Below are 70,195 nucleotides of genomic sequence, written 5' to 3' on the forward strand. Positions count from 1 at the left end.
TCCGTCCAGAGTCGGGAGACGACCCTCAGCCAGCAGGATCAGTGCAGGACGGTCACATGGCGGTGACTTTGTCTTCTGTGCCGTCCATCACCAGGTTGTCGTAAGCGTTTGTGTCCTCTTTGCTCCTGAAACACAAACTTTGTCTTCAAAACTCAAATCACAGTCAGTGTTGGGAAAAAAATGAAATAAAAATACATATATATATATATATAATAATAATACACACATTTATATATATATATATATATATATATATATATCTTATCTTATCTATGTATTTTTTGTAGTTTTTACCTGACCATGTCCAGAGTCGTCTCGTAGGTGTTTTCGTTGGTCATTTCTCTCACCGACTCCATGCTGCTCTTCTTCCTGCAAACAGGTAAAAAAAATTTTAATTTTGTCTGTAAATTAGATTTTAGAAACACTAAAGACATGATTTAAAATAGAGAATATAAAATACAAAAAATATAGAAAAGGAAAATACATATATGTGTGTAGATGTTAGGACATTTCTTGGAATTATTGTGTTTCTAAGATTTCAGGACATTTCTCAGATTTCAGGATGTTAGGGTCTGAGCTAGGACCTCTGTCAGGTGGTTCTCCGGTTTTCGAAATGAGGGACAGACAGGAGGACAAATAACTGTAAGAATATGGTTGTAGTTTTTACCTGACCGTGTCCAGAGTCGTCTCGTAGGTGTTTTCGTTGGTCATGACGAGCTCATCTTCTCTCACCGACTCCACGCTGCTCTTCCTGCAAACAGGTAAAAAAATATTTAATTTGTCTTTAAATTATTAGAAAATAAAGAATTTATGAGCAATGCTAAGATTTTAGAAGCACCTCAAAAACAACATTTACACCAAAAACAAAATCTATGAAGTAAAATATCCATAGAGAATAAATAATACAAAAAAATAAAGAAAAGGAAAATATAGATATAAAGAATATGACCTGAATTTAATATAAATTTAAAGCTAAATTAAAAAACGTGACGAGGGCGCTGAGCAAATTAACAAGAAATGGCCACAAAAACAGCAAGAAATCAGTGAAAAGTTACCAGAAAATTACCTGAAAATAAAAGTAAAAAAAAAAAAAAAACAAATCAAATACATGAAAATGATTTCAAGAGTGCTAAAAATGTTCTATTTCTTCTTTTCTGAAAATATCAAAATCCATGTGTATATTTTCTGTATTTTGTATTTATAGTAAACGTAGATATTAAAGCTGTCCTCTGACAGACGGACCTGCGGGACTCGTCACACCACGATTTCTTCACCAGGAGGGCGACGAAGGTGAGGAAGAGGAAGGCGACGACGGCGATGATGCCGGTGAGCCACTGAGGCAGCAGACGCTCCGGCTGAGTCTGAGCTGCAACACAAACACACACACACACACACACACGGTCAGAGGTCAGAGGTCAGAGGTCGTCCAGAGTCGGTTTGAACCTCTGCGCCGTTTTTTCAAATGTTTGTTTTCCATAAAAACTATTTTTCAGATTTCAAAATAAAGCAGCGAATGCTTCACATGCTATGAAGTAAAAATTACAGTGAAGTGAAAAGTCTCAGATTCCGTCTGAAACGTAGCGAAATATTAGTATCATGAAACAAACACTCAGATCACACAGATTATACAGGTGTACCGGTGTGACAGCGGGTCAGCCGCATTGTTCCGGCTCGTACCTGCCTGGGCCGTCACCGCGCGCCGACGCTCAGCAACAAACAGGAAATCAGCGCACAGAGTTTCCTCATGGCTGCTGCTCCGCTCTGACAGAAAAAAGACAAAACGTGGAGAAAAAGTGAAGCTTCAGACGTCGAGTTAAAACCTGAAACTGTCAGCAGAGTCTCCGGTTAATGTTTAACCCCGAGTCACAGTACAGGCTGTGACTCACAGGAAAAGCTTTTATCTCTGTGTTTACAGCCTCACACACACACACACACACACACACACACACTTTAAATCAACACACGAAGGTTTCTTTACTTTGTTTTGAGGAGTCGACTCAGATCCGTTTCTGCCAGTTTCACTCAGTAAGAACGAGAATTTTTTTTAAGTTTGCGTTTGATGATTCAGTAAAATACGTCTGATCTGTGTCCTCTGACTGACCAAACACCAGACTGCAGAGGGAGGAGCTCTGAGGTTATTAAAGTGTTATTTTATTCATTGCAGCATTTAAGCTTTTGAAGCAATAACAAGATATTGTTAAAGATTTTCCCCTGAATCGTGTCTGCAGGATGAAACAGCTCCACCAAAAAAGTAGGACATCTTTATGTTGCCTGAGAGACAATATTCAGGGGAAAATCTTTAACAATATCTTGTTATTGCTTCAAAAGCTTAAATGCTGCAATAAATAAAATAACACTTTAATAACCTCAGAGCTCCTCCCTCTGCAGTCTGGTGTTTGGTCAGTCAGAGGACACAGATCAGACGTATTTTACTGAATCATCAAACGCAAACTTAAAAAAAATTTAAAAATTAGGAGACATTTTAAAGAAATAATTCACTGAAAATCCGTCACACGCCTGCTGAGGTCTGAAGGAGCGCCGGTCTGCAGCAGAGTCAGAGAGTATTTTTGGCATAATGTGGCAAGATGACATCAGTGTTGTTACACCTTCAGCTGCTGCAGTTTCATTCGATAAGCAGAAAAAAGTATTCTGGTAAAAATATGAGGATTACAGAAACCTAAAAATGCTTTTTTTTTTAAGTCATAAAAATATGAAACAGGACGTTTACTGCGTATAAGGCGATGTTCAGACGAGAACGGCCCGACTAAAAACACAGTCTTTCCTTTGTGTTTTTAAAAAGATCCACGTTCACATGATAACATTGTGAGAGCGATCCTCGTGCACACGCATCTGCAAAAATATCTGAAAACGCTGCAGTCTGCACGCCGGGCCAGTAGGTGGCGGTGTAACTTTGAAATGAAACACCACAGAAGAAGACCACGCGAAGACGATGGCAAAGACACGAGAACAAAGCCCCCAAGACGTGCGCCAGGCTCTGATGCAGATTTACGCAGTGACCAGAAGTCGAATTACATCGTCAGAGTCGCACACGTGATGCACACGGGACCAGAAAGACTTCTCCCGTTGACTTCCATCAGGAAAGAGACGTCCGTTTTTTGTGAGAGTCAGGATGACTCAATTCACGATCTAACTTTAATCAGTTCAGTTCGTTAACATTTGAAAAGTCTAAAGGAGCGTCAGGTTTTTGTATTTTATACCCCCATCAAGCTAGCAAAGCGCCAAACCAAGTCAGTCGCTCCGCCGGCGGAAGTTTCCGGCTCGGCGCAGTCGGCTGCACTCTGCCGCCCTCAGTCTCTAGTGCGAAAGCCTCATGGGCGTGTAGATCTGGGTATTTTATACTCGCAAAAAGAGCTTTTTTCAGCTTCATGCACCAATGAGCAGCTCTCGTAGGAATGAACGGGGCCCCGCCTCCAACGCTGTATCCAGACTTCCATTAATACATTTACGGGATCTGCACATCATGTTTTCAAAAGATTACACTCTGTTGTCGAGTAAACGAAAGACCGAACCACAACAAAAGTTTCATGCAGGAACTGTCACCGTGGAAACGGGCCCTGAGTCCCGATAGAGCTGAATTTATTTATTTTCTAGCTGTGAAAACTGATTTTTCCTGGTTGTGTTTTGAAACCCCCTGCTGCAGAGCGCTGTGGAGGTCCTGGGGCCCCCCGTGTGTCCCCTCTGTGGGCCCCCGCTGTGGGCCCCTACAGTATGCAGCAGGTGGAGGAGGGTTTGGTTCTGAGCATGCTCATGACATTGAGGTTGAACTGGGCCGGGTTGTAGTCCTGCACGTCGGAGCCAGAGCTCTGCGGGCCCTCCTGGTTCCTCTTGTCCCTGGAGGTGACCCGGTACTGCGCCTTGACGTTCCTCAGAGGGTTGTAGTCCGGACTGATGTGCTCCGGACAGCGAAACACCTCCCTGATGACGCAGCCCTGCTGGGACAACGCCACGAAGCCGTTCCTGTAGGTCACCATGCGGACGACGGGGGAGTAGACGTACTGAACGTACAGCAGGTTTCCTGTCAGAGAGACGACACGAGTTTGATCCTGGACCGTTAATAGTCCTGCACGGCCGTCTGCAGGAACATTTCAGAGATCTGCTCATCAAACCAGAAAATTGTTGAAAATACAAACGCTAGTTTATGGTAGCAGAGAGAGCGAGAGACACATTTCAACATTGTTTTGGAATAAATTCTGTTTTTCCGACATTATTTGGAGACGTGTCCACCAGTCCACCAGTGAGAGACGCACCTGTCACGACGTCCCAGACTTTGATGGTTCTGTCTTGAGATCCAGTGAAGACGAACTGGTCGCTGTCAGAGAACGCAGCCGAGAGGACGCCCTCGAAGAAAAAGCCCTGAACATGAAGAGAACAGCAGATCGAAGTCAGACTGGAGACACGAAGAGACATCATGTCGGTCTACGTGCTGATAAACAGGACCGGATTTAGAAAACTGACCTCATGATTCAAATTGATCGCCTTTTGAATGATCCAACATGGAGTCATAAAATCCTCAAACTGATCTTTTAAAATTTGCCTTTTTCTGTGGAAGTGTGAGTTAAAGCTCTCGCTCAGAGGTGTGACTTTTTTGATTTAAAATAAATATAAAATACGTCATTTTAAAGCTGTATGTCCCACATGTATGTCACAGAGGGCGTAAACATGGACATTTATCCATAGCTTTTTTAAAATCTAATTTTACAAATATGCTACGTTTGTGGAATTTTGACAAGCTATTGCCTTTTTCCCGTGTTTTTGAAAGAAATCGTACCAGTTTTGTTCAAAGGTTAAAACATGTCCTCTGGTGTTTGACTGCAGATGTACAGTCGCTCTGACCTTGTACTCCATGGTGTGGTCCAGGACCAGCGGGCTGAGGGCCCACAGCCTCTGGACGGCGTCCTCAGAGCCCACCAGGGCGTGAGTCCCCCAGTTACTGGCTGTCACACAGGTGACTCTGCTGCGGTGCGGCTCCAGAGCAGAGCTGCCGCCGCCGCCGAAGTCGTGGAGCTTCACCTCCCCGCAGCTCGTCCCGTACAGCAGCCGGCGGTCGGACAGCAGGGCCATGGAGGACAGCGGGGCGTGGAGGAGGGACAGGGGGACCGCCTCCAGGGGCCCCTCTACCGTGGGGAAGCTGTCTCTGCTGCTGATCTCAAACAGACACACAGAGTCCTCGTAGGCCACCGCCACGTGCTTCTCCTGGGAGCTGACGGCGAGGCAGAGCACCCGGCTGAGGCTCTCCGGCGGCGGGATGCAGAGCGTCTCCTGGGGCAGTGCCAGCGGGTAGATGAGGACGGTGCCGGAGGTCAGACCGCAGAGCAGCAGCCGTTTGTGCTGAGCCAGCTCCAGACAGCAGACCTCAGCAGAGACCGCCAGATGCTCCGAGAGACAACCTGCAGGGAGGTCGGAGGAGGCGTCACCGCAGGATGAAGGTGCTGCTACATATGCATCAACATTTCTCCTTCTCTGTGGGAATTATGCTGCCTTCATGTGCTCCTCAGAAACATCCTAGTTAACATATTTATGCTGCGTTCATTGTCAAGTCAGGAACATTTAGCTTATAGAGCCCAACCCGACCTTTAGTTTAAGACAGCTGTCACACAGATGTTTTTACTTTAATGCAGAGCAACACAGAGCGCAGCCTTCGTCTCCTCTGCTCCACTCAGCGGTCTGTCTCTCCTCTGAGCCCCGCCCACCGCCAAACACCACCCACCACAGATGAAAATGCAGTATGAGACTTTGTTTATGTCATTTACTGAAGTTATGAGAGCTCGTTTCATTTCAGCTCAGTGAGAGTCTCACGTTTTGCTTTCCATGAAAACGCCAGTGTTTCTCCGTCCTGCTCGGAGGAGAGAGGAGGAGAGGAGTTCACAGCGTACAGCCACAATAACCACTGCGAAGTGAAACCAAAGCTCTGCGAACAAAAAGCCAACGTGGTTCATTTATTACATGTCAGAAGTTGATAATTCCGTGTTGGATTTTCTGACTTCGGATCTAAAAACACTCTAGTGCATCTGCTCTGGAAAACATGGATGCCTGCAGGAAACTCTGAGCGAGCCTCTGAACATCAGAAGTATGGACTGAGGACCTGTATGAGCCACCACAGCAGCAGACACCCCGTCTCACATGGAAAACTTTTTGGTGATTTTTAGATCTTACGATCGGCTGCATGCAGATTCACTGATGCAGGAAGCTAACAGAGACAGGAGGAGTCGGCTACAGGCTCACAGAGACTTCAATCAAACACAGATCAACTGGATGGAAATGCCACTACGAAGTTGTTAAAACACGTTTTCACGACGAGCTCAATGAAGCGCAGCTTTAACGTATCAGTGAGTTACGAACACGTGAACAGCTGAACATCTGACCTGTGTTGTTGTTCCAGCTGATGACTTCCGTCTGGCTCTGCTGTCGGACGTAGAAAACCCGGTCTGCGTCTTTAGTGAGGGCAACATGGGCGCAGCCAGCGGGGACGTGGGCGACGGGTCTGTGGCGGGTGTCGTATTTCAGGCTCCACACATGGACGCAGGCGGCAGCCGTTGAGGCAGAAACCACGAAGCCGCGATACAGACGGACAGACGTGACGGGAGAGTCTGAACCACGCAGAGAGTCCAACAACGAGCCTGTGGTCACCGACCAGATCTGACAACAGGAAGTTCAGACAGGAAACACAGGAACACGTAAATACTGATGCCGTGACCGTCACAGCTGATTCAACAACAACGGATTCAAGATTTTAAACTGAGAGGTTCATAAACCCACAGACTCTCTGGGCTGCGACCATGAAGCAGCTGGAAGGTTTTTACCGCCAACCACATCAATGTTTACCGTCGACGTTTACTGAACGTCAGCAGTCAGTCTGTCGGCGGTCGGTCTGTCACTCTTGGCGTCGGCGGTCGGTCTGTCACTTGTGCTGTCGGCGGTCGGTCTGTCAGTCGTGGTGTCGGCGGTCGGTCTGTCAGTCGTGGTGTCGGCGGTCGGTCTGTCACTTGTGCTGTCGGCGGTCGGTCTGTCAGTCGTGGCGTCGGCGGTCGGTCTGTCACTTGTGCTGTCGGCGGTAGGTCTGTCAGTCGTGGCGTCGGCGGTCAGTCTGTCACTCGTGCTGTCGGCGGTCGGTCTGTCAGTCGTGGCGTCGGCGGTCGGTCTGTCACTTGTGCTGTCGGCGGTCGGTCTGTCAGTCGTGGCGTCGATGGTTAATTTCTTACTCGTATTAGCTGGTCAGCAGCTCCAGAGGCAAGCAGCCGGCAGTCTGATGACACGCAGGCGCACAAAACGCTGTCGTCGTGCTGGAGGTCGAGGAATTTGTCCACAGAGTCTCCGTCGATGTTGAAGAGGCTCAGAGTTTCATCACTTCCTGCAGAGGAAACACAAATCAGCTGGAGCATCAAAACCCCGAGAACGTTTACGGATAAACAAGAAACCAGGTTTCTGTCACACACACATGGAGCAGAAGGAGGGGGGAGACGACGGAGACACCGGCGGAGAATGACAGCGGATCGGACACCAGGGGAGAATGAGAGCAGAGGAGACACTCTGGGACATCGGCAGAGACATAGGCGGACATGAGAGCGGAGCAGACAAGGCTATGTCTCATATTTCAATCGAGGAAAAGTTATATCGCGATTTATATCGTTATCGTTTTATCGCTCAGCCCTTCATGCAGCCAATGAACTGGTTTTATTTATTTTGACAACGTGGGTAAAAAAGGCAACGAAAAACTCACAAATTACAAGAAATTAATTGATTTAGAATATTTTTTAAAAAGTGGAAAACTACATTTATAATGATCAATTCGACATATTTAAAGTTGTTACAGAATTAATATGTTGTTTGATGCACTTCTTTCAGGTAATTTCCTTCTTTTTTTTAAACATTATTTTTTTATCTTCTATATTAAGGTATTTTACTTGTACTTTTTTTCTTGCTAATTTTTGGGTCATTTTGGAAAGAAATCAAGCTAAAGCTCGGTCATCTGGGAGGAGCTCGGAGTAGAGCCGCTGCTCCTCCGCATTGAGAAGAGCCAGATGAGGCGGCTCGGGCATCTAATTAGGATGCCTCCAGGACGCCTCCCTGGTGAGGTGTTCAGGGCACGTCCCACCGGAAGGAGGCCCTGGGGAAGACCCAGGACACGCTGGAGAGACTACGTCTCACAGCTGGCCTGGGAACGCCTCGGGGTCCCCCGGGAAGAGCTGGACGAAGTGGCCGGGGAGAGGGAAGTCTGGGTTTCCCTGCTTAGGCTGCTGCCCCCACGACCCGACCCCGGATAAGCGGAAGAAAATGGATGGATGGATGGATCAAGCTAAATCGCTCAAGTTTCAAAGGCTTAAATTATCATCGTCAGAATCGTACCTGCTAACAGTATTTTTTCATCCTCGGTGACTGAAAACAAAGAGGGAACTAGAGGAAACTCGACGGCTGTCTGTCGACCCGTCCTGGAAATCTGCAGACGGGAAGGAAAATGTCATCATGAGTTATTATCGCGGAGGAAGATTTCATCACAACGTACAACGTTTCATCACAGACGGATGAAAGTCAAACCTGGTGGAGGAATCCTTTTTTAGAAACCACAAACACTTTCCCGTGTTTCGGTAAAACCACAGATTTCACCGGAGTCAAACATCTCTGCGACTTTTCCACAGTTTGAGTCCTGGTGACGGGGTGAGAAACTCTGACCAGACCAGAACCACTCAGAGAAACCACATGTTCTCCCAGAACTCCCAGCACCACCGAGCCTTTATCACCATCATCGTCATCACCATCATCGTCATCACCGTCATCGTCATCACCGTCATCGTCATCATCACCACCATCGCTGCTGCTGCCGAGGATTTCGGCTCCGTCCAACTTCAACACCTTCACCTGCAACAAGACGACATGCCGCTGAGATCTGAACGTGTTCACTGAGCCAGAAATGATCCAAACCCCGCAGGGTCACCTGAGTCCTGGTGTAAACAAAGATCAGCTGATCAGACAGGTGGAGGTGTACAGAGGAAGGGGCGGAGTCAACGGGCACCGCCCCCTGGACGCACAGCAGCTGCTCGCCGTCCGTCAGGCTCCACCTCCTCAGAGAGCCGTCAGCAGCCAATGAGAGGCAGCGTGCGGAGCCGTCGACCACTTTGACGCACAGAACTGCACCTAAAGACGTCATTATTGTTATTGTTGTTATTGTTGTTCGTTTATCATGATGTATCATTTAACCCTGAATATTGTGTTACGATCACAGACTGACCCATGTGTCCCAGCAGTGTGTGTACCAGCTGCTGCTCAGCGAGGCTCCACACCGCCACCGTGCCGTCATCTGAGCCTGCAACCAGAAGCTCCGCCTCCACGCCCACGTCCATACAGAGGACACCTGGAGACAGGACAACAGGTGAACCCTCTGCTGCTGCACCTGTCACACACCTGCCACACACCTGCCACACTCCTGCCACACACCTGCCACACACCTGTCACACACCTGTCACACACCTGTCACACACCTGCCACACACCTGTCACACACCTGCCACACACCTGCCACACACCTGTCACACACCTGCCACACACCTGCCACACACCTGTCACACACCTGCCACACACCTGTCACACACCTGTCACACACCTGTCACACACCTGCCACACACCTGTCACACACCTGCCACACACCTGCCACACACCTGTCACACACCTGCCACACACCTGTCACACACCTGTCACACAGCTCTGAAACACCTGCGGAAAACTTCATTTTTCTAATCAAAACTGCGACTTTACATTCACATGAAGCAACTAATTCAGTGTTATTTCTGACTTTGTCCTCGTTTCCCCGACGAGACGATTCATCAGATGTTTTTACCCGATTGATTCAAACACGCCTAAAGTTGTAAAAATGTCGCAATAATTAAAAGTAGAGTTGAGGAGTTTGCTAAAATCGCTCTCAGTAATCAGGGTTCCTTCAGAGATTTAAGAGTTAATATTGCTGCTCTTATTAAATTTAAGACCAATTTCACAATAACTAAAGCTGAAAGACAGTTTTGCTAAAATATTTATTGTGACATAAAACGGGATATTTTTTGTTCTGTGAGAACGTATAAACGTACGAGTGGAACACGTGGATCAATCCTAGTCAATCCTACTTCTGCCAAACATTTTAAAGACTTTTGAAAGATCGATTTAAGACATTTTAATACAAATTAAGGCCGTATTTTTATTTCAGTTAATGCAGTCTCTTTTAGGACTTTTAAAGGATCTGTGGGAACTCTGATTAATATTTACTGATTATTTTCTCCTTTATTGTATTTTATTTCTCACAGTTTGATTTCAATAACTGGCTGTCTCTGTCCACTTATTTCTTAGGCGTCCCTGAGGGACGACAGGTGCATCTGAGAAAATTAGAATATTGTGACAAAAAAGTTAAAGAATTTCCATCAATTATTTAAGAAAGTGAAATTTTAATATATTCTGGACTCATTACATAAACCAAAATGTTCAAGCATTTTTTCTGTTTTGATTTTAATAATATGGCTGACATGTAAAAAAAAAAAAAAAAAAAGAGAGGAGCTGAGGGCGACTGTCAAAGCAACCTGAGGACATAATGAAGACACTTTTCATTGTTGGACGTTTCTGTGCTGTAAATCACTTTTTGGATGATCTTAGAAATATTCTAATAATCTGAGATTATGGATTTCTGATTCCCATGAGCTATAAGACATAATCATCAAAATTTAAACAAAAAAAGGCTTAAAATATTTTTGATTTACGTGTAATGAATATACAAGATATGAAAGTTTACCTTTTTGAATGAATGTTATTTTCATGATATTCTAATTTTTTGAGCCGCAGCTGTATTATGAAACTGAAGAAAAGTCTGAAGCACGTTTGCCTTTGAAACGCAGCTTTTACCTCCTGCTGAAGTTAGTATTTTATTTACTATTTCAAAATATAGTTTTGTGACGTAAAAGCCATAAAAGCGTCAGCTTTAACTTCCTGACCTCCGTGCAGGCCGCTCAGCGCGTGCTGCAGCGCCCCGCCCGGCTGCTGCAGGAAGCTGCACTTTGGCACGAGGATGGGCTCGGGACTCGTCAGTAACCGCTCCTCACACTGCCGACACAGCTGGCCAATCACAGCGGGGAAAGGCGCGGCCAAGGAGCACAGCCTCGCCAACAGCTCGGTGTAAAACAGAGACGTGTCTGCAGACACAAAGAAAAACTCAACCTTTTTCATTCAGAGACAATTTAGGACCCATCGAATGTTTGGAATAAAAATGAAACGCAAATAAAACAAACATCAATAATATAAAAGTAAAAAATAAATAAAATAAAAAAAACACACATCAATAATATAATATAAAAAACAGACAAAAAAGATCAATAATATGAAATTAAAAAACAAACAAACAAAAAAATCAATTTTAAAAAAATCAGTAATGTAATATCAGCAGAGAATAACTGACCCATGTGACCATCCAGGAAGTCCAGACTGGGTTTGATCAGGACCAGAGTGTCTCGGACCAGTCTGGACTCAGTGCAGTCCATGTACTGGGAGCACTGGTCCAGGTCCTGGATCACACTGGACACCCCACACACCCTGCTCTTACAGTACAGCCACTCCGCGCTGCCTGAAATCAAACACATCACACTCATTAATCAATAATCAGTCATCAAGAATTCATCTGCTGAGCTGGTTTGTGCTGAGAGAAAATCCTCACGTGCCGAATGATTAATCAGCTGGTTTTAAAAACGAAACCGCTGCTTTAAATTTGAAAATTACACGAAAAAAGGCCCAAAAATGTTTAAATATTATTAATTTTTCTTCCTGTGCTGTTGCACCTCATTTTTTCTGCAAACAGGAAAACATTTTGTAAAACAATAAAAAAAAAAAAAAAACATGAAATTTTCTGAGATGTTGTTGTGTTTTGTGAAATTTTGTTTTTCGAGGTTTTAATGTTTCATGTAATGTTTTCCGGGATGATTCTGTGAAATTTTGTGTTTTCTGAGATGTGGTGATTTGTGAAATGTTTTCCCAGATGTTCTCATGTCTTGTAAAATGTTCTGTTTTTTGAGACGTCGTTGTGTTTTGTGTTTATATATAAATATATGTTTGAATATTTAAATGTATATTTTACGGTTCTGTTACATTATTGTGCGACACTGTGATGGCGTCACATCACTGTGTTTTTTTGTATAATTTCATAAATATTGTTTCTGTTTTGTGGTACGAAAAGTGCGTTTCTCATACCGATGACTTCCTGTCGCAGCTCGTCCCACAGACCGGCGTGCAGCAGGTGGGAGGGCAGCTCCTGCAGCTTCCTGACGTTAGCCAATCCTGGAGCGAACCACAGCGGCTGGGGCGGGACCTGAGACACCAAACAGCCAATGAAAACGGCGTGAACCTTCAGGTGATCACTTCCACAGTCAGTTCACATGAACGTCTTCACACAGGTGAAGGACGTAGAAATACCACAGTGTAGAAATACCACAGTGTAGAAATACTCCTTTAAAAGTTTTTTTTGCTGAATACTGGATTCTGATTAGTCGAGCATTCTGCGGTCTGTTTCTGACAGACTGTCGCTGATGTGTTGTCATGGTTACAGCCGGACGAGTCGTCTGTACCTTTCTGTCAGACAGCAGCAGCGTCAGACCCGGCAGCGCCGCCGGCTTCAGTTTCCCTGACCACCGACCCAGGAAGTACTCCGCCAGGATCCTTAAGCTCCGCCCCCGCCGCTCTGAGGTCAGATACCGAGCCGAGACCGCCTCGTACAGACGCCTGCACGCAAACACGCGTCAGTCAGACGTTTGACATTTGACCTCTGACCTGATGATAATATGTGTGATTGTGTTTCTTCCTCACCGGTTGTTGAGGGCGATGGCGGCGACCCCGCCCGTCCAGCGCTCCTCCAGCTGATCCTCGAGGTCCCGTTTGAGTCGAGCCCAGAGGAGGGGGGGCAGCCGGATCAGCGAGGGGGTGGGAGGGAGGGAGTACCTGTACACCTCAGCAATGACATCATCGTCCAGGGACATGAGGTCACGCAGCTCGGCCTCCAGCAGCCCGTCCCTGAGGAGTCACATGATCGGTTTGTTTACTTGTGTTTTTTCGCCGTTAACCCTTTAAAACCTGGTCAGACGCCTTTCACAGGTGTTTAAATCTTTGTGACCTCAAAACCGGAAATACAGAAAACTAGACTTAAAAACTTTAAATTGTGTTAAAAATATTTAAGGACGTTTCTCAGATTTAAACGTGACCTTGGACTGACCCGACAGTCTCCTCACCTCGCCAGAGTGATGTATCCTAAAGCCCCGCCCACCAGCTCCTTCCCATGTTTCTCCTCCAGCATCAGGAAGAGCTGTGACATCATTTCCTGTGTGCTGGCACCCAAGCGTGTCTCTGTGAGCGGGGTGAAGGACGTCCAGCGTTTGGCGGCGGACAGGATCAGTTTGAGGTGCAGCGGACAGCCGGTCGCCTCGAAGCTCTGCAGTGCGGCGGCGCTCTGCTCGGCCGTCAGGGTTCGTTTAGACGCTCGCAGGAACGACTCCATCACCTGTCGGCCTTCGTCACGCAACAAACGCTCCACTTCAAAGAAACTCCCCAAACTCCTCAACTTCAGCCGCATGTTGGCGAACGCTTCGCTGTTGGTGTCCATGGAAACCACCAGGTGGATGTTGGGCGGGAGGTCGGCGGGCAGCCAGCGGAGTCTGTGAGCGTGGTGCCGGTCTGAGAGCTGATCCAGAGTGTCCAGGATGACGAGCAGCGTGTTCCCGCGCTGCGACGCCTCAGCGAGGACGTTCCTGAAGAAGCGCAGCAGCTCCAGGTGCGTGTTTGCCGTCAGCGGCGAGGGTGGAGCCAATCCACAAGCCAAACAGATCTGCAGGCAGACGCTTCGGAGGACGTGGTCGATGTCCGGTCTCTGAGGGTGACGAGCCGACAGCAGCCGGATCACCACCGCCGCCCCGGGCTCCAGGACGCTACGCATCTCCTGCGCCAGTTTGCACAGCAGCGCCGTCTTCCCCATCCCGGCGGCGCTGTGCACCACCAGCGGGGCGTGGTGGACGTTGGTGGACTCCCACATGGTGCAGCAGAGTTTACCCAGAAGCCCCTCCCTGCCCTGGAGACCTCTGCACAGCTCCGCGCTCATGGCGGCGTGCCATCTGACCTCCTCAAGCACCCGCTCTGACATTTCCTCCTTTACCTCCTCAATGCTTCCCCAAATCCTCCCGCGCCTTCCCTCTGCAGGCGAATCGACCGCCGCTTCGATCCTGGCCTTTATCTGCGACACAAACTGCTCGCAGATGGCGTCCAAGTACTGAGCGTGCTCTTTGCGTTTGGGGTCGATGCTTCCTTTGCTGAGCTCCACGCAGTGCAGGTTGAGGATCTGCTGCCGCATGGCGTAGAGGCGGGACTTGAGGCCGGCGAGGAGTCCCTGAGCTTCTGCGTCCAGCAGCCCGTTGGCGGTCAGGTCCATGAATTTAGCGAGACGTTTGGGGCCGTCCCTCACCCTCTGGCGGGGAATCTCTCGTACGAAGAGCAGAGCCAACGTTTTGCCGCCATCCTTCCACAGACCGCGTTCGAACTCCCGCTCTGTGACTGTGGACAAGAAGAGGACGCTTAGATGTGAGACATACTTTGAGACAAAGGACAGACTGTGAGGACGTCTCTGACCTGATGTGAAGAAGTCTTGTTTCTGCTCAGCTGTGATGTCACCGGCTGCTTCGGCGTCTGTGGCGGCGGCACGTAGGAGCTGCAACAGTTGAGTCTCTGTGAAACGCCAGGAGAGGAGGTTTTTGTCCCGCTGAGGGACGCTCTCGGGTCGGAGGTCGCTGTAGTGGGGGAAGTGAGCCGTGATTGGCTGAAGCACGTAGGTGGGCGGGACCGCATTGTTGTCCTTTAAGAACCACTGACTCAGCTGCTTGACGCCTTCGGCGTTTTTCGACAGTTTGGACAAAAGGACCTCAAAGTGTTTCTCCGGGACGAGGCGAGGAAGAGTTCGGTGGCCGTACCTGTTCCCCAGCAGAGCCTGAGGAGCCGCCGCAAAATAAAGAGAAGAAGAAAGAGCTGAAAGATTAAATACTGATCACATGTTTCTACGTTAACTCCGAAATCCAATGAAAAGATCGAGTTCGTGATCACCCGAAACTCGATAAAATGTCTTTAAACTTTCACACTGATTAAGTTTAACTGATCTCCGTCTGCACAGATTTACTCCGAATGAAACATCAGACTTCAGCATTTTGTTTATGTAGTTTGTCGTCATTTTCCAGGATTTCCAGGATTCATCGTCTGAGGACTTGAAAGCTGCGTTTAGGATTAACTCTTTAAAATCTTCAAAAAGACTTCATGTACCAGCTGTAATTAAAGGACACAGGCAGGATGTTCAGATTTTAGGACATTTCTAGGATTTTATGATATTAGTAGGATTTTAGGACATTTCCCAAAATTTTGGGATGTTTCTAGGATTTTAGTATGTTTCTGTGATTTTAGGACATTTATAGGATTTTGTGACGTTTCAGATTTTAGGACATTTCTTGTATTACTGATGTACTGTGTGCATGATGCAAACACATAAATAAATCAAAATAAGTTTCAGAGAATTCGATCAGAGGATGATGTAACTTTAACTCCAGTTAAAACTTAAAGAGTCTTTTCACAATAAATTTTACATCTTATCTAAATATATAAAGACAAAAAAAACAGATTTATGATTTGAGGACTCACGACAAACGCTGGACCGGCTGAAATCCTCTGACAGGTGTCGATCTCCTGCAGGATGATGTCGCCGGCCTCGTGGTCTCCAGACGAGACGCTTCGAATCCCCCAACGCAGATCCACTACCTGAACAGGAAGTGACCTCACTGATCAACCAACAGGTGCTGACGCTGCACGCATTGTGCACCGTATTATCAGATACCAGATTAGAGAATTATTGTACTTTCCTGGCTTTTTTCTTTTTTATTGTTGTTTTTAAAAATATTTCTCCAATTTATGAAACATTTCTTACCAAGTTGCTCGTTGACGTTTCCCATGTTTTTAAAAGAAATCCCACCGATGTGCTCAAGGTTTAAAGGGTTAAATACTTGTGAAAAGCATCTAAAGGCAGCAACAGAAAAGTGATGGGGGGGGGTGAATATATAAACAATGAAATTAGGAAAAAGTGCTTAAAAATTATACGAATTGTGTAACATAATTTTAAATATTTAATTTTGATAATTAAAAATATAGTTTTTCCGTAGCTTTTTTCTTTTTCCTTAGCTGTTTAAACATTATTTTCTAAATCTACTGATTTCTTGCAGTCATTGTCTTGTTCATTTGATTTTTGTTTTTTAACTTTCTTTTTCTTTGTTTTTTCCATCACTTTTCTTTTGCTGCTTTTAGACACCTTTTACAAGTATTTAACCCCTTGAATCTTGAGTACATTTGTCTGATTCTTTTCAAAAACATGGGAGAGACTTAGTGAGCAACTTGGTGAGAAATGTCCCTCAAATTACAGGAAATTAGTAGATTTTAAGCACTTTTCCCCTGTCATCTTCTTATTTGTTTATTTTATTTTATTTTATTTATTTTTCTTTGTTTTTTTTCAGGTCATTTTCTTGTACTTTTTTTTTTATTAAGTTCTCATTCATTTTTGGGTCATTTCTTTCTCTCGCTGCTCTTTGCTTTCTTCCCATATTCTCTGACATCTACTGTTTTTTATAAACTTGGAGTCACTCATGCAGCCTAACTTAAAAAAATGAACTATCCCTCACATGCAGCAGAAATATGAATCCAAAAACATCAGACAGGAAAGGAAAACACTTTCACTGCTGATAATACTTCCATGCTTTTTACTTCAATAAGCTTTTGAATGCAGGACTTTTACTGCTGGAGTATTTTCTCAGTGATATTAGTGCTGTAAAGCTGCTGTAAAGGACCTGAAGACTTCTTCTTAAAGGAAACGTTAAAAACTGACCTCAAACACGAGCCCCAGACTGCGGCAGAAAGCTAGGACTTCTGGGTAAGCTCTCTCCAGCAGGGCTTTCCTCTCGGCGCTCATATCTGAGCAGAGCGACAGAGAGAGTTCAGAGCAGAGCGACAGAGAGTTCAGAGCAGAGCAACAGAGTTCAGAGCAGAGCGACAGAGAGTTCAGAGCAGAGCGACGAAGAATTCAGAGCAGAGCGACAGAGAGAGAGTTCAGAGCAGAGCGACAGAGTTCAGAGCAGAGCGACGAAGAATTCAGAGCAGAGCGACAGAGAGAGAGTTCAGAGCAGAGCGACAGAGTTCAGAGCAGAGTGACACAGAGTTCAGAGCAGAGCGACAGAGTTCAGAGCACAGCAATGAAGAATTCAGAGCAGAGCGACAGAGTTCAGAGCAGAGCAATGAAGAATTCAGAGCAGAGCGACAGAGTTCAGAGCAGAGCGACAGAGTTCAGAGCAGAGCGACGAAGAATTCAGAGCAGAGCGACAGAGTTCAGAGCAGAGCGACAGAGTTCAGAGCAGAGCGACGAAGAACTCAGAGCAGAGCGACAGAGTTCAGAGCAGAGCGACAGAGTTCAGAGCAGAGCGACAGAGTTCAAAGCAGAGCGACAGAGAGTTCAGAGCAGAGCGACAGAGTTCAAGCAGCAGAGCGACAGAGAGTTCAGAGCAGAGCGACAGAGTTCAGAGCAGAGCGACGACAGAGAGAGTTCAGAGCAGAGCGACAGAGTTCAGAGCAGAGCGACGAAGAATTCAGAGCAGAGCGACAGAGAGTTCAGAGCAGAGCGACAGAGTTCAGAGCAGAGCGACGAAGAATTCAGAGCAGAGCGACAGAGTTCAGAGCAGAGCGACGAAGAATTCAGAGCAGAGCGCGACAGAGTTCAGAGCAGAGCGACAGAGAGAGTTCAGAGCAGAGCGACAGAGTTCAGAGCAGAGTGACGAAAGAATGCAGAGCAGAGTGTCAGAGTTCAGAGCAGAGCGACAGAGAGCGTTCAGAGCAGAGCGTTCAGAGCAGAGCGACAGAGAGCGTTCAGAGCAGAGCGACAGAGAGAGTTCAGAGCAGAGTGACAGAGAGTTCAGAGAAGAGCGTCAGAGTTCAGAGCAGAGCGATGAAGAATTCAGAGCAGAGCGACAGCGACAGAGAGAGTTCAGAGCAGAGCGACAGAGAGTTCAGAGAAGAGCGTCAGAGTTCAGAGCAGAGCGATGAAGAATTCAGAGCAGAGCGACAGAGAGTTCAGAGCAGAGCGACAGAGTTCAGAGCAGAGCGACGAAGAATTCAGAGCAGAGCGACAGAGAGTTCAGAGCAGAGCGACAGAGAGTTCAGAGCAGAGCGACAGAGTTCAGAGCAGAGCGACAGAGAGTTCAGAGCAGAACGACGAAGAATTCAGAGCAGAGCGACAGAGTTCAGAGCAGAGCGACGAAGAATTCAGAGCAGAGCAACAGAGAGAGTTTGGAGCAGAGCGACAGAGTTCAGAGCAGAGCGACGAAGAATTCAGAGCAGAGTGTCAGAGTTCAGAGCAGAGCAACAGAGAGAGCGTTCAGAGGAGAGCATTCAGAGCAGAGCGACAGAGAGCGTTCAGAGCAGAGCGACAGAGAGAGTTCAGAGCAGAGCGACAGAGAGTTCAGAGCAGAGCGACAGAGTTCAGAGCAGAGCGACGAAGAATTCAGAGCAGAGCGTCAGAGTTCAGAGCAGAGCGACAGAGAGCGTTCAGAGGAGAGCATTCAGAGCAGAGCGACAGAGAGCGTTCAGAGCAGAGCGTCAGAGTTCAGAGCAGAGCGACGAAGAATTCAGAGCAGAGCGACAGAGAGTTCAGAGCAGAGCGACAGAGAGAGTTCAGAGCAGAGCGACAGAGAGTTCAGAGAAGAGCGTCAGAGTTCAGAGCAGAGCGATGAAGAATTCAGAGCAGAGCGACAGAGAGTTCAGAGCAGAGCGACAGAGTTCAGAGCAGAGCGACAGAGAGTTCAGAGAGCAGAGCGACGAAGAATTCAGAGCAGAGCGACAGAGTTCAGAGCAGAGCGACGAAGAATTCAGAGCAGAGCGACAGAGTTCAGAGCAGAGCAACAGAGAGAGTTTGGAGCAGAGCGACAGAGAGCGTTCAGAGCAGAGCGTCAGAGTTCAGAGCAGAGCGACGAAGAATTCAGAGCAGAGCGACAGAGAGTTCAGAGCAGAGCGACAGAGTTCAGAGCTTGATTTCTTTCAAAAATATGAGAAGTTGGCCAGAGCAACTTATGAAGAAATTAATAAAAATTACAAGTAGAATTTCTAAAAAAAAAAAAAAAAAAAAAAAAAATAAATGAAAATTATGATGATTTTAAAAAAATAATTTTAGATATATTGTTTTGATAATTATAGATATAACTCTTTTGACATTTTACCCTAGCTTTATTTATTCATTTAAAAAAAACAATATTCCATAATATTATTGTAATATAGTAATATTATGGAATGTAATGATATTGCATTTTTCTCGTGTTTTTTTTTCTTAAATCTTAAATTGAGCCCCCATAATTGTTCCTGAAGCAGACCTGATTTGGCCAAAATAAGATTATATGCAGCGAGGGTTGAGCTGAGCGTCTCTGACCTGTGAACGTGGAGCTGATGAACACTCGGATCATGTTGCTCTTCGTCCTCTGAGCTTCGTCTGTCCGTCCTCTCAGGACGTCCTGCAGGTTGACATGTCCTGCTGCTGCTGGACGCTCCGCCATCGTCATCCTCTTCTTCTTGAGACGGCTGCAGTCGTCTGTTCTGCCTCCCTCAGCTGCTCAGTCTGTTTCCCTCAGAGAGTTTCCTCCAGGACAACCAGTCCTCCCAGTCCTCCCAGCAGACCTGCTGATGCACCTGCACTTTACCAGTCACAGCTGCTGTACATATTATTACAAATAACTGCAGGACACAAAACACAACATGCTTTATCATCTTCTGGCGGCTGACAGTCTTTTAAAGCATGCTGCGATAGCTTCTTCTTCAGTGGTGGAAGCATTAACATCCTTTACTTTCTTTCAGTTAAGATTAAAATGTTACTTCAAAAATCTAACACAGGAGTATGTTGCAGGTGTGTGTGTCTCCATGATGGAAATTTTACTTATTTGAAAATATTTTAATTTAATTTTATTTTATTTTATTTTATTTTATTTACTTTTATTCTCCATGATGGAAATTTTGCTGCTAACCTGAAATGTCAAGTCACTTTAAACTGAACCAGACAATTCAAGCTACCAAATGTAGCCATTTGCTAACCTACAGCAAACTTTTTAAACTGCTAAACTGAACCAACCTGAACCAAACTATTTTAGCTACTAAAACTAACCGTTAGCTAACCTGAGGCAAAATTTCATTCAATTGTTAGCTAAGAATTAAAACAGCTAAAACTGCTAAACTTTAATGTTAAGTTTAAGTAAACTTTCGCTACTAGATTTTACTGTTTTTAACCTAAAGCAAACGCTTTGAACTGCTAAACTGAAATGCTAGCTAGTAACTATTTTGGCTACGAAAACTTTAACCGTTAGCTAACCTGAAGCAAAATATTTAAACTTCTCAACAAAATTTTTTGCTAAACTGAACTAAACTGTTTTAGCTAACCTGTAACAAAATGTTTAAACTGTGAAATTCAATTGTTAGGTAACTGCTAATTTTAACAAATGAACCAAACTATTTTATCTACCAAACTGAACCATTGGTTAACCTAAAGCAAAATTTTTAAACTGCTAAATGTTAGCGAACCAACCTGAACCAATTTCAGTCATTAGCTAACGGTCAAAACTACTAATTTTAACTGTAAGCTAACGGTTAAAACTGCTAAACTAAAATGTTAGACAACCTCAAACTTTGCTTCACTATTTTAACTTTAAAAAAGGTAACTCAATCAAACTTTTAACTCACATAATATTCCTAAAAATTAAATTTAAGGCATTTTAAGAGTTTTTAAGGACTCGCAGACGCCCCGTGATCACCTGGAAGGTAATTCAGGTAAATCTGACATTGTGTGAGGTTATTATTTGTAATGTTGCACTAAAGAAACCCCCCCTCTCTTGTTCTCTGTGTTTTCATGTCTTTACCAGCTGGACTGTATTGTATCATCTCCCATCACCTTCATCTCACCTGAGTGTTTACTAAGCGGGGCCCTGTGGGAGTCGTTGGGGCCCCCAGGGGCCGCCGTCCACAGCTGCAGCTCAGCACTAATTACACTGAAGACGAAGGCGAAGCTGATGATGATAATGACGATAACAAAGCTACTGTCGAGCCGGAGGCCATCGGCCGCACCTGAAGCTTTTACACAGTTACAACCCTCTGAGATCATGTGACGCACAAACAACTCATCACACAGGTGAGTTTTTTCATCAGGTACAGGTGATTTCTGTCTCCAATTAAAATCCTGACAAGTAAACAAAGCAATACAGATAAACCATTAAGGTGAGACGCAGGTGAATAGTGTAACATTTCTAACATAAAGATATCATGAAACTTGCCTGGTTGATTGCTTACATTAAGACTATTTTTTATTTTGTATTACAAGTTTTCTGAAGTTCTATTTTTAAATATACAGTTGAGGCATTAATTGAAATATGCCTTAATTTGCATGAATTTTACAGAGCGATCTCTTATATCACCCTATAAATCACAAAATACTGCCAACGGCCATTAAAACTTACATTTTCGACTTTTTTTCAGGAATAATATGCTCTATAAATCAGGCTGTAAGTGATACATGAACAGACCTGTTTGTTTTTATGTTCTGTTTGTTCATGTGTCACGATGTAACGCTCTCTTGGATCAAGCGGGCTGAGATACAGCTAGATTTAAAAAGAAAAAACATCAGTCCCCATCACAGGATGTGTTAACACACATCCTGTGATGGGGACTGATGGCGACATTAATGTGTTTTATGTTTGTGCAGAATTGTTCCTCAGTAATTGATGCCGTTGCAGTTCAGTTTTTTTGATTATTTTAAAATTGGTCTTCAGTTTTATTCTGAGTGGCGTTAAAAAAAAGTATTAAATTTAACTTTCCTGAAATTGTAGGAACCCTGACAGCATAATTCTTGACATTAACCCTTTGAAATCTGAGCAGATTGGTTGGAGACGGGCAGTGTTTGCTGCTTCTTTGGCTGACGCAGCTTGTAATGATTTTTTTTTTTGTGGAGTATTTTTTGTTCCGCTCGGTGAAGACGACCTCGACCGTTTTCATGTCACAACACTTATTCAGACACAGACCACTTCATCTCAAATCATTTTATTTAAGCTCATTTTTTTCCATGTTGGGTAACATTTTACTGTTTTTTCTAGAAAACGTCAGTCCGTTGTTCTCTGTGGGTCCCTGCTGTGTGGGGGCGGAGCCTGCTGCTGCAATTGGTCAGCAGGGGCACGGCGTGCTGGCTTCCTGCTGTACCATTAGTCCTTTACTCAGCAGGAACGCTTCCTGCTTCGGCTCGCGCCCGAGGAACTTCCTCAACATCTCGGAGGCGTCCTCAGAGCCGCCGGGCTGCAGGATGTACTTCCTGTAGTCCAGACCCACCTGCAGGACCAATCAGGAGACACGGTCAGTCAACACCTGCTCTGACGGGGCTCTGGTTTTTAAAGAAAACACGTTTTCTTTAAAAATCACCAAAAAAGGTTAAAAAAAAAAGCCAAAAAGTTTTCTTTAAAAGTAACAAAAAAATTTCTAAAGAAAAAAAACAAAATTGGGTCTTTAAAAATTACCACAATTTTTTAAAGATAAAAAAGGCCACACTATTTTTTTAATAAATCACCTACAACTTTTACAGAAAAAATGGCCAGTATTTTTTCTATAAAAATACGCAATAAAATAATTACAAAGTACAGCCATTCAGAGTGGTACACCCCTCTACTAAAGCCAAAATAAAAAGTCCCTGCCCAGAGCTTAGAGCTTTGCACAACTCCCTCCCTCCTCATAAATAACTAACAGTCCCTAGACCGTTTCTCTGTAGAGAATGTTTGGCCTTTAAAATTTGTCTCAAAGTCCTGGAAAGTCCTGGAAATGTTTTGGTAAAACTCCGTGTGAGCCCTGATGATCAGCTGCTGTGAGATCTGACCTTTGGGTTCATGATTCCCTCCTGTTTGAAGCGCGTGAAGAACATGTCCATGGAGAACACCTCGCTCCACAGGTAACCGTAGTACTGAGCATCGTAACCGCCCGCCAGGTGCCCGAAGGTCGCCGGCATGTTGGTCCCTGCAGAGAGTGACGGAGAGGTCAAAGGGAGCCAGGATGTGTGCTTTTATTTTATTCTTCTTATTATTAACGATGATAATCCAACCGTGACTGAAGGTTTAGTGTCATTAAAACTCAACATTTGACTGTTTTAAGTTTAGAAAACATTTAAAGAGTGACCTGGTGTGGCAGGGATCCCCAGGATTTCCAGGCAGAGGCGTCCGTACTCCTCCGCGGCGTCCAGCCCGGTCCTGGTGTGCAGAGCCTGATCCACTTTAGCCAGAACAATCTGCCTCAGGTTGAACAGACCTGCAGGAGACCAGACCGCTTCAGTTACCGCGTCACCGCCTGCGCTCTTTACAGTGTCTCTATTTCAACCTCAATGCTTTTAATTTGTTGACCAATAGTGCTGCTTCCTGTGTGGTACCCACCGGTGTTGGCGAGGCGGGACTTGATGAGTCTGTCGAGCAGCTCGTCGGGGATAGCGTTGCTGGTCTTGTAGTGTCTGGACATCCTCAGGAGGGGCTCCCTCTCCCAGACCCAGTTCTCCAGCATCTGAGACGGAGCCTCCACAAAGTCCCGCTCCACGTGAGTCCCGCTGAACATGGCATAGTCCGCCTGCACGCACGCACGCATGCACACACACACACACACACAGAGTCAGTGTATCAGTAACTCCATCAGTTTTTGGGGCCACAGTATTACTGCTCAGGACTGAACGTCCACTGTGTGGTAGGGCTGCACCATATCACCACATATTAATCACGGTTTTGGCCTCCCAAAATGAAAATGAACACGATTGGCTTAAATGATCCACCTTAAAAATGCTCCGCTTGGAGAAAACTCAGCTGCATATCTGATCGAGCGCTCCCTAAACTAACAGCAGCCTCCACGTCTGCAGAGCCGTCATGCCGCTGCGTGCCAAAAACTCAGAGGAAACTAAAATCATCCGTTGTTTGGACACAGGACAGAACGAATCAAATCCAAAGAGTGCGTGAGACGTACTGATGCACGATTTGGGATTTTTTGCCGATATCCAATATGTTGATATATGTAGCAACTCATCTGGTCGATATCAATATGTCCACTTTTCCCCCCTAATGTCAGTGATGATCAGCTCTTCTGCAGTGAATTACCATCATATTCTGCAGACTGTTACCATGACGACCCACCAGCAGATAGAGACATGACATATAACGCTTTACACGCATGAAATATTCATTCATTCTGCAAAATAAGAAAAAACATGTCGGCCAATTCTGACAGTTCATTTGAGAGTCAGTATCACTTAATACCGATGACGGGTGGTGAAGAAAAACCTTATTTTAGGTTTTATTTTGATGCAAAGATTTGTTAATTAGCAGGAAAGCAGCACGAGGTGAATGTGACAGCAGCTCTCTGTAGATTTGATTTTGGGTGAAAAGTTTTGGTACATTTTTATTTATATATACATTTTGGACCGGTCTGATTTTGAAGCGAAGACTAAAACGTGATCAGAATTGAAGGACAACATCGAGGTGAAAGCTGTGCTCTGTTGTCACAGTGCATTCAAATATTTTGTCCAAAATTTTAAAAAAAGAACAATCATAATCTAAACATTGAACAAAATAATCGTGATTATTATTTTGGTGTTAATTGTGCAGCCTGTCTGTGTGGAAGCTGGAGTGCTTCTGTACCTCAGTTAGATTAACATAAAATCTCTTTTATTATGATTATTATTATTATTATTATTATTTTTATTATTGTTTTTATTATTATTATTATTTATTATTGTTATTATGATTGTTATTATGATTATTATTATTATTTCTGCTACATTAACGTCCCTCAGCTAGAAACACGAAGCTGCTTAAACTGAAATTAAGAGCTCGCTGTTGAATTTCTTTTCTAAATCGGCTCAGTTTCCATGTAAAGTCTGAAAGGTGCGGCAGCGCTGAAGAGACGACATCATGCTTCATCAGCTGACCTGAGCGCAGAGTTGGTGCATGACGTGTCCGAACTCGTGGAAATACGTCTCCACCTCGTCGTGCTGCAGCAGCGACGGAGCGTCGGCCGTCGGCTTGCTGAAGTTCGCCACCATGGCCGCCACCGACATCTGGCGCCTGCCGTCGGGCAGCAGACAGCCGGGCTGCAGGCCGAAGCAGGCGGCGTGACCGTACTTTCCCTCTCTGCGGGGGACAGATGAGACAGGAGACACTGAAGACACCTGGACACTCGCATCGCCACATTTAGCCGAAATAAAGCCGGAGCACTCACGGAGACGGCGGAGCCCTCACCTGGGGTAGAGGTCGAGGTAGAACTGGCCGATCACCTGCCCGCTGCTGCGGTCCTTCACGCAGTACAGAGAGACGTCCGGGTGCCACACAGCGGCTCCATCCACCTGCTCGAAGGACAGACCCAGCAGCTCCTGGTAGATGTCCAACAGTCCCTGAGTCACCACCTCCATCGGGAAATACTCCTTCAGCTGGTTCTGATCCACCGCGTACTGAGTCTCCTCCACCTGAGACAGAGAGAGCAGGAGGAAGAGGAGGAAACAAAATTATCACTCACTTTTACTTTTCAGGCCGCCACCTGAAAGTTGGAGATTTGAATCATCTGCCGGAGAACCGTCCGAAAGAAAACGACCTGCGACTCGGAAAAGTGCAACAGAGCGGCCGTTCAAATCGGGAATCCGAACTGGAAACTCGTGCAAGATCCATGTAGACCGAGTCGGTCGAACTGACGTCACAGCAACATGGCGGCGCACGTGGTGAACGGTGAGCAGAATTTCCTGTTTGTCAATTTGCCAAAAACTCAGAGGAAACTAAAATCATCCGTTGTTTGGACACAGGACAGAACGAATCAAATCCAAAGAGTGCGTGAGACGTACTGATGCACGATTTGGGATTTTTTGCCGATATCCAATATGTTGATATATGTAGCAACTCATCTGGTCGATATCGATATGTCCACTTTTACAGAGAGACGTCCGGGTGCCACACAGCGGCTCCATCCACCTGCTCGAAGGACAGACCCAGCAGCTCCTGGTAGATGTCCAACAGTCCCTGAGTCACCACCTCCATCTGCTTTTATACGCTTGTGTTGTGAAACGTTTTAACAGCTTCGCAGTGGCATTTAGCTGATTTGTGTTTGATAGAAGAGCGTGTAGCAGCCGATTCCTCCCGTCTCTGTTAGCTTCCTACATCGATGCAGCCGACTATAAGATCTAAAAATCACCAAAAAGTTTCCTCTGTGAGGCGGGGTGTCTGCTGCTGTGGTGGCTCAAAACTTCTGATGTTCAGAGGCCAAACAAACATGAGTTTCCTGCGGGAATCCATCTTTTGTTAAGAGTTTATTTTCGTCATCTGCACATCTTTTGGGTGAATAATGCTTCATTGATAATAAGCCATGTTGGCTTTTTGTTCGCAGAGCTTTTGTTTCACTTCACAGTGGTTATTGTGGCTGCAGTACGCTGTACACTCGTCTCCTCCTCTCTCCTCTGAGCAGGGCGGAGAAACACCGTGTGTTAGAGCGAAAAGCAAAACGCAAGACTCTCACACTGAGCTGAAATGAAGTGAGGTCAGGGCGGGACATCCCTCCTTACCTGGGTCATGAAGTACCGGGTGTCCCAGGCGTGCAGCTCTCCGTTGAAAGGCAGATTTCTCTTCTGACACTCCTTCTCCTTTAGTTTGAGGATGACGGCGCGCTCTTCATCGCCCAGAGGCTTCAGCTTACGAGCCAGCTCCTCTGAAACAGCACAGAGGACAGGTGAACTCCGCAGGTAAAACCATGTTTCTGAAGATTTTATTAATGTAATTTGGTAAAAATGTTCCCAAATGTTTCTCTCAGCACTGGATTAATTCACACGAAATGTAATACGACCAGGTGTTCACGTGAAATCCAAACTAAGAAGTGGTTTTAATAATTTTAATGTGCTCCTCAGAAATATTGTTTTTAAGAGTTACGAGCACATGAACGTCCCTCCAAAGTCGTAATCCCGAGTGGGAAATTGGAAAATTTTGTGATACCCGAGTTGCAGAGTTGTGACGTTTGCGTGACGTTTCAGCAGAAATGTCAGAAATCCTGTTAACAGCATCAACAACTGACGGTAAAAAATTATGATTTGGTTATTTTGTTCCTCGTAGCTCTCAGTGACTTTTCGTAGAGTCACATTTGAGTTTGTGCGTCTGTTAGCTGCAGCAAACTGTGAACTCTGCAGCAGCCAGAAAACTAACACTGACAACACGCTGACTTTACAGCACGAGGCGCCGACGCCACGTCACAAACGCACAAACACGGAGGGAAAATCAATGTTCAAATGGGAAGAAAGAAACTTTATTAATTCACGTATTAAATGTAAAAGTCTGATCAAAGTTTAATACGGTATTAACGGCTGTCCATGTAGTCACTGAGATTCAACATAAAAATAGAATATTCAAAATATATCAAAAATAGATTGAAATGTAAACATATAAATAAAGTGTAAACAGCTGTCAGCCTTATCGCTCTCAGCATTAAAATGTAACCCGTCTTCTTTGTAACTTCATATTGTCCCACTTTAGCGCCTCACGACACACGAACGCCGCCATCGACGTCGACACTCCGACCTTCTGACAGCACATGAACGCAGCATCTTATTTCACCGGTCTCTCTGCAGGTGTCTGCAGGTGATGGCAGCACACAGGTGTGTCCTCACTCACCCAGGAAACAGGCCACCTTCTTCGCACACTTCGCCATGTTCATCTCCAGGACGAAGTCGGCGTGCGTGATGAAGCCGAGCAGCGAGCATTTCTGAGCCCGAAGCTCCACCAGCTCCCTCAGGATGGTCGAGTTCTCCTGCAGGCGCACGCACGCACGCACGCACGCACGCACGCACGCACGCACGCACGCACGCACGCACGCACGCACGCACAGAGACACACACGCACGCACGCACAGAGACACACACACACGCACGCACGCACACACACAGAGAGACACGCACACACACGCACACGCACACACAAACTTAGTAAGGTGCTGTTATTTTTTAAGATTGGGCCATTTAATTACCGTTCGTGTTTCTAAACCTGTCACTTTTTTTGGGTGTGGCCGTGTTCCCACGTCTCAGTCACATGCTGAGTGCAGCGTCGTTATCACGGATAGAAACGACAAAACTAATAAAATAAGATGTAATAAACTGGAATTATCATTTAACTAAAACAGAAAACTTAAAACAAACAAAAAAACTTTCTTTGAGGAAGTTTTTTCATTAGTGATGAAAAACGGATTATCGTCTTAATGAATCATTAGTTTGGCTCGTAAACATCAGGAAATAGTGAAACAGGCTCTTCTGCAGTTTCCCAGATCCCAACACAACGTACAAACAGTTTTCTGTGTTCGACCTACATCCTAATTTGAAGTTTGAAATATTTAATTGACTAAAAAATGGACGATCACGAGAGTTCAGCGGCTGCTACAAAGTCTGAATATCACCACTGATTTCCTGAAGAGATTTGATTTTGAATCACAACGTCCGGATTTGACTCACCTCCATGAGGGATATTTCAGTTACAATACCAAAAAGAGTAAAACTAAAATATTTGCTGATTCTTCTTTTAGCCTTTACGCTCCAGAACACCTTCGTGGTTCCTGTTAGCAGAAACCAAACGTAGTTCGCTCAGATTGTCGTGATTTAGGAAGAAAAACCTGCAGCACTGGTTGTTTGTCTGTTTACTTCCTGTCTCACCTCTTTGCAGCGCGAGTTGAAGGCCTCCTCCAGCTTCCTGCGAGTTTCGGGGACGAAGCATTTCTTCATGGTGGGGAAGTAATGAGGATACTTCAGGGTGACCTTCAGCTTCTCTCCGTCCCTCTCCAGAGAGCTCAGGAAGTCCTCAGGGAGGCCACCTGAAACCAAAACCACCACCACAGAAAGACAGGACGACCAGGTGAGACAGACTGAAGGCTCAGAGAGAGGACGACCAGGTGAGACAGACTGAAGGCTCAGAGAGACAGGAAGACCAGGTGAGACAGACTGAAGGCTCAGAGAGACAGGAAGACCAGGTGAGACAGACTGAAGGTTGGGGACTCACCCAGCTCGTCTCTGGTGAAGGACAGACTGGTGGTGTCCTCGTTCAGGTTCTTGTTGAAGTCGATGCAGAGGTTACTCAGCTTCTTCTTGATGGTCTTGATCTCCTGAGAGAGTCAAAGTCAAACGTTCAGAAACATTTGATGACTAAAGTGCATCAGAGTGACAGAAGCATCGATCTCAGACAGAAAGTCAAAAAATAACGATAATGTTAAATGCTTGAAAAAAGATGTTTCCTCGTCGCTGCATTAAACTCTGCTGTTACAGTTATTAGGGAAAAACTGAAACCGAAAACAAAAGAATTTAAAACAAATATGGCAGCTCGATGAATTCTGCTGAGTTTCTTTCCTTGAGAGAAAACTTTGGATTGAGGTCGTTACGTCTTTCTGCTCGAGGAGTAAGTAGAGTCAGCTTTTGGTGTGGAGGTCAGAGAGGTGAACTCGCGGAGAGCAAAGAAGGAAGCAGCCGTCACCTCTTGTGTCTCTTTGGGCAGGTGGAGGCCGTTCCTCCTCCCCAGTTTGATCAGCCGCTCCATGTAGCGTTTGGACTCTGCCGTGAGGCTGCTGGCGTCCAGCTTGCTCTGAAGACGGAGACAGGAAGACGTCATGAGGACAGGAGAGGAACTGAGACGGCTCTGAGACGGTGCTTTTTCATTTAAAATAAATATAAAATAGGACCTTCTCAAGTTCTGTTTTTTTAATGCCTGACCCGTTTAACAGCACCCCCTCCCAAATCATAAATAACGAACAGTCCCTATCCCTAACCACAGAGGGAGGCTGCGCAGCGACAAGGAGCACGCTCAGAACGCCAAGTCCCGAGAGTCAACACCTGAGAGTCGACACCTGAGAGTCAACACCTGAGTCAACACCTGAGAGCCAGTCAACGCCTGAGAGTCAACACCTGAGAGTCAGTCAACACCTGAGAGTCAACACCTGAGAACTGAGAGTCAACACCTGAGAGTCAACACCTGAGAGTCAGTCAACACCTGAGAGTCAACACCTGAGAACTGAGAGTCAACACCTGAGAGCCAGTCAACACCTGAGAGTCAACACCTGAGAGTCAGTCAACACCTGAGAGTCAACACCTGAGAACTGAGAGTCAACACCTGAGAACTGAGTCAACAACTGAGTCAACACCTGATAGTCAACACCTGAGAGTCAACACCTGAGAACTGAGAGTCAACACCTGAGAACTGAGTCAACAACTGAGTCAACACCTGAGAGTCAACACCTGAGAGTCAACACCTGAGAACTGAGAGTCAACACCTGAGAACTGAGAGTCAACAACTGAGTCAACATCTGAGAGTCAACACCTGAGAGTCAACACCTGAGAGTCAACACCTGAGAGTCAACACCTGAGAGTCAACACCTGAGAGTCACATGTTGAGCAGAAGCCAAAATGTTTTTATGTAAAACAGAGAAAAGATGGAAGAAACAGAGAGCTGCTGACAGACGGATCAACCATTTATCTCTCCATTCATCCATTGATCTGTCCTCTGATTGGACGGCTCTCCATCAGCTCACCTCCAGAGCGACGATCCTCTGGTAGACGTCCTCCCTCATGCTCATCTCCACGTCAAACTCTGAAAGACGCTTGTCGGCCTCAGTGCTCGCCGCTCGCACTTCCTTGGAGGAGGAGACGTGTTGCGGGAAGTCCAACATGTTCCTCTGGACTGAGACAGGTGAGGGGAGGGGTCAGACAGGTCGCTGCTCGATCAGACAGGTGAGGGGCGGGGTCAGACAGAAGTGACAACACAGCAACGTCACAGTCAGTTTGATGGATTTTCATCCAACAGGATCTAAGAAAACTCGAGCTGCAGCCATAGTTTTTATAATTTCATTTTTTTTAATTAAAATTCTAATGTTTACTGTTCATGTTTATTTACTATGTTGGTCTTTTTTTTTTTTTTTTTAGAAATAAAACCAATTTTCTCAGATTTCAGAGGTTGAAATGTTAGTGAGAGGCCTCTGAATGCAAAAAAAGTGTTGATGATCTTGCATATTCTTCTTCTCTTTATCGCAGGTGTGATCAGAGCCAATGAGCAGCGACCTCGAGACGCCGCAGGAGGTTCAACAGTCAGAAACACAACCTGCACGATCGTATTCAGCGTCAAGTCATGTCCTAACTGTGATTTAGCTACTGGTTATTTAGATTCAGTATATTTAGTATCAGTGACGTAAGACTCTGTGTTTCGTTATTTAAGTTAGTAGCTTGTTACGTCATTGTTTGATAGAGAATCTCACGATTTTGTCTCAGTAAGTTGGAATTTCCATTTAATTATTTATTCATTTAAATTGATTTTTTTGGTCATTTTGATTCATTATTTTGTTTTCATTTATTATTTTGTTGTGTTTGCTAATTTTTGTAATTTAATTTAATTTGGTCATTTTGATTTTTTGTTTGTATTTATTATGTTTTAATTTTTATTTATTGTTTTGTCATTTTCATTTATTTTTGTAATTCTGATTTATTTTTTGAAATTTCAATTCATTATTACATTTATTTATTGTATCTTATTATTTTGTCATTTATATTTATTATTCTGTCATATTTTGTGTATTATTTGCTGGGTATTTTTTGAGGGAATGTCAATTTTTAGAATTTAGATTTAGTTTTTAATCATTTCAGTTTGTTTTGTTTTTATATAATACTTTGTCACATTAATTTTTGTGATTGCGACTTTTTGGGGGTAATTTTTATTTAATATTTTTCATTTTTATTTACTTGTTTTTCTTGATTATTTTGTTTTTTTTATCTTTTTTATTTTGAAATAGTACTTTGTAAATTTCTCCCAGAATTTTATAATGATGATTTGGCATATTGTAATTTCATTTTCGAAAAAATTAATCTATTATAGACTTTTTTATGTGCCACTTATCTTTCCAGGTGAGATACCATTAAGGAAGAAAAAAAAACAGCTCTAATTTTCCCTCTTCAGGGCTCTCACTCATCAACAGTCATGACTTTTGAAGTGATGAGTATGAACTGAAGTTAAAATTGATCATTTTGGCGTTTCCTCCTGCGGCGGCGTGCCGGAGGTGTTTTCAGGTTTTCAGCTGCCTCCACACAAACTCGGCGTCTCTTTTGTGGCAGCAGCAGCTGGTTCAGCTGCTTTCTCTGCAAACTGCTGACGAGTCTCAACAATCACAAACTGATTGTGCTGACTCGGCCTCCCTGCGGCGTTCACAATGGACGAGCAGCCTCACCGTGCTGTCAGGTTCACGCTGCCTTTGACCGCTTTACATTCAGGTTCGCCGTCTGTCAACTGGACGAGCTGCAGAAATATCTGGAGGCTATGTTCATATCATAAAACATTTTTTAATCTCTGCTAGCCTGTGACATTAAAGGGGTAGTTCAGATTTTTTTTACTGTATAAAGTACTTAGAGTCAGTGTTTTAACTGCAGTAAATGTCGGTCGGCACGCCTGCAGTTTGGTGTAGCGCCGCAGACGCTGAGCAATCTGCTGCTGAGGACGAGGGCGGCGACAAAATGTTTAGTTGGTTTAGTTGAGTTTTCTTGCAGACCCCTTTAATGTCACAGGTTTATGGGGTTGGGCACCAAAACCAGGTGCCAATAAGCTGGAAGGAATCATGACTCATATGTTGGTGACTCATTTCAGTGTCAGAGAAGCTTCATGATTTTTTGAAAAAGTGAGCATTCATTTTTTACAAATCACCTGGATTAAAAAAAGCCCTTCTTTCACATTGTTTACCACTGTTTTGCGCTTTATTTTTAAAGAACAACAACAAAAAAAACTAAATTGATAAATAAAAGTATCCATTCAGGCACCATTTAGGCTCCGTACAGTTTTCAAAGTATTGTTTCAGCACCGGTGACAGAAAAAACCCAAACGATAGCCTTCAGGTGAAGACATATTTAAGTGCGACTCAGGTGATGTTTCTGCTGTCCGCTGCAGTGTGATGATCTGCAGCCTGATTTCTCTTCTTCTTCTAGTGTGAACAAGCACCGCCACCGGATCACAGAGGACACTGACAACAGGCCCAAAGGACAGTAAACCGGGACGAGGAGCCGTACACCTGAAACGCTAAGAAACCGTGGGACGACGGGGGGCGTGGTCGTCCCGTCAAACCAGACAGGACGACCAAACCTGAATAAAACCACATGGCGCGACTCCTCTGCAGGAGGACAGCAGTCCAAACATGTCTGTCTGTGAGTACATCATTCATACATTCCTCTGTTGCTGTTAAAACAAATCTGTGAGCCACACCAGGCGTGTTTACATGGAGCCTTTTAATCTGATTACAATCGGTTTAAAAGCCCAAACAGATTAAATATGATCCATTTCAACACCTCAGGCAGCTTAAACAGCCCAAAATGATTCAGATTTCAATCAGTTGCACATTTTGAACCTTTTCAAAAACCAAAGAACATCTGTATGCACGCTCCGTCCTCACGAAAGAGGACCGGATGATGTATGTTTCTTTTCTTTGGAGGGAAAAAAAGCTGAAATATCCATTTTAGCCGTTGGTTTGACTTCAGCTTGCAGACAAGACGCTCGCGCCTCTCTGTAACCATAGTAACAGACTCCCTCCTGCCCCGGAGAGAGGAGAGGGAGAGCGCCGTGCTGCTGTCAGACGTTATCCCTTATTTATTTTTCAGTGCGAGGACGTGCACTGGTGTCGTGAGAGTGTGTGAAAAGTGTCAGTTGCGTGTCTCATGGTCAGTGTGAGAGCTGGCAGCCCTGTCAAGTTACTCTATTTATCATTTATTTTAATGAAAACTCATCAGTCTAAGTGTTTTTTAATAGAGATCTTTGAATCTGTCACCATTTACTGTAATATGACAATATTTTTTTTCATTTTCAAATGAAAAATGTAAATACATGTAACAGCTGCTCATTTTCAACCGTTTCTGCCTAAAAAACTCTGAATCGTGTTTTTGGGTTGATTTTTTATCTCCTGGCTGTGACAAAGATAAACACCATCAGAGCTCTCAGCAGCGTCAGAGGCTGCTGATCGGTGGACACTAACCGGTGTATTCGACCTCCACGTCAGCCAGCGCCTTCAGCGTGTTCTCGAAGGTGACGCTGTCCAGGTCCAGCGCTCCCACGCCGTCGTACACCACCTTGGTGTTGGCGATGAGCTCGTCGGAGAGCTGCTGGATCTGCTCGGGGGTCAGGTCCCAGCGCAGCCGGTTCTCAGAGCTGACCGGCACCTGGCTGCCAAACACCACCTCACCTGGACAGCAGAGGACAGCAGAGGACAGCAGGAGACACAACAAGCCAGGTCAGTGACGGAGAAGTACGCCTATCTTTGACTGAAGTAAAAGTACTACTACCACACAGAAAAAATACTTACAATCAAAAGTCCTGCACTGAAAATCTTCTCTTAAAGTATGTTCATATAATAAGTTAATGCAGTTAAAGTAATGATAAGGTATAAAAATGTATATTAAATCTAAAACTGTTCCCTGTGACTGTGAGGTCCTGATAATTTATATACAGCATGTGTTTTTTTCTTCTTTAACCCTTTAGGTCCCACTTTAATATCACACACACTCCCACCGCTCTGCACACATAATGTGCTTTTCAAAATCAGGCTTTAACTACGATACAAGAATACTAGTTTTTACTTTCAATGAGTTCGTTTTTAACCAACATCAGTCATAATCATACATATCAAATTTTCATTAATTTTCAGAATTTTAACCCTTTAAATACCTTTTTTTTGTCACCATGTTTTTAGATGTGAAAAAAAGAGAATTATTTTCAATATCCTACATTCAAAGTAGATAATTATTTTTTGCTGATGGCAGTCTGGGATATGTTAGTGATTAGCAGCAACACTGATTGCGAAATTTAAGAATGAAAAGCTCCTAAAATGCACCAAACTGTCCCCGAGGGTTACTGGAATTAACTTACATTTAATTGGGTTTCAAGTGTTAGAAGTTTAATTTTTTACTGAATGAGTTATGTTCAGTATTGATGTGAGGATGTGATTTCTGTGAACATGACTTTGTTAAGTTTCAAAAAGTGAAAGACCTCAAAGTTTATTACATAATTATTCAACATGATTGAAAGGCAATCGGTGTGAAGCTAATGGAGCCTGAGTGGAGCTCATGGATGTACGTGAACATGTCAGCCTTACATGAGTAAACCTGTAATCTACCAACTCAGACAAATTACACATCCAGAATACAAAACACCCTAGTTTTATTTCAGATTTCTATAAATATTCTCTCCCAGAACAGCTTCAGCATTAGACAGAACTAAAAAAAGCCTGATTTATTTTTACTGCACTCACTCCAACAGCGTAAAGACACCAATGAGGTAAACACACATCAGACACTGGATGCACTGTGTGTTTGTGTGTGTGTGTGTGTGTGTGTGTGCGCTGTTCTTCATACTGTGTATGCCCACATTCCTGATTAGTTAAACACATTCCTACATCTTCAGAAATTATACATACCGGTATCTAAAGAACTGCACTCATTTCAGCTTCACTCACAGACTCCTGACAGAGCAGCGCATCACACTAATTTTAAAATATATATATATATATATGTACATATATAATTACATATAAAAATCTGTTCAATTCAATTCTTACTACCATTTAGTTACTCCATAACACATCATGCACCACTTTTGTTAGGTATGAGGGACTGTGTGTTATTAATGGGGGGGGGGGGGTTCTATATATTTATTCTAGAAAATATTTACTATACTATACTACACTTTACTAGTATTTACTTTTTTTTCTCTAAACACCTCTGGAATTGTTTTTCTTTATTTTTATATACATTTTTGTGATTTTTCAAAGAAAATATTTTGGTGATTTTTTAAAAATTAAAAAACATTTAGACTTTGTTTTTTAAACACTTTTGCAATTTTTTCTCTTCAACTTTTTGGGTGACCATGCCTTTATTTTATTTTATTTATTTATTTATTTTCTTCTCTTAAATGTGTCCTTAAATGCAGTCCTTGAGTAAATGTAATTAGGTACATTACACCACTGACTTACAAATACAATCATAATACAAATTTCTAATTCCTATCCATTTTTTCCCCACAGAAAACAGGTAGAAAAAAGAGATTGTTGTGATGAATTCATGAGCAGAATATGAATGTTAGAAAATGTCTTTAAATGAATGTAACGGTGAGAAGAAAAAGGCAGCAGGCGGCTCTAAACTTTAAAGTGTCAGATTTTTTAACGGAGTTTGGTGCGTGAGAACTGACTTAGTTAGCCGAGTGAATAAGCAGCTAACGGCTAACGGGCTACGTAAAAACAAGAGAATCAACGCAGAAACCGCGGGAAAAAAAAGAGCCAAAATCACAAAACGCCGGCTCTTATTTGGCCATTATAAGCTGAACCGAGAGTTAAAATTATTTTTGATTTACTGTTAAATCTGAACACACCGGCTCAGGTGGGAGCGGCTAAGCTAACGTTAGCATTGAGCGGAGACGCTGAGGGATCAACGCTGATTAAAGCTGAAACATCACAGAGACTCAGAGAGGAAACACGGCGCCAACACACGCGGTTCGACACCAAAACGACCCGGTCACGGCGAAAACACCGCGGCAGGACTCACCTGTCGGCCCCATGGTTCAGGTATTGAATGGAGGTTCGTCGGGTCCGTGTGGGAAACTGTCAGGCGGCGGAGTGGAGGACGAATAAAGCCGCTACAGAAGAAGAATTAACCTTCTGGTCACACATTTCAAAATAAGACTTCCCGCGAGAAGCATATTTACAGAAAAAAAACTGAAACCACTAAACTTAAGATTGCATTTATTTAAAAATTAGAATATGTACCATTTTGTATTAAACAGTATTTACAGTATAATAAGCAGTGACGTGCTCTTAACTTAACCTTTAGGGACTGTTTGGTGAATTTTACGCGCTTTTCATTCTTCATTTTTTGATCATTTTGGCTGAGTTCATGCAAATGGCATTAATGCTGTGTATTTTTGTTTAATCTTAATTTCCAGTGCAGCTCCTTCAATAATTCTGAAATACACTGTGGAAACTAAATATTTACATTCAGAATCAGAATCTGTTTTTATTGCCAAGTACATTTACATATACGAGAAATTTGACTTGATGTTTTGGTGCAAAACATGTAACATAAAGGAAGAGTAAAAATAGTGAATTTTAATATAATAAGACATAAGATAAAAAATATAGAAGCATAAGGATAAAGAACACGAAATGTATGTACAAAAGGTGCAATGGAGGGATTGTGCAGTTGTGCAGAAGTTGGAGTTGCAGTGCATGTTTGTTATAAATTACAGTTCAGACTGTTCAGGTCCAAAAATGCTCCATTGAAACCCATTCAAACTGACATTTTTGATCCCACAGCCATCAGAGCAGAAAAACAGGACTTGTATTATTTCTGGGTGTCATTCTGGGCTTTTGACTCTGAATTTGTCATTTTGACTATTTTCCACCTGATGAGGTCATTTTGACCATATTTGGCATATGGAGGAAATACATGCTATTTCCACTAGGTGACCTGTCACAGTCAATGTAGCTGCTGATCACTGACATATCCCAGACTGTCAGCAGCTACACTCACACACTGACATATCCCAGACTGTCAGCAGCTACACTCACACACTGACATATCCCAGACTGTCAGCAGCTACACTCACACACTGAGGAGGAGGAGACTCAACATCATTCAGTTTTACATACTTCATGTATTAAATATATTCAGTAAAGTTTGAAAATAAAAAGTAGGCGGATTTTCTAGTTTCAAGTTTGGGTTGCTTTTATTTTGAAGTAAAGTTTGCTAAACTTCCTGTATTTTGTAGTTTTTTGTAACTTGACCCTCGGACTCGAACTACACCACACCGTCGCCTACGCGTGACGTCAAAACAAACGCGACCAGCTAATGAGCTAGCTGAATGACGTTCATGATTACTCGAAGGAGCGGAGCTAACGACAACTTCTCCGCTAGCGTTACCGGACCAATCTACACCTGAAGCGCAGAGACAGTCGGTAGGAACAACTCGTTACCGTGTCTCCGCGGTGGATCGCACACACCGTGATTTCATGATATTTACCGGCTGCGCTGTTGTTCTCACCGGAATGTGATCAGCTAACTCGGTAGCCGTTAGCACGGAGCCGTTAGAGAACACGTCACGCCGAGCCTCTTTCTAAACTCCGCTAAAACAGCACGGCCTCCCCTCTGAGGGAAATTGTGCACGCGTTAGAGTAAAACCAAAAATGTGTCACGCGCTGTTAATAACCACTCCTTAATTCGGCACACGTTACGGTCACAAAGAAACACAGTTACAGTAATTTTGCAGCTTTTTCTCGGGATACAGAGTGCTGTAATGCGTAGCAGTTAGCGTCAGATAGCGACTAGCGTAAACGACAAATCGGACTTTAAAGTGACATTCTGATGAGATGATTTGCTGCCACACTAGTCAAATATTTGCCGAATTTCTCGAAAAACACACAGGATTCCAGCCATGCCAGTTAATTTAAATTCTACACATATTTTCCACTGCTGAATCACAAGGCAGCGTTAAATTGCGTGAATTTTGAATGAGGATTCGCAAAAACAAACGCCAACCGGATAATTGTCAGCTTACTACACCGTGTTTTTTTGTCGGTATGCTGGCAGGCTAAGCTAAAAGTAAACAAGTAATTTGTGTTTATGAAATCTGAGTTGAGGGAGCTCGCAGCGGTGCTTTAAAGCGTCCCACAGCTGGCTCATCGTGGCTCTGTTTTATCGCGATTAATGCACCGGGAGGGCTCGTGTTAGCTGGCAGGTGTTAGCATTACTGAGACAGTCGTGCGGAGTTATACTTAGCCACAGTTGCTAGAAGGTTCTGCAAGCTAATGCTAAAGGGGGGCTGGCTAACCTGAGAGTCACTCTGTGGTGGTGGAGCAAGTATTCACATCATTTGTAAAAGTGAAAGTATTCATGTCACGCTGTGAAAGTACTCTACTGATAGTAATAGTTCTGCATTTAAAACGATACTTAAAGGTCCTGTATTGCAAAAAGTCAGGTAGACATGTTTTCTATTATTATAAAGCAGGTTTAGGTGCCACATAAATACTGTGATGGTGTCAAAGGCTTGATTCACAGAGAAACACTCTCTGTCTGTCCTCAGAGACTGTGACCTCAGACCAGCCGGCAGGACCTCTGCTGTGAAGTCACTGAATCACTGACCTCATGTTTGATTTAGCGCACGCAATGAAAAATATTATAAAACAGAAATCTACAATGTGGAGCGTGACTGATGCTGTAAAGCTGTGAAGGCAGCGATTAGGTTTAATGAGTTTCTGTGTCCGGCCTTTTTAAACTGTAAAAGTTCAAAATTTGGGTCTGTACTGGCGTATTTTATGTTGCAGAACAAAATGTCTAAATATTGTCACGGCCTTACCATTTGCACTAAGTGATGGAGGTAAATCAGAAACTCTGGAGAGACTGTGACTGTCGGTGGAGTCTGGAGGCTCTGAGATAATGGCTTCAGCTCCCCGCCGAAAAAGGGTGGTCGAACGGCAGATAAAGCAGTGAAAATATCCCAAATATAACGTACACTTGAACTGACAGTAATCTTCTAAGGTTGGTCTTTTTTAGGGGACTGTAACCAACTATGAACCTGAAAATGAGCATAATAAGAGACCTCTAGATAAAAATATGTAATACATGTAATTAAGTCTCTGAGTAACAGAAGCAGCAATGTGTTTTTCACTTTGACTTAATAAGTTGACCAGCTGACGTTCTTCCTCTGCCTGTTTTTATCTTCAGTCTCTCTCCCTCAGTGACCACAGAGGAGCGAGCCTCCGTCACCATGACAGACAACAAGCGTCTCGCCTTCTCCATCCTCCAGTTCCTCCACGATCAGCTGCAGTCGGGAAATCTGACCTCAGGCGCCCAGGAGAGTCTGGAAGGTGAGTCCTCAGCGGACAGATACGCCACCAAGAACCGTGACAACAGACGTGATAACAATTAATCGGCAATCAATTAATTGGTCCTTAAGAATTTAATCAAACGTGAAACTCGATTAATCCTGAGTGCTGTCAAAGTATCTGCAGTATGTTTCTGTGAGCTTCGATTGAGGAAAACTAGCTTTTGGTGATGATGTAAATCAGAAACCGCGCCACTTTGTTGTGTTATTTGTTATTTGATGATAGACTCGGGTGGTTTTCCTGTTATCAGATTAAAAACGTGTTCACTCAGAGCTGTTTGATTGTATGAACGTGATGCGGCGGTTTTCTACCTCAAAGTTATTGTAAATATCAGCTGTGATTGTGATTGGCCCGATATCAGAGACTATCAATAATATTGGTTTATATCATAGACTGGATCAATAATATCAGCTTATAGCAGCGAGCTGAAAGGTTGCAGATCTCCAGCTGCTGTGGAGGAGTCGGACAGACTTCATCAATAATTGGATTGTCCCCCGCTCACGAGGACAGAAGTCCAGTTAAAGGATCCGGCTGGAACCAGACTGAGTGTGTTTCTGAACTGAGTTTGTTGTTCTGCAGTCGCCGTTCAGTGTTTGGAGACGGCGTTTGAAATCTCGACTGACGACCAGAGCCTCGCCGTCCCCATGACGTTACCGGAGATCTTCGCCTCAGCCACAGCCAAGGTGACCATCCCGAGACTCCGGCATGTGAAATAAAACCGTGTGTTTACGAGGATAAGTCGGTCAAAGTGATTTCTGATTTACGCTGTTTGTGTTTTAGCTTCCTGCCGAGTCGCAGGTCAACAACAACTCCCCTCCCCCACAACCTCCGAACTCCCTCAGCGAGGAACAGAGAGCCGAGGCCGAGACCCTCAAAACTGAAGGTGAGGAGGAGACTCAGACGTCTGGCAGGAGGTCATGCCGCCGTCTTTGGCGTCTCTCTGTCAGTGACCGGGTGATGTGTGTTTGGATCCGCAGGTAATGACCAAATGAAGGTGGAGAACTTCGCAGCTGCTGTTGAGTTTTACTCAAAGGCCATCGCCATCAACCCGCAGAACGCCGTCTATTACTGCAACAGGTCAGTGAGGCATCGGGACTCCTCCAATCAGCAGAATGCCACGTACTTATTTTATTTTATTTCATTTCATTTCACAACAAAAGCACACCACAGTATATTCATCAAAACATGAGAAATGTTGCCAATACTAAAGCGCACATTAAAATCAAAAACACAATAGCAGCTGCATACATGAAGACACGAGTCAAATGTGAGCCGTGCACGTGATTCTCAGCTCTACGTGCACCAGGTGAACGTAACTCACGCATTGTCTGAAGAACTCATCCTTAAAAAGTCTTAAAAGTTATTGAATTCATTAAAAACAAGGCCTTAATTGGTATTAAATTGACTTAAAATTCATTTCAAAATTCTTAAAAATGCTCAGACATGGCAGGTAAAATTTAATTTAATTTAATTTTTTTATGAGGCAGTATTAAATCTTGTTAAGTAGTTTAATACATTTCTTCTGGTTGTGATGGAATCCAAGCAGTGAAATCTCAAATGCAGAGTGAGAAACACAAAATCGCCCAAAAACCGTCCAGAAATGTCAGATATTATACGCTTCTGTTGGTTAACTCAATAGATTTGTTTATGAATATGAATATGTTCATTGTCTACCATGAGTTTCACACCGTCAAATGATCCTGACCTGACCTTAAAGCTGGTGTGTGTGTGTGTGTGTGTGTGTGTGTGTGTGTGTGTGTGCGCGCGCGCGCACACGCGCAGGGCTGCTGCGTACAGTAAACTGGGGAACTATGCCGGAGCGGTGCAGGACTGTGAACAGGCCATCAACATCGACCCGAACTACAGCAAAGCCTACGGCAGGATGGGGTAAGAGACACGGAGAGCGAGCTCTGCAGCAGCGCAGCTCTGCAGCAGCGCAGCTCTGCAGCAGCGCAGCTATACAGCTCAAACTTTCTGAATAAACTCTGTTTACTGCGCGTTTTCTCCTCCTTTCTTGGGTCCTTCGGGCATCTGTAGATTTTCTTCTGTTGCAGTTAACGAGGTAAAAGGTCGGGGCACTGTGGTTTAATAATGTGGACGTCTACAGTAAAAATGACAATTAGATTAGTTTGTCAGAAGACGTTACATAAAGTGTCGTGTTTAACAGAGTCAGAGGAGTAAAATGTTCATTCGGTCATATTTTAGAGAGCAGAGTCTCTGATCGCTGTCGACTCGGTGTTTGACTTCTGCCTCCGTGGTTTTAGTCATAATACGTTCACTGTCCTCTCCTACGTGTCGTTGTGATGCGTTCACTGTCCTCTACTGCGCATTGTTGTGATGCGTTCACTGTCCTCTACTGCGCATTGTTGTGATGCGTTCACTGTCCTCTCTCTGTGTTGCAGTTTGGCTCTGGCCAGCCTCAACAAACACACAGAAGCGGCGAGTTACTATAAGAAAGCTCTGGAGCTCGACCCCGACAACGACACGTACAAAACCAACCTGAAGATCGCTGAGGAGAAGATGGAGACGTCGAGTCCGGTAAGAACAGGAGAAGAAGAAAGACGGCTGTTGTTGTTGTTGTTGTTGTTGTTGTTGTTGTTGTTGTTGTTGTTGTTGTTGTTGTGAGCGTTGCCGCGGAGATGAGTCTGTCCTCATGTCCTCTGTTTGTGTGTCTCCGTCAGACGGCGGGGATGGGCGGAGTGGATCTGGCCGGTCTACTCAGTAACCCCGGCTTCATGAACATGGTGAGACACACTCTGCTTCTTTTCATCTGCCGGAGCTGCAACCATCAGTCACGTCATCCGCTCATCCATTCATCAGTTAATCAATCAATCAATCAATTCATCCATTCATCAGTTAATCAATCAATCAATCAATCAATTCATCCATTCATCAGTTAATCAATCAATCAATTCATCCATTCATCAGTTAATCAATCAATCAATTCATCCATTCATCAGTTAATCAATCAATCAATTCATCTATTCATCAATCGATATAAGTGTCACTTATTGAAGTTTTTCAGACTGCGTGAGTTTCGTTCAGCTGGTGCACGTAGATCTGAGAATCACGTGCACGGCTCAGTGTTTTATTTTACGTTCAAACAAACGTTTTTCCGGTTATGTTTCTCTGTTTGTGTGACACAGAAAAATCCTCCAGTTTCAGCCTCAGTCGGCCGTCGGCCTCTACCTGTGTGTGTAAATGGAGGCAGACAAAATAGTAGAAACACCTCATTTTAACCCTTTGAAACAGAAAATTGTTTTTATTTCTTCTGAAAACATGGTGCAAAAGGCAACAAGCAACTTGGCAAGAAATGGCCTGCAAATTTAAAAAAAAGTAATATTTTGAAGGTTATTTTTTTAAAGTTAGTGAAAAATCTAAATCTATGCATTTGGTTATTTAATATGATCATATGTAATATATATTATTATTATTTTTGCACAATTATTATAATGTTTTAAGCATGATTTGTTTTGTATTTTCCAGATTTTTTGTTTGTTCGACTTTTTTTTAATTTACTATTTTATTTGTATTTTTTTTTTTTGCTAATTTCCAAGTATTTTTTGTACTTTTTACTTATTTTCTTACTAATTTTAGTATTTCTTGTTGTACATCCTCTGCTCAGTGAAGCTGAATAAAGTGTTATTGAACGTGTGTGTGTGTGTGTGTGTGTGTGTGTGTGTGTGTGTGTGTTTGTGTGTGCGTGCAGGCGTCCTCTCTGATGAACAATCCTCAGTCCAGCAGCTGTAAGTTGGTCTCTCTTCCTCTCTTGTCTCTTTCTTCCTCTGTGGTGTTGTGAGGGTAACTTCTTGTGTCCTCCCTCCCTCTCAGGATGTCGGGGATGATGTCGGGAGCATACGGCGGGATGCCAGGAGGAGGAGGAGGAGGACTGGGAGGAGGACTGGGGGGTGGACTGGGGGGTGGACTGGGAGGAGGACTGGGAGGAGACTGGGAGCAGCAGCGGCACCCCCCGGAGCCGCTGCTGCTGGAGATTTATCAGGACTGATTCAGGCGTACGTACGGCAGCGCGGCGTGCACACATCAACTGTCTGAGATGATGATTTCCTCCAAGAGGTTAAAAGAAGTGTGTGTGTGTGTGTGTGTGTGTGTGTGTGTGTGTGTGTGTGTGTGTGTGTGTGTTGCAGAGGGCAGCAGTTTGCTCAGCAGATGCAGCAGCAGAACCCCGAACTCATCGAACAGCTGAGGAGTCAAATCCGCAACCGAACGCCCAGCGCTGGAAACGAGGAGCAGCCATGACACCAAGACACAGTAAACGTACGGAGCCCGAGAGGTGACATGGATATTTTTTTGTTTTTTTTAAACGCGTCCCACTAAAACGTGCACAGGATTTATTCAGATTTTGCATGTGTGTTTTATTGAAAAGTGTGTGTGAATGTCTAATACAACAATTCAACACGTAAAATGCACATTTTCAAGCTGCCAAAAAGTTTCTGCCTCACAGTGACTTTTTTCTTTCATAGTGACCGTATCGACAGATTATAGCCCCGCTATAATAAAACACACAGGAAATACGAATAAATCGCGCATGCGTTTTATTAAGATGCACGGGCGATTTTCTGATTTGCGTGCATGTTTTACTAAGACGCTGCGCGATTAAAAAAAACCAACACATCCACGTCACCCCTCCTGCTGTTTGTTTTATTTCAGCAGTGAATCACGTCTGACTTCCTGTCTGTGTTTCAGGTTGGACATGTTTGCGTGTGAAGAAGAGTTGATTCTTTGGATCGTTTATATCTCGAAGGACTAAAAGGAAGTTGTTTTTTTTTGTTTTTTGTTTTTGTTTCCCATCACTGAGTAATTCCTGCACGAGAGAACGAGGAGCTTCATTCAGTCACCAAAAACTACAAACGCCCACTTCCTGCGGCTCTGTGTGGTTTTCAGGAAGAACATTTTGACTTTAACACTTTGATATCAAACAGATGAATTCTAATAAATCAATAAATCAATAATAATAATGCTGAAAATAGGAACCTGGATGTTAAACAGAACTTTCTTCTTAAAACTACACAGTGTAACTTTAAATGTGTTTGTCCAGGACCTTGTTTATGGTGTGTGTGTGTGTGTGTGTGTGTGTGTGTGTGTGTGTGTGTGTGTGTGTGTGTGTGTGTGTGTGTGTGTGCGTGCGTGCGTGCGTGTGTGTTTGTGCGTGTGTGCGTGCATGTGTTAATTAAGGAGGCAGAGAGCCGTTCAAACACAGTCTGACAATTAAAAAGAGCATCTCAACATTTTACACCCTCCTCCGGTCTGACGTTTGCTGATTCCGTTTTCACCTGATAGGTTTTATAATTTGTTTAATATTTATTTTTATTTATATTTATGTATTTGGTGTCAGGTTTTCTGCAGTCATGGAAAACCTGGAAAAGTCATGCAATTTTACATTCTTTTTTCAGGACTGAAAAAGTCACAGAAACTTTGAAAAAGTCATACAGTCTGGTTGTTTGTAATCAAATTGTTATAGTAATCAAAATTTAACTTTTAGCTGTCGATGTAACGTAGCTTTAATATGCGTCCTTTGTAGCGTTTCGTTTACCGTCATGTAGGGCTGGGCGATAAAACGATAACGATATCAACTTTCCCTCGATTGAAATATGAGACGTAATCGATAGAATGTCGATAGAAACTCATTCCAGTGTTTTGACAGACAACACGAACAGCCAATGATAATAAGAACAGCACCGCGGAGAACCAAACGCAGTGAACGACTTCAATCAGACTTTGGATGAATTATTTAGAAACAGCAGGACGCATCGCTCCGTGTCTCATCCGGCCGCTCGCGCTGAGCTCTCATTATTATTACCAGGGGCAGATGTAATGTTTTGGGGGCCCGGGGCCACAAGCACATGAGCTTATTTTCAGCCTTTCTCTAACTGTGAATGTCGGCAGGCTGTTGGCAGCTATAGGAGAAGTAGGCCGACTCAAAAGTTTTTAATTCCTGAGTAAAATGATTAACAGCACAGAAGTTTGACAGAAGCTGAAGTCAGAGTCCTGCAGTCAGGAGAGGTTGGCCTATTATCAGCACAATGTGCTTCAATTTACCTGAAGTTTGTTTCAGATGGAGCTTTTCATTTTTGTATAATGCTGGAAAGTTTAATAAATAATAATAATCAGTTGAATACCCCTGCTGTAAACCATCTTCAAGGTGATGCCACGATCGTCATGTAATCCAAGCTCAAGAATTTAGTTAAAAAATCAAACACGTCAGTCACGTTCGGCCAAATCTCGGGCTGACGGTTTCTAACCGGTTTAACTTGTGAGTCCTTAAATATGAATCAGCATCAGTTTGTTTCCCCTCGTCATGTTTCATGTCTGTATGTTGAGTGAAGTTCATCTGAAGAGTCATTTCCTCCTCTCTGATTTTTAAATTAGAATTTTAGAGGCTTAAAAATGGCCTAAAATTTGCCCACAAACAGCACACATTGAAGAAAAGTTTTAAAAAAAAAAAACAAGCAAAGATTTATTAAATTAATTTAATGTGGTGATTAATAGAATAACCAAAAAAAAAAAATCATCATTACAATTTTTATTTTTTCAGCTTTTGTTCTAATCTTTACAAAGTCATGAGTCCGGAAAGGTGAAATACTTATTTATTATTATTACTATTATTATTATTGTGGGAACAAGTTAATTGTCTTGTTCCCACAAGATAATTACAGAAAACATCTCCTGTCGGTACTAAAGGTTTCATAAATGTGTTGTGATTAATTCAGTTTAAGGGAATTTTCTCTTCATATTTTCGCAAACTTGGATCTTTTGAAGTATAAAAATTTAAAACTACACTATTTCACGCAGAAAGCACAAGCTGGAGAAAACTTTTTAATAAACATTTTAATTTTTAAAATTTAGTTCTCTTAGTTTAGACTCATTACATGAATCTGTAATCAGATCAACAACAACAACAAAAAAAGTACAAAAATGCAAAAACTTCCTTCTTTTGGACTTTGGCTCTAATCTTTAAGGGGCAATCAAGTCGGGAAGGTGAACTTTTTTTTTTTCTTTTTCTTCGGTTTGATGTTGTGTTTTGATGAGCTCACCTGTAAAAACTGATTTCCTCCTCTCTAATCCTTAATTTTGAATTTTGAAGGCGTAAAAATGTACAACTATAGTATGTCATGCCAAAAGAACAAATTAGAATAAGAGGAAAAAATTTGATTAAATTTTACAGATACATAGTACTTATAAAATAATAATTCACTAATCTTATTGATGACAAAATATGTATTTTAATAGTAAGTCCAGATTAATTTCTGCTTACTGTTTTCAAAGTAATTAATTCAGCAGTGTTTGCAGAAGTAAGTTGCAGGGCTGTATCCTATGACTGTTTTTTCCTGTTATATTTATTTATTTGGAATATTTTTTACTTTTGCTTAATTTATTACTTCTGACTTTTTTAATTCATTTTTTCTGGTAGTTTTATTTATGTATATATTTATTTATGCAGGTATTTATTTATTTTGTAGTTTGTGTTTATTTTTAGACATTTTTTACTTTTATTATTTATATATGCATGTATATTTTTTTATTTGTTTTCTTTTTATTTTGTTTTATTTTATTTTATTGTCATATAATATTTTTTTTCTGACTGTGTTCTGTCCCTCGCTTACGTCATTAGTATTTCGACCACTCAGCGCTCAGGAGGGTCGTGACGTAAAGGCGGAAGTCCGTCCATCGCCTCGGTACACCTGCCGCGGAGGAGACGGAGGGCCGGACAGGTAAACACGGAGACGCTGCCTCATGTTTTGGTGGTTTAATGTGTCGTTGTTGAGCTGAGGTTTCTGTTCTACTGTCAAACACTTAAATACAAACAGTTGCCGCCTTTTATAGCCGCAGTTTGAAGCGTTAGCTCCTCATTAGCCACCGATGCTAACGGCAGCTAACTCCTGTTAGCCGCTCCGTGAAGCTAACTGCTGTTAGCATCAGCGCGAGCGGAAATACTCGAGTTTTACTCCAAAATAACCGAGTAAGATGTGTTGGAATTACTGAATACGTGTCTTTGTAGTGTTTAATAATGTCATCACGAAGACTGAAGAAAGAGAGACATTTAAACAGCTTTATTACGGTGTGTGAGCGCGGCAGGGTTTTATTTTGAAGTTCCTCACAGGAAGCCGTAAAATCACCTGAAGTGAAATACAAACAAACGGTTAAAAATAAACTGTCAAAAACGGACAAACAAGCAACTGAATAACGAGTTTATCTCAGCGGAGAGGATGTTTAACGTTCATTTCATGTAGCTGTGTAATTTAAAGTTAATAAAGATGGAGGGAAACCGTGTTTGTGAGCGCGGCGGTGACGTCACACCGGGAAGTTTGAAGCCGCTGTGACCCCGGATGTATCATAACACTGAAAAGCTGCAGGATTGTTAAAAACGTTTAGTGTCAGGACTCTAAAACTCTACAGAGTCAAATGAGGGACTGTTCGTCATTTATTAAGAGGTGTTGGGGCAGGTGCATAGCATTTTTTAAGCTCTGTTTTTATTTTTAGGCGCGTGCATCTTTAAATGACTATATTTTGATTTTATTCGCCACCAATTTTAATTAAAACGTAACTTCCAAACCCCTGAGCCCACAGGCTCGGAATGCATGTTTTGTTTTTTGTTTTTTTTGTTTTTTTGTTTTTTAATTTAAATTTTTTGTGTTTGTTTTGTTTTTGTCCTAATAATTTTGTGGAGATTTTTTAAAATTCTATTTTTGCGATTTTCATTATTTATTTATTTTTTTATTAATTTTTGTTCTTTAAAACTTTTTGGATGATATTTAGAAAAATATTTACTGTGAAAAATTGGGTGACTTTGGTGAAAAACACAAAGCAGACATGCTTTCTTCAAAAATAAAACAAAAGTGTAATTTTGAAGGAAGACGGTTTTCGTGTGTTGATAATTGATTAATAGTCTAAATAAGGGCTGCAGCTGACTTAATGCTGATTACTGGTTATTCTGTTGATAATGTTTTGTGATTAATAGGGGTTGATGAGGCAGTCATGTCATATCATTTTGGAGCTTTACTCCAGGAAGGGACGCATGTTTAATATTTTGGCTCAGGGGAGGGACAGATGATCTCAGATGATCTTTAGAAAACATTATGATTTTGTATTTACATTAAAACATTTTGGCAATGTTATTTTTGGTATTTTCTTCCCATGATTTTTTACAAGAAAAACATTTTGCTCAGATTTCAAAGGGTTAAATACAGGCTGTGTAGTGAAAAATGTGATATTTCCTCCTGACGTGGATGAAAAGTAGAAAGTACAAGTACCTCAAAATGTACTGAAGTACAGCTCTGTGGTGAAAGTACTGGGTTTGGCCACGTTGAACCTTTAGACCGTTTTTAATGGAGAGTTTTATGTGTCTCCTCGAGTTTCGCTCTGCGGGAAACTGATCCTCAGCTGAAGAATCTGGGCAAACTGGTTTATTCTGCGTATTATACTTCCCCGTGCATCACGTCTCACACTCACAGTGTGTCTGTCTGTCCCAGTAGACCCAGTAGAGATGTCCCAGCAGCACCAGTAGAGTCCGGCAGCAACAGAGCGGAGTTGTGTGTGTGTGTGTGTGTGAGATGAGGCTGTAGTGTCTGAGCTGCAGGATGGAGATCCTGGTGGCCAAGCTGCTCGGCCTGCTGGGACTTTTTGGCCTCATGCTGGCGGGCGTACTGGTCCCAGTGCGCCTCCTGCTGGTCGACTACGACAAGGCGCACAGATACCGAAGGGCGCTGTCGCTGTGCAACTCCTTCGGTGGAGGTGTGTTCCTCGCAACATGCTTCAATGCTCTGCTGCCCGCCGTCAGAGACAAGGTACCGTATCAACGTCGCTGCCGAAAATCTAATTTATCTCGTGTATAAAGTTCGGCTGTTCTGTTTTTCTCTCAAGTCTCCTGAAATATTTTACAGAGCTTTTATAAGTACATTTTATCTCCTAAAATGTTTTTAAATTTTGAAACGTTTGAACAGTAGGCGAAATTAAACTGCCTGTGATGGTGTGTGTTCTGTGTTATAAACGTCTGTCCAGAAAAATGAAGAATAATAATTAAAAAAATAAAAATCAGACTAGTTACAGGTAAGAAAACACTCAGAAAAGTTTGTGTCGCCCGGCCGCGGTGTCAGGTGGGCTGCTGATCCTCGGTGTGTCGTCTCTCCTCAGGTGGGCGACGTGTTCACGCAGCTGAAGATCAGCAGCGACTACCCGCTGGCGGAGACGATGATGATGCTGGGCTTCTTCCTCACCGTGTTCGTGGAGCAGGCCGTGCTCACCTTCAGGAAGGAGAAGCCGTCCTTCATCGACCTGGAGACCTTCAACGCCGGCGGCTCCGAGGCCGGCAGCGACTCCGAGTACGACACGCCCTTCATCTCCTCGGCTCGGGGCTCACCGGGCGGCGGCAGTCACCGCTCGCACGGACACCACCACGGACACTTCAGCCCCGCAGAGCTGGCAGGGGCGGGGCCTCTGCGGCTGGCCAGCCTGGTGCTGGCTCTGTCGGCGCACTCCGTGTTCGAGGGCCTGGCGCTCGGCCTGCAGGAGGACGGCGCCAAGCTGGGCGGCCTCTTCCTGGGCGTGGCCGTGCACGAGACGCTGGCCGCCGTGGCTCTTGGTGTGAGCGTGGCCAAGGCGTCACTCGGCATGAAGGACGCCGCCAAGCTGGGTGTCACGGTGAGCCTGATGATCCCGCTGGGGATGGTGGTGGGGATGGGCATCGAGTCGGCGCAGACACTGGCGGGCAGCGTGGTGTCGGTGGTGCTGCAGGGGCTCGCCGCCGGCACCTTCCTGTTTGTCACCTTCTTCGAGATTCTGTCCCGAGAGCTGGACGACAAACAGGACCGGCTGCTCAAAGTGCTCTTCCTCATTCTGGGCTACGCCGCACTCGCCGCACTCGTCTTCATCAAGTGGTGACACACAGGAAGTGCTCGGACACACACAGGAAGTGCTCGGACACACACACAGGAAGTGCTCGGACACACACACAGGAAGCGCTCGGACACACACACAGGAAGCGCTCGGACACAAACAGCAGTACCAAAGGAAACAATAACTCCAGAAGGCGGCGGTGTCCAGCTGTGAGAGGCGTAAACATCTGGAGCAGCTGTTCAAACAGGAAGTGAAAGTTAAAGGCAGAATGAGAGGATGTTATGAACGCAGCGTTAAAAGTTTAACCCCGCGTTCTCAACTCAGAGACAGCAGAGGCGTTTGGCGAGAGATACGACCTCTGTGGGAGTCTGAAGGTTGGTTTGTTTTGTCTTTTTAGGAAAATCTCTCATTCTGCCTTTAACCCTTTGAAGCTGGAGCAAATTGTCTTGATTTCTTAAAAAAAAAAAAAAAAAAAAAAAAAAAACGACATGAAGGCAAAGAGTTTTGAGGAAAATGACCCAAATATTAGCAAGATATTAGTAAACATTCACAAAAAGATGAATTTAATGTCATTGAGGTTTTTTCCAGACAGGCTCACAGAAGAACAGAGGATATTAGCATCCGGCTCAAGACGCTAAAAACATTCAAAACAAATGTTTTCATCTGTGTGTAAACATATAAAAGGAGGTTAATACAAAAACAAATAAATGAATTAACAGAAATAATCATTTAAGAATCGACTGTGCAAAAATATAAACTGTGAATACATATAAAACGTGAAAATTAGAGAAAAAAGTAAAAACAGGAAATGACCCAAAAAAAGTGATAAGATAAAAATAATAAATAGACATAACAATAATATATTATATCTATGTTTTTCTGTCACATAATTTTAAATAATGATTAATTGTAATATTTATAAAACTATTTTTTGGGAAATTTCTCCAAGTGTTTGAATAATTTTCTAATAAGTCTGTCTCTCTTTTTTTTTTTTAAAGTAATTTTCAGGTAATTTTCTTTTTAATAACTTCTTGCAGTTTACAGGACATTTTATGTCAAGTTGCTAATTGCCTTTTTTAAAAGAAATCAAACTCAATTTCTGAGGTTTAAAAACACTTGTCAAAGGAGGCAAGAAAACTGATGTTGATCCAGGTGTTAAAGGGTTAAAGGGGGTTTGACTCCTCACCTGGCTGCGTGATGTGCAGGTGTGCTTCAGGGCGCCGTGACATCACTGATGGGCGTGGTTTCAAGTGTACAGGTGGTGAAAATCAGAACACGCGGCGGTTTAAAGCTCCCTGTAGTTTACCCTGAAGACCCTTTTTCCTTTTAAATAAAAAACGGTTAAAATACATTTTATAAAACATTATTTTTGAGTTAAAATAATAAATAAGTTTTCAGTTGAACTTTGACATATTTCTTTACAAACCTGAAAATATAAGTTTAGAAAATGATCTTAACTGAGCTCCACGTTGTAGGAATTTATATTTATTAAACGTGACGTTTGAAGTTGTTTAAAATGCAGAAAGAAGCTAAGCTAAGTTAAATATAGAGAAATAATCATTTACACTGATCCTCAAACTGAGCTTTAATGTTGCTGCTTTTATATCCTGTTGGTAGATTAATCTGTAATTATTCATAATCGTTTATTACTGATTATATTTTCTATAAATAATCTTAATTTGTAAAGTAATGAAAGGAAATAAATAAATGTAGTGCAGCTAAAAGTAGAATATTTCCCTCTGAGGAGTCACACAGAAAATTAAAGTTCCTAAATCAAAATTGTACTTGAGTGCAGTACTTGTGTAAGTGTACTTAGTTACTTTTTAATTTTTGATTAAAAAATATTTATATATTTATAACATTAAAACAATACAATGTTATTAACACACCACAAACCACCAACAAGCAACAAAACAAAACCAAAAAACAAAACTCAGTGACTGAACTTCGTTACTTTCCGTCAGACGGAGATGAGTTAAATATATCCGAAATCTTTCAGGCTCGTGTGAAAGTTAGTGTTTCTTCTTATTAATAATAATGATGATAATGCTGATTCACCTGCTGTGTCTCTGTTTGAAATTACCACACTGGAGCCTTTTCAAAGAAACTGGACAAACATAATCTTTCTGTGTAATCTTTATTTTTCTGATCTTTTCATTGTTGTGTGTTTATATTTTGTTCAGTTTTGTATTTATGCAGATTTGTGTCGTGTTGGTTAAATTAAACAGATTATTATCAGAGTGAATGATTGATTTGCTGTAAACAGCAGCAGAGACAGATCAGCGTCCTCATGAAGTAAGTCTGATATTTTTATTCTCCAAAAGCTTCAGATCACTTTTTTAGTTTCATCTCCATTTTTTTATTTTGTTGGCTGACTCGTGTTTCTCCCTCAGATGTTGCTGCTCGCCATGACGTTTGCTGTGAGAGACGTTTGACATTTCAGTGAAGACTAGACCGAAGACGAGTCGACTGAACTCAACATTTAACTGAAGGTAAAAGTTCATTAACCCTTTAGGGCCGGCTTTAATATACAATCAAATATCATACATTACAACTATTTTCTATTTTCATTCATTTTCAAATTTGGTTATATTGTTTAATCGACATCGGTCCTAATCGTAAATATCACATAATCATTAATTTTCAGAATTTTAACCCTTTAAATGCCAGGTTTTTGTCATGATGTTTTTAGATGTAAAAAAAACCAAACAAAATATAAAAAAAATAATTAAAAAATTTTCTTTTTTATCTTTTTTGAAAATATTTTGCTAAGTAGAGTATTATTCTTTTTATTTTCACAGCCTGGGATACATCAGTGATTAGCAGCAACATTGATTTTAACTGTTTTTTCTTTCAGAGTCAAATACTCACACACACACCGCTCTGCACACAAAATGCACTTTTCAAAATGAGGTTATAAAGATTATTATTCATAAATATTATTTTCTACTTTCATTGAGTTTGTTTTTCTAACCAGCATCAGTCCGAAACATAAATATCAAATATTTAATAACACTGACTTGATCCTTTACACGCCAGGTTTTTGTCAAGATGACTGTGACAGGTCACCTAGTGGAAATAGCATGTATTTCCTCCATATGCCAAATATGGTCAAAATGACCTCATCAGGTGGAAAATAGTCAAAATGACAAATTCAGAGTCAAAAGCCCAGAATGACACCCAGAAATAATACAAGTCCTGTTTTTCTGCTCTGATGGCTGTGGGATCAAAAATGTCAGTTTGAATGGGTTTCAATGGAGCATTTTTGGACCTGAACAGTCTGAATGTAACTATTTAGTTTCCACAGTGTATTTTAGACTTATTGTAGGAGCTGAGCTGCAAATTCACTGATTACACTCAAATACACAATCTGGACTACATTTAGGACACATGCATCAACACACACACAGTTATCACAACAGGAAAAATGAGGAAAAAGCCTCCAGCTCTGCCAGAGAGGGTTAAATACTTGTGGAAGAATCTGAATGCAGCATGAGTGTCAGTTTGATGTGATGTCAGTCCAGGTTTCAATGGGTTAAACATGGTGGTTAAACTTCTGAGTGTGCGTGTGCAGTCTCTAAAACACCAGCGTCCCGGAGTTTTAACCCTCCACAGAGGAGCTGGATGAAGAGGTCAGGCTGCAGAGGCGCGTTGGTGTCGCAGTGATTCACCTGCAGTCGACCTGCAGGTGAATCACTGCAGCTGATCCCGGCGTGACGCCAGCCTCTGATGGGATTAGTCCCGGTGCACCACAATTTGATTGTTTATTGACACACTTTAGATCCAACTCTGACAAATCCCAACATCATGATCTGGAGTTAATGTGATCAATAAGAGATCAATCCACAGATAACACGGATCAGCCAGTTTGACTCCGTGAATCGCTGCAGTCCGACCGTGATCATAAACACACTCAGAACATCTTTATTCAGAGTTTCTGATCACTTTAACCCTTTACGAACCGTTTGCTGCATTTTGTATTCATCCTTCCTGTTGTGATAATTGTGTGTGCGTTCATGCATGTGTCACAAATGTAGTTCAGATTGTGTATTTAAGTGTAATTAGTGTGTGTAAATCATAGTGTCACCATGACAAAAAACTGACATGTAAAGGGTTAAAATTCTGAAAATTAATGAATATTTGACATTTATGATCAGGACCGATGTTGGTTAAATAAATAAACTCAATGAAAGTCGAAAATCATGTTAATGTGTGATATTTTTTGTCGCCTGATTGTGTACCTCTGCAGAGCTTTTCGTGAGCCAGCGTCCCGCCCTGTGAGCTGAAGAAGCTTCGTGCAGAGCAGCTTTTCCCTAAAAATTATTATTATTTTTTAAAAATAACACAGATGATGCGTCTCAGATCTGTCAGTCTTTTGTTTTTACTGTGAGTACTGGTACTTATCTCATACTGATTCTGTCTTTCTTGCTGCTTGTTTGGATGATTACAGTGTTTGAGCAGCATCTAGTGGACATGAGACTGAAGTTGCAGACAGTTTTGTTGTAGAAAATTAAAAAAAAATGTGCATAAATTAAACTATAAAAGTATTAAGACTTTTAAGTAAGAATACACAGTGGTTTTGCTATTTTTATTTAGGAAAAAGATCTGAGTACTAATTTTCCACACTTTTACAAACTTTACTACTTTTTATTTAATTCTGATACAGCCATCTAAAGTGTTTGTACATTTTTAAAGAAAGACAAATATCACCTAAAATAAATACAAAACACAGTTTTTTAAAGTACAAATAAAAGTCCAGCAGTCCCAAATAATGATTCAATAATCTGTCGATACTTGGTTTACTTAGATTTCTCCACTTCTGAGCCGTAAAATTTTCAGTTTCTTCTCAGCACTAATTACTGACAACTGCTCACATTTTTAATATCATAATTTGTCATTTTGGTTTCAAAAAAATCAGGGCAAATAAGGAGCCAGAATTTACAAAAAAGCTTCAAAATCGAGCTTGTTCATCAAAAAGGAGGATCCCTCAGTCGCCGGTCCCGCTCAGCAACATGTTATAAATATTTATTAATGTTTTGCTATAAAATAAATAAAATATAAATAAAATGTAAGAAAAGTTAAAGTGTTTCTGAGCCTAATTTGAGCTGATAAAATGAAACCTGGCTGCGTGTGAACCTGCAGGATCCTCTGACCTCCACACTGACTTCCTGACCACAACCTCCAAACCAGAAACCGGCGGACCAACCAGCGGCCGGCGGGCCGACCAGCGGCCGGCGTGCAGCAGCAGCGGGACCAGATGCCACAACAAAGGCGTGTGAGGTGGCTGCTCCTCTTTAAGCCTCTTACTGGCTGTAAGTCTGCAGCCGCCCGCAGCGCTGCCTCCCCGCCGCCTCCCCGCCGCCTCTCTGTCACCGCGAGGAGTTAATCCCTCCCTGGAAAAGGTGAGCTCGTCTTTGGCTCTCACAGGTCTGTCACCCTGCCAACAGAAAAACTTGGACGGCATGGAGGAGCTTCTTTTACCAAGCTGCGAGGAGGAGGCGCGCTCCGAACACAGCTCGTTCGCTCCGGGAGACACAGGGAGGACGATGGGGGACCGGCTGAAGACTTTTGTCCAGGGGGACCTGGGGAGGACCGTGAGGGATTTCTGTAAGAGGAATGGGCTGCTGACGCTGTCGGTCATCGCCGTGCTCACAGGCTGCACGCTGGGCTTCATGCTGAGGGGGACCCAGCTGTCCGTACAGGTGACACGCACCTTTATACAAATACAAATAACATATGAATACATGGTTTCATATTTTAGATATCGTCTCTGGTTCAGTCTGTAACTTTAACCCTTTGAAAACTGAGCAAACTGGCTTGATTTCTTTCAAAGACATTGGAAAAAGGCAATAAGGAAACAAGTGAAAAGTACAAGAAAATTATCTGCAAATTAGTAAAAAATAAATAAAAATGAAATGACCCAAAAATTTGTGATAAGTACAATTATCTGCAAATTAGAAGGAGAAAAAAAAAGGAGTAGCAGAAGAGGAAATGACCCAGAAATTAGCGGGAAACCAGTAAATAGTACGAGAAAATTATCTGTAAATAAAATAAAAATTTAAAAAGTTTAAAAAAAAAAAAAAAAAAGAAAGAAAGAAAGAAGCCCAAAAGTGAGCAGGAAACAAGTGAAAAGTACAAGAAAATGATTTGCAAATGAGTTAAAAATGAAAAGAAATGACCTGGACAGAGTGCTTAAAATAAAATAATTTTGTAACATTATTTTAAATTTTTATGTTTTATATTTATTTCCTGTTTTTTTCTCTTTCCCTACACATATTCCCTCGCTTTGTAAAAATAATTTTCAAATAATTTTTGCCGTTTGTGAAACATTAATTACTAAGTTGCTTACTGCCTTTTCCCCGTGTTTTTGGAATAAATCACACCGACTTCAGGGTTCGAGGGGTCGAATGCTTGTAAAATGCACATAAAAGCAACACAGGAAAGGTGGTGTCCCTCCAGGTTTCAAAGGGTTAACTTTCTGTCCGGACTCACCTGCCGGGACTCTTCAGCCCTGAGTTCATGTTTTCGTTCAAACTTCCCACAACAACTTTTCCGTGAAACAGGACTCGCCTGCTGGGACTCAAACGTTCGGCTCTCGTGTTGATTATTTCTGTAAATTTCTTTAAACTTTAAACCTCACGCAGTAACTCAGTGGATACATTTTTCTTTAGCGTAAACCCTGAAAAACGACTGGTTTCACTGTCAGGATTTGATCCATTCAGCTGCTAGATTAAATCATTCAAGTTAGCAGAGCGCTGAACAGGAAGTAGCGGCCGGGCCAAGCTCGGACGCGCTCGGGCGCTGTCGTCTCTTGTGCGCAGATTAACGAGCTCCGTAAGATTCAGGTAATTTCTTACAGCGGAAATCGAGCTTTTTGGCTTCATGTGCCACCGAGCAGCTTTCAGACGAATGAATGCGGTTCTGCCGCCACAACGCGTGCTCATCCGAAGTTGCCACGTTGTCGGTGTCTACAGATCACGCTCTACGTCTCCTTCTGCGTCTGCTGTTGACGTTCCAGGATGCTGCTGCCATGACGTTGCGCTCTTACACCAAAAGCACTCATAGCACAGTTATGTTACGAGTTTAGAATAATAACGAGCTGACCTCTAACGCTGCGTCTAGTTTTCTTGATTAAATTCAATTTGTCTTCATTTTTCAAAACATTTTTATTGATCATTCACAGTTCCCTTTAAATTTGTTGAAACTCCCAACACCCCTATGGGTACGACAGCATGAAAACCTCTGCAAACAACATGAAAAAACGGAAGTTAAGCCGGCACACAGGATTTTAAAAGACCCGACACAACGAATATGAACTTTTACTGTCGGGGACGTTTTAGAGCTAGTAGATACAAAAAAACAAGCATTTGAAGTTCTTTATCCCAACACCCATAACACTATTAAACAAGCATCAGTCAAATCCTAACTGTGATGTGTTTTAAAGTGCAGGCGTATCGTATCGTATCGTATCGTATGATATGATCTAAAAGTCAACATCAACTTTCCGTGTTTCCATGACGACGTCACGTGAACAGCTGTGGCGACGCGCCTGCAGCGGTTGACCATATAAAGAAATCCGTCAGCGGCTGACATCACCTTTCCTTTAACTCCTGATTGTTTTATTTATACGCAGTTTGGTTGAGGGTGGCGGCTCGAGGTGAGCTCACAGTTTTTTTTATTTTAAGGGTTGGTTAAAAATAGTGCAGTTTGTCTGTGAAGCGTCCTTCCAGGAAACATTGATCCGTCTCAGGCAGACGGCCGATTATAGAGACAGAAACATGCAGGTCACTGGACCACCTCGACACAACGCTCGAAATCTGTGTCTGAGGAGCAACTCGAAATTAAAACCTTAAATCAGAGTCTTTAAACTCTCAACCTTTCCTTTATTTAGCTCTTATTATTGTCATCTTTTCAAATTTAATGTAATCAAATTGTATTTTCCAAAAATAAGCGCCCATGTTGAAGTACTAATACCAAAATGTGGAAATACTTTATCAGAAGTAAATGTGCTGCTTTGGAAATCTTAAGTAAAAGTATATAAAATGTACTTCAAGTACCAAAAGTAAAAGTACCCATTCTGCCGAATTATTTTTATTTTTACTTATTTCAGGTAATGTACTTGTATTTTTTTTACTAATATTTTGCTCATTTTTTGGGCCTTTTCTTTTTTTTTTTTTTTTAAGCTTTCTAAAACTGAAACCTTCTCAATGTATTTTGTTCTTTTTTTAAATTTTTTTTTAAACTTGTTTTTATTTGACAAAATAAGCAGTTCACATATATTTGTAAATGTAACATTTTACATTTTACATTTTTTTTTTTTTTTTTTAAATTTTTTTTATTTTTGGGTCATTTCTTTCTGAAATATTTATATCCCCAAAATTCTGTGAGAAAATCAAAACTCAACAGCATTTGGATTTTTCCTGTTAACACTTAAATCATTTAAAGGAACAGCGCAGTATTTTGGTGAGACAGTGTGGAGAATGAAATTTATAGACACAAATAAATCACGCTAATCACGATAATGTTTTAGTAAAATTGATTAAAACATTTTCCATGAAGAGAGAAACATTTATGGTCCTAAAAAAATAAAAAATGCTGAGATTTATGCAAAATTTGTTGAGCTCCCATGAATGTGAAAAATGTTCTGAACCAACGAGAGAAAACGACAGACAAGTTTAACAGACAACAAGTAAAAATATTTTAAAAATGTAATTTTATTCAAATGTATTTGAATGAATAAAGTTTAAGGGATTTTCACAAAGATAGCCTTTGCACAGTGTTTGCTGAATCTGCTGGATGCTGCTTTAAGGCTGAAATTGATCCAACATCACAAAGCTTTTCAATAATAACTCACCAGGTGATCCTGCTTTTATTTTGAAATGCTGATGTGAGCTGTGTTTTGTCACCGCAGGCGAAAATCTATTTCTCTTTTCCCGGAGAGCTGCTGATGAGGATGCTGAAGATGCTCATCCTTCCTCTCATCACATCCAGGTACGTTTATGTCTATATGTTCTTCACAAAGCAGCAGACACGTTCAGAAATACTTAAATAATGATGAAAGAGTAAAAGAGTGAGGAAATAATTTCTTATGTTTTAAGTTTCACAACTGAATCAGAAATATTTTCACTTGGTCACGTTGCTCTAATATACACAGAGAAAATATATTAAAATAGAAATGAAAGGAAGGAGTGCATCAAACTGCTGAATATAATATATAATCACAGTTTTAAGAATCAACAAAAACATATAAAAGAAAGAAAAATTGGACAAAATTTTTAGATAAAAAAAATCTCCAAAAAATGATTGTCAAGAATGATTGGAATAAAAAGTCGCCAAAAGGTTATTTAAAATAATCGCCAGATAACTACGATGACAAAATAGTTGCCAAACATTTTTAAAAATCACAAATAATTTTAAAGAAAAGCAAATCACCAAAAATTTTAAAAGGAAAAAAAAATTGCCAAGAATTTTTAAACAACAAAAGAATAGCCAAAAGTTTAAAATGAAAAATAATTGCCAAAGGTTTTTAAAAATCACCAAAATTATTAAAGGAAAAAAAAGCTACATTTTAAAAGGAAATAAAATGGCCAAAAAGTTTTAAAGAAAATAACTGCCAAAAGTGCACCAAAAATAATAAGAAATAAAAATGACAAAAATTTGAAAAACATGCCATAAATGTTAAAAGAAAAAAATACCCCAAATTTTAGAAGAATAAAAAAGCCCAAAAAGAAAAAAAGAAAATCACCAAAACTTTCGAATGAAAACACGTCAGCCTGCGACAAACATCAGTAAGTCCTAGAAACGAGGACGCACAGACATGAAAGTGATTCTGGAGTGATTCCGTCTGTCTGTCCGTCTGTGTGTCTTTCTGTCCGTCTGTCCATCTGTCTCTTCGTCTGTCTGTCTCTCCGTCTGTCTGTCTTTCTGTCCGTCTGTCTGCAGTTTGATGTCGGGTCTGTCGTCGATGGAGTCGAAGGCGTGCTGTCGGATGGGCGTCCTCACTGTCACCTACTACCTGTGGACCACCTTCATCGCCGTGGTGGTCGGCATCGCGCTCGTCATCATCATCAAACCTGGCGTGGGGACGGAGATGGAGAGCAACCGGCTGGGAGGGGGGCCCGTCATGACCTCGGCCGACGCCCTGCTCGACCTCATCAGGTGAGGGCGGGGGGGGGGGGGGCAGGTGAAGAGACAGAATGGGACTCTGCAGGTCCACATCTGTCCATCTGTCTCATAGGATCAGATGTCTCTGATGTCCCTGTCTGTGAGTTTGAGCCGTTCGGTTGTAAATCTGACGTCCGACAGGAAACAAAGAGGAACACGAACATCACAGAAAAACTAAAGCATGTTTTCTGTAAAAATACAGCCTTTTAAAGTTGTATGCCCCGCCCCAAAAGACACATTAAAAAACATCAGTCCCTCCCAGAGCTTAAAGAATTATCCGGCATAAAACCCCCTCCCCTCGCAGAAACTGCAAACAGACCCAAAGTTATATTCAGACAATCAGTTCTAATCTCGTTCTGAATTAATCATTTTTCAGAATAATATATATTTAAAAAGCTGTTTTATAGTAATGAAACTGAACCGAGTATTGACGGTCGTTTCAGAGAATGTTTGGTCTTTAAAATTTGCCTAAAAGTCCTGGAAATTTACTGGTAAAAAATATGTGTGAACCATACAAATGTGAGCTAATTACCACATTAACATCCGTGCAAACAGTGCGGAAACACAGACGCTGTTCGCTCGGCGGCTCAGGGAACGAAGCGTCTCAAAACCTGGCTGCTTTTTTGATTTCTCCCCTCAGTGTCCAGCAGGCCGCTCAGCCAAACAACACTGAGATCAACAAATCGTAGAAAACACACACACACACACACACACACACATACACATACATCAATCCAATTACAGGCGGGGCTGATCAGTGTATTTTTAGTAATCCTGCGGGGATGAGTGACAGATTAGCCGAGTCAGCGGCGATGCGATGACATGATCTCTGCTGCGGCACGTTGGCAGACCGTGCTCTGCATCATCCTGTTGACCTCCTGCTGAAGGTCATGTGATCTTCACAAACTCCTTTCCCTCCTGATTCATGTCCAGCGTCACATCAGGGAGCCTGAAGGTCCACTGAGACAAAACTTTATTGGTACCCACAGCAGAGCGACGTCTGCAGAATATTGATCAGCTGCTCTGGTACGTACAGCTGCATCTGTAAAAAACAGAATAATGTGAGAAAGCTCAGTATTTTCCATCAGTTATTCAAAGCTTAAACGTTCAAGCATTTCTCTATTTTAATTTTGATAATTATGGCCTATAGATAATATAAAGAAAAATATAAAAGAAAAAATCTAAAAAATGTAAAAATAAATAAATAAAAAAGCAGAAGGTCTGTCAAAGTAACGTGGACCTCAGTAACACCTCTGTGCCACACTGATGCAGTTATTTACAGTAAAGGAGCCCAAAACCGAATATTGAGTCTGTAAATTGACAGACTTCTCAGAAGTTGGACATTTCTGTGCTGTAAATCACTTTTTTAATGGTCTTCGGAAATATTTTAATAATGTGACACAAAGGATTCCTGATTCTCATGAGCTATAAGACATAATCATCCAAATTAAAACAAAAAAGGCATGAAAATATTTTTGAGTTATGTATAATGAATATGCAATACCTTATGAAGAAAAACAAACTTTTTCCTGATATTTAAATGTTCTGAGATGCACCTGGTTGATGTTTTCTTCATACATGTCTGTAAACATGTGCGGTCCATGCTTATCGCTGCATGTTTTAATGTGTAATCACGTTTTTTTTACTCGTCCGCAGGAACATGGTTCCCTCCAATTTGATCGAGGCCACGTTCCAGCAGGTGAGAATCACTCAGATCACAGATACACCTTATTTCCAGATCAGAATCAAAAATACTTTATTGATCCTCAGGGGGAAACTATGGTTTCATACAGGAGATCTGATCCAGCAGAGAAAATGATCTCAAATAGAAATAAGTAACAGCACAACTATCTAAAGATATCTATATAAAAATAGTAACGCAGTAATAATTAACAATTAGCACAAGTATATAAATATTTAAAAATAAAAGTATGTGTAATATGCTGAGTACATAGAGTGTGTAAAGATATAAATAGTAATAATGATAAAGAAATAGACAATTATCACTAGTATGTGACTATTTAAACTATAATCTGGATAAGGTGCAGAGTGTGTAAAGTAGAGCTGGGCGATATAGAATAAAGTCTTATCACAATATTTTTTTCATATCAGTCGATATCGATATATCGATATATATCACGATATCCATCAAATTTCTGTCGAGCTTAAAGGTTCCTTTGACTCCTCAGTGAGATATGAAGATATCATCAGGTAAATTTTGGTTTAAATATTTATTTTCTGTCAGACATTGAACATGACAAATATACTGTAGAACAGCATCACCAGCTGGAGGACCTATTCTACTAAAACTCACAGAGGTCCAGGCACTAAAATGTCCTCCCAGCAAAGGTCCGAGCCTCAAACCTCAAATCAATATCACCATTAACTGAACATTTTACTTTGGTTATGATTAATGAACCATTATTTAGCTTTTTTCTGTGGTTTGTTTTTTGTCCTCATAGTTCACTGACACAGTGTCATGTGACCATGGTGTGTTGGAGTGTAATTAACATTTGATTTATTATTATTTATTAAACTTTCCAGCATTATATAAAAATTAACAGCTCCATCCTAAACAAACTTCAGGTAAATTGAAGCACATTGTGCTGATAATAGGCCGACCTCTCCTGACTGCAGGACTCTGACTTGAGTCGGCCTACTTCTCCTGTAGCTGCCAACAGCCAATAAGCAAAAATAACAATAATATATACAACTGAGTTGAGTTTATTTAATTTCGAACAATTAAAGATAACAAAAAAATATCTACATCTAATATTAATTTTAATAGTAGATGTGTGTATTAAGTCCCAGTGCCAGTCTCCTCTTCTTTAACCCTTTGAATCCTGAGAAAATTGGTTTGATTTCTTACCAAAACATGGGGGGAAGGCAATGAGCCAATCAATAAGAAATGGGCCAAATATTGGCAAATAATTTTATTGAAAAATAAAAAAATACAAGAAAAATACCTGACAATAAGTAAAAAGACAAAACCAAACAAAACACACAAAAAAAACAAAAAAGAAAAAAGTAACCCCTCCCCCAAACAAACAAGAAAATGACAGAAAAAAGATTTTAAAAAAAGAAAAAGAAAAGCACAAAAAGAAGTTAAAAAAAAAAAAAAGCTAAAATAAAAACCTGATGTCTGACAAACCCGCCTGTGTTCCTTCAGTACAAAACGGACCTGATTCCCATCCTCAAAGTCCCGACCAGAACCATCCAGCCCAACTTCGTCTACGTTTTCCCCGACGACAGCCACCCCAAAGGCCGCACGGTGTACCTGGAGCTGACTCCGCCCCCGGAGGTCACCTACAAGACGAGCCCCGGCACCAGCCAGCAGATGAACGTCCTCGGCATCGTCATCTTCTCCGCCACCATGGGTGAGCCGATACTGACACCGAAAACTCTCTGTCACCCTCAAACGCTCGGGTTTATTCTCTGTTTTCTGTCATTTTTCATCTACGGATCAGACGTTACAAATTTCTCTAGTTCACTTTTTAAATAATGACAGTAATAATGATAATAGCAACAATAATGAGGATATTAATAATAATCTCAATAATGATAATAATAATAATAATGAGAATAATAATTGACAGGACCTTTACTGCATTTTTCTAAGTACTCAGAGACGCTTTACATGAAAAATAATATAATAAAATTAAGGTACAATCCTAAAAGACATTTACATGAACCAGAGGAACAAATACAAAACAAAGACGAGATGACAGCTCAGGTTTGGGGAGGCAGGTATTCTAGACTGTTTTTAAAAGATGGGTTTTGAGTTGAAGTTTGTAATCAGCTGATATCTTGATGTCTTCAGAGTTGCATAATTATGGATTACATGTAATTGAGATCATGTAATCAGATTACAAAAAATAAGTGACTATAATCAATTCAAGATTGGTTTAGAGACTCAAGATCACAATTTAAAAAATGTGTGACTTGTTTACGGGTCTGTTTGTTTCATTTTCGTCTCTTTTCTTCTTCCTGTTGTGATAATTGTGTGTGTGTTGATGCATGTGTCCTAAATGTAGTCCAGATTGTGTATTTGAGTGTAATCAGTGAATTTGCAGCTCAGCTCCTACAATAAGTCTAAAATACACTGTGGAAACTAAATAGTTACATTCAGACTGTTCAGGTCCAAAAATGCTCCATTGAAACCCATTCAAACTGACATTTTTGATCCCACAGCCATCAGAGCAGAAAAACAGGACTTGTATTATTTCTGGGTGTCATTCTGGGCTTTTGACTCTGAATTTGTCATTTTGATTTGACTATTTTCCACCTGATGAGGTCATTTTGACCATATTTGGCATATGGAGGAAATACATGCTATTTCCACTAGGTGACCTGTCACAGTCAATGTAGCTGCTTCTCCTCCTCAAAATAATGTATACACTGTGTTGTTGTTGTTGTTGTTGTCGTCGTTATCGTTGTCGTCGTCGTTGTCGTTGCAGGTCTGTTGCTGGGCAGGATGGGAGAGCGAGGAGCTCCACTCATCAACGTCTGTCAGTGTATCAACGAGTGCGTCATGAAGATCATCAACGCTGCTGTCTGGTGAGAGCAATACACACAGTACACAGACAATACATACACATTACACACATTACACAGTGCTAAGAAAACACTCCTCTATCTAACAGCAGGTGTGTTAATATGTAGAAATCATGTATAAAATAATAACAGTGTTGATGTTTGACTCCGCTTCGAGGGTGGTTTTGCTGGCTCTCTCTGATTTACTGGGACACTCGAAGACTTTGGTGACGTCACCAGTGACAGCCGTGACTTTACTGCTGTGATAAGTCAAAATATCTGCCGAGTAAAAAATGAGTATTTCTGTCTGCGCTGGTGGATGTTAAGAGGTCATTCTGTGTTTTCAGACCTGCTTTTCTGTATGTTTGGTTTGGCTTGTTGGTTGGTGTGTTTTTATTTGTTGGTGTTTTTATTTGTTGGTGTTTTTGGTTTATTGGTGTTTTTGGTTTGTTGGTTGGTGTGTTTTGGTTTGTTGGTGTTTTTTTATTTGTTGGTATTTTTATTTGTTGGTGTGTTTTGGTTTTGTTTGTTGGTGTTTAGGGGTGTGGTTTTTTGGGGGTGTTTTTTGGTTGGTTTGTTAGTATTTTTGGTTTGTTGGTGTTTAGGGGTGTGGTTTTTTGGGGGTGTTTTTTGGTTGGTTTGTTGGTATTTTTGGTTTGTTGGTGTTTTGGGGTGTGGTTTTTGGGGGGGAGGGTTTGGTTGGTGTGTTGGTTGGTGTTTTGGGGTGTGGTTTTTGTGGGGGGGGGGGGGTTGGTTTGTTGGTTGGTGTTTTGGGGTGTGGTTTTTTGTGGGGGGGGGGGGGGGGTGTTTTTGGGGTGTGGTTTTTGTGTGTGTGTGGGGGGGGTTTGGTTGGTTGGTGTTTTGGGGTGTGGGTTTTTGGGGGGGGGGGTTGGTTTGTTGGTTAAAGAACGGTCTCACCGCTGAGGACACGGAGCAGGATCTGACCTGATGACCTGTCAGGTGGAGAAAACGTGCGGGCTGTGATGTCATCGTGCTGCAGCACCTGAGCAGATTAACAGCAGCACAACACGAAGCCTAATGACCTGCACACTGAGCACGTACAGTCCCTTTATCTGTTACCTCTGAAACCACAGCGACACAGGAAACAATCCTCTCAAGCCTCCTCAGGACTTGTTTATACTTTCTGTTCCAAACGCTCGTACGGAGATCCTTAAAGTTTAGATTCAATGAATTAATCTCTGTGCTTTAATCTCATTACCCTTTTGAAACCTGCATCAACATTGCTTCTTGTGCTGTGTTCAGATGCCGTCACAAATATTTAAACCTTCAAAATCTGAGCAAATTTGTTTGCTTTCTTTTGAAAATATGCAAGACAATGAGAGACTTGGCAGAACTGTTGTGCAAAGTGTAAGAAATTACCAGCTTTGGGTGTTTTTTTAAATAGCTAGGGAAAAGTGTAACCTAGGTTATTTGTAATTATCATAATTATGTATGTAATTTATATATCAATTAATTCATGAATTAATATCTCTAACACCACCCTCAGGTCAAACATGCATAATTGTTCTGACTCTCAGAGCAGAATAATCATCCGGATGTTTGTCGTTGTTTCCGTCAGGTATTTTCCGTTCGGGATCATCTTCCTGGTGGCGGGGAAGATCCTGGACATGCAGGACCCGAGCACGCTGGGGAAGAAGCTTGGCTGGTACGGCATAACCGTGCTTTCCGGCCTCTTCGTCCACGGACTCATCCTCCTCCCTCTCTTCTACTTCCTCCTCACCCGGAAGAACCCGTTCTCCTTCATCCGCGGGCTGCTGCAGGCCATGGTGATCGCCCTCGCCACTTCCTCCAGGTCAGAGTCCAGTCCTGCTGCAACCTGCAACTCTGTGATCCTGTTCAAGGTTTTTATTAAAGTATTCATTTTCTGGGGCGTCGGGTGGCTCGGTGGAGAAAGCGGCTGCCCCATAAATGAAGGCAATGTCGTTGCCACAGCGTCCGCGGGTTGGACTCCAGCTCGTGGCCCTTTGCTGCATGTCACCCCCCCACACTGCTGATCTTCTGTCCTGTCTAATAAATGCAAAAATGCCAAACAAATACTCTTTAAAAAAAAAAAAAAAAAAGGTCTTAATTTTCTTCCCTCAGCTCTGCCACGCTGCCCATCACCATGAAGTGTTTGTTGGAAAACTGCAATGTCGACCGGCAGATCGCCCGCTTCGTCCTACCCGTGGGCGCCACCATCAACATGGACGGCACGGCGCTGTACGAGGCCGTGGCGGCCATCTTCATCGCTCAGGTCAACGACTATGAGCTGGACTTCGGCCAGTTGGTCACCATCAGGTAATCAAACACACGCTCGCTCAAAATGTCTCTGAGACAGTTGAAGTTTTTTGGGACACCTGTAGAGATGACGAACGCAAGTAGAACAAAACTAAGAAACTGTCTAAACTTGATTTTCTCAAATGGAAAGAAACTTTTCTTAAAGATAAATTATTTTATGTACATTTTTTTCTTGAGGGCATATGATCTGAATGATAAGTCAGATAAATTACAATCCTATATTTGACACCCCTTTGCCATGGAGACGGGTGAATAATCTGGATGTGAGTTTAAGTGTCCGGATTAGTTTAGTTAGTTAGAATTTTTGACTTCCACACAGTACCTTATAAAACATCAATATTTGATACAATTGTAAAAAGGTCATCAGGGCATCAAATAGTTTTTTTTTAATTAAAAGATTAATATAACTAGGTTGTAAAATGACAATGATGACTTTTCCTTTCTTGGTTAGTATCACAGAACAGCAGAATGATTGTGGTAAATGTTAATAAAAAATGAATCTAAAATGAATATTTTTGACAACGAAAGTGTGGTTTGACTGTAATCTGTTCCTTGGACAACATGTGAACAGAAATATAAAAAAGCCAGAGTTCAGAATGATAGTGTGTGGCTAAGTGACACTGCGTCATACGCATTTTAAGAGGCGCTTTCATTTAGACATAATTTTTTATCACATGTCAAAAGTGTGAATTTACTTTAAATCCACATTAGAGAGCTAAAATATTCCTCTGCTTACTGCTGGTTCTACACTCATTCCATAGCATAACTGTGTTAACATTTTGGCTGAATAAATCTCTGACAGCATTTTCTTCTTGCAGCATCACAGCTACAGCAGCCAGCATCGGAGCAGCGGGGATCCCGCAGGCCGGCCTGGTTACCATGGTGATTGTACTGACATCAGTGGGTCTGCCGCCAGATGACATCACACTCATTGTGGCCATTGACTGGATCCTGTAAGTTTACTGCACTCATTATGATTTCTGAACATTAAAGTGATATATTACCGGATCTTAGTTATGTTTGACCCTTTAGGGCCCGCTTTAATATCACAAACTCTCGTATCGCTCTGCACACAAAATGCACTTTTCAAAATCAAGCTTTGAAAATATTATACATTAATATGATTCTCTACTTTCATTGTGTTTATTTAACCAACATTCATCCAAATCATAAATATCAAATATTCATTCGTTTTCAGAATTTTAACCCTTTAAATACCATTTTCTTTCATGATGCCACTATATTTTTAGATGAATAAAAAAAGACAAATGAATGATGTTGAGTCTCCTCCTCCTCAGTGTGTGAGTGTAGCTGCTGACAGTCTGGGATATGTCAGTGTGTGAGTGTAGCTGCTGACAGTCTGGGATATGTCAGTGATCAGCAGCTACATTGACTGTGACAGGTCACCTAGTGGAAATAGCATGTATTTCCTCCATATGCCAAATATGGTCAAAATGACCTCATCAGGTGGAAAATAGTCAAAATGACAAATTCAGAGTCAAAAGCCCAGAATGACACCCAGAAATAATACAAGTCCTGTTTTTCTGCTCTGATGGCTGTGGGATCAAAAATGTCAGTTTGAATGGGTTTCAATGGAGCATTTTTGGACCTGAACAGTCTGAATGTAACTATTTAGTTTCCACAGTGTATTTTAGACTTATTGTAGGAGGTGAGCTGCAAATTCACTGATTACACTCAGATACACAATCTGGACTACATTTAGGACACATGCATCAACACACACACAGTTATCACAACAGGAAGAAGAAAAAATGCCTAAAATGCTCCAAACAGTCCCTAAGTGTAGTGTGCTGCTGAATGGTCCAGTGGGTAATATATTATTTAGTAATCATGTTTTCTATCTGAAGTCTGAATCTGTAAAGTTACTATGTTTGTTCAGAAGCATGAAATTTATATATTTAGACCTAAAAGTACCCTAAAGTTTTGGTTTACTTGATTCCAGCCAAAACATAGCATGTGATCAGAGACTCTCATCCAGAGTAGTCTGAGATCACATTGTCTCCTCGTCCTGTCTGTCTCTGCAGCGACCGCTTTCGGACGATGATCAACGTTCTGGGCGACGCTCTGGCGGCAGGAATCATCGCCCACCTCTGTCGGAAAGATTTCCCTCTCAGTGGAACAGGAAAGGTAAAGAAACATCTGTAATTTTGAATTTGTAAAATCTTTGAAATGTATGATCAAACATCTTTGTCTTAATCTTTGAAGTAAACAAACATGTAACGTTACTATTTAAATCAGAAAACACATATTATACTGTGATATTTACTGGAAACTACGTACAATTCAGCCAACAGCAA

At 42.2% G+C, this 70,195-nt stretch overlaps 6 protein-coding genes across 8 annotated transcripts in view; 3 read left to right on the forward strand and 3 right to left on the reverse strand.

Moving 5' to 3' along the window:
• Positions 1-23: 23 nt before the first annotated feature.
• On the reverse strand, positions 24-1,837 carry LOC121941077 (small integral membrane protein 24-like). The gene is given in 6 exon segments (XM_042483797.1): positions 24-125; positions 295-369; positions 668-751; positions 1,243-1,366; positions 1,678-1,696; positions 1,699-1,837. Coding segments are annotated over 6 exon segments (423 nt in total). The 5' UTR covers positions 1,747-1,837; the 3' UTR covers positions 24-52.
• Positions 1,838-3,722: 1,885 nt separating this feature from the next.
• Positions 3,723-19,639, reverse strand: nwd1 (NACHT and WD repeat domain containing 1). Its single transcript, XM_042483777.1, has 20 exons — positions 19,516-19,639; positions 16,933-17,018; positions 15,702-15,818; positions 14,649-15,003; positions 13,262-14,573; positions 12,843-13,046; positions 12,605-12,758; positions 12,231-12,348; positions 11,446-11,610; positions 10,985-11,182; positions 9,245-9,367; positions 8,951-9,150; positions 8,820-8,874; positions 8,554-8,747; positions 8,365-8,455; positions 7,221-7,369; positions 6,384-6,657; positions 4,855-5,408; positions 4,269-4,374; positions 3,723-4,036 (listed from the first exon to the last, which is right to left on the reverse strand). Exons 1-20 carry the CDS (start codon positions 19,637-19,639, stop codon positions 3,723-3,725), a joined length of 4,893 nt encoding a protein of 1,630 aa, XP_042339711.1.
• Positions 19,640-22,147: 2,508 nt separating this feature from the next.
• On the reverse strand, positions 22,148-36,773 carry thop1 (thimet oligopeptidase 1). Its single transcript, XM_042483781.1, has 14 exons — positions 36,697-36,773; positions 34,137-34,343; positions 30,669-30,817; positions 29,618-29,725; positions 29,150-29,252; positions 28,807-28,964; positions 27,779-27,914; positions 26,683-26,825; positions 25,376-25,599; positions 25,066-25,267; positions 23,531-23,717; positions 23,280-23,408; positions 22,984-23,120; positions 22,148-22,445 (listed from the first exon to the last, which is right to left on the reverse strand). Exons 1-14 carry the CDS (start codon positions 36,707-36,709, stop codon positions 22,284-22,286), a joined length of 2,058 nt encoding a protein of 685 aa, XP_042339715.1. The 5' UTR covers positions 36,710-36,773; the 3' UTR covers positions 22,148-22,283.
• A 1,211-nt stretch (positions 36,774-37,984) lies between these two features.
• LOC121941081 (small glutamine-rich tetratricopeptide repeat-containing protein alpha-like) lies at positions 37,985-45,141 on the forward strand. The gene is given in 13 exon segments (XM_042483800.1): positions 37,985-38,105; positions 39,871-40,013; positions 40,611-40,714; positions 40,812-40,914; positions 41,009-41,108; positions 41,814-41,918; positions 42,434-42,569; positions 42,713-42,775; positions 43,741-43,781; positions 43,863-43,975; positions 43,978-44,044; positions 44,177-44,322; positions 44,736-45,141. Coding segments are annotated over 11 exon segments (1,044 nt in total). The 5' UTR covers positions 37,985-38,105; positions 39,871-39,913; the 3' UTR covers positions 44,289-44,322; positions 44,736-45,141.
• Positions 45,142-47,593: 2,452 nt separating this feature from the next.
• On the forward strand, positions 47,594-51,694 carry LOC121941071 (zinc transporter ZIP3-like). 3 transcript variants are annotated; one of them, XM_042483788.1, is made up of 3 exons: positions 47,594-47,761; positions 49,520-49,834; positions 50,181-51,694. In XM_042483788.1, the coding sequence occupies exons 2-3, from the start codon at positions 49,628-49,630 to the stop codon at positions 50,925-50,927; spliced, it is 954 nt and encodes a 317-aa protein (XP_042339722.1). In that variant the 5' UTR covers positions 47,594-47,761; positions 49,520-49,627; the 3' UTR covers positions 50,928-51,694. The 3 variants fall into 3 exon arrangements, with proteins under 3 accessions (XP_042339722.1, XP_042339720.1, XP_042339721.1); XM_042483786.1 differs by having other exon boundaries at positions 49,523-49,834; XM_042483787.1 differs by lacking the exon at positions 47,594-47,761 and having other exon boundaries at positions 49,257-49,834.
• Positions 51,695-56,233: 4,539 nt separating this feature from the next.
• The window catches only part of LOC121941069 (excitatory amino acid transporter 5-like), a 16,839-nt gene continuing 2,877 nt past the window's right edge, over positions 56,234-70,195 (forward strand). Inside the window, exons 1-10 of the mRNA XM_042483784.1 lie at positions 56,234-56,584; positions 59,794-59,873; positions 60,825-61,040; positions 62,703-62,745; positions 64,216-64,423; positions 65,504-65,603; positions 67,159-67,392; positions 67,683-67,877; positions 68,696-68,830; positions 69,923-70,025. Of these exons, the coding sequence (XP_042339718.1) occupies positions 56,345-56,584; positions 59,794-59,873; positions 60,825-61,040; positions 62,703-62,745; positions 64,216-64,423; positions 65,504-65,603; positions 67,159-67,392; positions 67,683-67,877; positions 68,696-68,830; positions 69,923-70,025 (1,554 nt within the window). The 5' untranslated portion in view covers positions 56,234-56,344. The remainder of the gene's footprint in view (positions 56,585-59,793; positions 59,874-60,824; positions 61,041-62,702; positions 62,746-64,215; positions 64,424-65,503; positions 65,604-67,158; positions 67,393-67,682; positions 67,878-68,695; positions 68,831-69,922; positions 70,026-70,195) is intronic.

Source organism: Plectropomus leopardus, chromosome 3 (assembly GCF_008729295.1).
Source record: "Plectropomus leopardus isolate mb chromosome 3, YSFRI_Pleo_2.0, whole genome shotgun sequence".
NCBI lineage: Eukaryota > Metazoa > Chordata > Actinopteri > Perciformes > Serranidae > Plectropomus > Plectropomus leopardus.

Coding starts and splice junctions, on each gene's coding strand:
- nwd1 (XM_042483777.1), bottom strand. CDS start 19,639: ATGGCGGAGCGTCCAGCAGCAGCAGGACATGTCAACCTGCAGGACGTC. Junction 12,759..12,842: donor GCCATCGCCCTCAACAACCG/GTGAGGAAGAAA, acceptor GTTTGCGTGCAG/GCGTCTGTACGAGGCGGTCT. Junction 8,875..8,950: donor TTGTTTACACCAGGACTCAG/GTGACCCTGCGG, acceptor GTCTTGTTGCAG/GTGAAGGTGTTGAAGTTGGA.
- thop1 (XM_042483781.1), bottom strand. Junction 26,826..27,778: donor GAAGGTGGCCTGTTTCCTGG/GTGAGTGAGGAC, acceptor GTGCTGTTTCAG/AGGAGCTGGCTCGTAAGCTG. Junction 22,446..22,983: donor AGGGAATCATGAACCCAAAG/GTCAGATCTCAC, acceptor TTGGTCCTGCAG/GTGGGTCTGGACTACAGGAA.
- LOC121941071 (XM_042483788.1), top strand. CDS start 49,628: ATGGAGATCCTGGTGGCCAAGCTGCTCGGCCTGCTGGGACTTTTTGGC. Junction 49,835..50,180: donor TGCCCGCCGTCAGAGACAAG/GTACCGTATCAA, acceptor GTCTCTCCTCAG/GTGGGCGACGTGTTCACGCA.